Raw genomic sequence first — 72089 nt, 5'->3', positions numbered from 1 at the left:
AATGAGACAAGAAGTTAAGAGTTGCTAGCAAAATCATGTCTGCAAAAACATGTGTTGTTAATTAAAAGAAAATATTAGTATATATTAGTATATAAGAAGTTAAGAAGTTAAGAAAAGAAAATATTATTAACATGTGTTGTTAATTAAAAGAAAATATTAGTATATGTGTTGTTAATTAAAAGAAAACATGTGTTGCAAAAACAAAAGTTAAGAGTTGCTTGCAAAATCATCCTCCATCAGTGCTCTGTATGGCCAACACATGTGTTGTTAATTAAAAGAAGGGAATTGTCACGACCTAAACCTGCCCCTATAGGTTTAGCATCGTAACCAGCCAGTAATCTTTGGATTACCGAAGGCCTCTAAACAGATTAACAAAATTAAGGGGCTAGCGGAAGCAAATACGTAAATATAGTTGTCCAATGAGCTGTGCTGACTTATGTGAACAGAATATTTAAAACTTTATATACATAATCAAAAGTCATTCATACATTATACCCACACACATTACAGAATTTTAAGTACAGCCAACGACATCAAATCAAGTCTTATGTAAACAGAAACCACAAAACTTAAACACAAGACGCTTCGGGAACCTCCACGTGAGGCACAATGGTTGGCTGACAACAGAAACACAATTCTAGACAAAAGCTTTCGGGCTTGAACTCCAGAATGCTCACCTATATACATATATATACAAACAGTGAGTTAAAGCCCAGTGAATAACATTAAGGTAAAGGGGTTAGTGAACGAAATCCGAACATATCATAAGCGGAAAATAAATCAGAGCATAATCATTCTCATATCAGAATATAATAATGGTACATCCCATAGAACACATCACAGAACGTCTTCCGACTAGAGTAATCGGTTCCGGATACCGATTAAACACATATCACCACAATGAAGTGGCTAACGAGATCTCGTAATTACTTGTATGTCATGGACCCGCATTTTCATGTCGTCCCCCATGACTTGGTACTATCTATGGACTATGTTACATGGACTTGGGTGCGAGTGTCGGGTGCGGGTGTGTATCCAAGCGTCAGACCTTCATAAATTTAAATCTTAGGATCTTGGGGTATGTATCCAAAATTGGATATGGATACGGGGACACGTCATATGCACATATATATTGCATATTATATAATATTCTCGGATGAGATGATTTAAATTATGTAGAAATATATTAGAAATTAAATATGATTTAGAAACAAATATGAAATTTTTATATCTAATTCATGTGGGAGCCTAAAAATATTGCTTTACTAACAAATGCAAGTTTCTTTTTCTTCATGTATTGTCACAAATTAAAGGAGTGTCTAAATTGGGTACGAGCGTCGGACACATATCCCACACCCTTATCCATGTCATATCCGGTGGACACGGGTATTGTGGGGGAAATAGAAGAGTCCATGTAACACAGTCTATGGATGCCATAATAGATTTCAAACTTGGAATGTTCGTTCACGTAAACAGATATCATTTCGGAAAATCATAGTTTATCACATTTCCTTTGGAACATAATTCTAATCAACATATCTTTACAGAAATGTTACTCACAGTGGTTTTCGCAAACGGTTAATCAATCCCCGAGTCTTGACCTACAATCACAAAATACATAACACAAGCATGTCTTATCATCACACATTTAAGTGGCCAACATGGCTTAGCTTACATTACGTTGGTTCTTGTTAATTCTTAGCTCATTGCTTAAAACACACCTACTTGCATTCCCTTAACTTAGTACATTCATATCTTAGTATGTTTCTAATCCATGACCTCATTACTATGGCTTAATTAAGGCTTAGGAATGCCTAAGATGCAATGAGGATGCCAAGACATGCCTTGGAACACTTAGGCAAAATTTCTGAAAATAAGGTCCACGCTCAAGCGTAGCTTTCCTCGCTCAAGCGGACATGCAAAATGAGATGGGTCGCTCGAGTGTGACTTCCTTCGCTCGAGCGACCTGCAAACTTGAAAAAAGTACTGGTTGGTCGTAATCCACGCTCGAGCGGATCGACAACATGCAAAGGGCTCGCTCGAGCATCAAAGTGGTCGCTCGAACGGAAAGCTCATGTCTGGAAAAAAAAAATACTGAGAGCTCGCATTCTCCGCTCGAGCGCAGGTTTCCTCGCTCGAGCGGACTGTGAAATTCTGGGTTTCCAAAAACAGAGTTTTGAGCTTCAAAATGCAATTCAATGGCTACACTCATGCATAGCTTGATCAAAATACTTGGAAAGCTTTTCTAAAACACACATATATGATCATTTTCAAACCTTTAGCTCAAGACTCATGGATTTAGCAAATTTGAACTTAAAAGCTCATACATGAAAGATTTTCAAACTATTTTCTTGATTTCTTCAAAACATGCAAATGGTTGGTATGAATCCATGAATTTCCAAAACATTATGCAAGATATGAACTCACATGCTTGCAATGACTTCAAAACTCTAACTCAAAATGATGAATCAAAAGGTTAATCTCCAAGGATGCACATGCAAGACATCTACAAGCCCAAAGACCCACTTCACTTGCTAATTTCATGAAATTGGTTCAAAGGTGAGTTGAAATCATGGTGCATGGGAGTTAACTGTAGAATTTAAACATAGAATCCTTACCCAAAGCTTGTTCCCAAATTATGAGAGGTGAATCTTCCTATTTCTCTTCTTCTTCTTCAAACTTTTGAGCTTTCTCACTCTAAAGCCAAACTCTCTCTCTTTCTAGCTTGAATTCTCTCAGGATAAGGACTCGAATAAGTTGAAAGGAATGGTACAAACATTCTCACACTCGGCTGAACAAACACAACTCACACTCTCACACTTTGAATACACTACACGTGCACACACATGCACTACTCCAACACAGCCACAAGAATTTAATCCTCTACATTCAACACCACCAAGGCCTAGCACACCTTACTCTTTAATCACATCTTGGATCACTAATAGGTTTAGATTAGGCACCAATCTTGCATTATTTAATCACACATAAGTAACCTTAATTTATTCAGGTTAGACCGAAATTCAATTAATCCAAAATAGCTCCCATCAAGGTTCAATTTAATCACATGTGATTTTTATCAAACCGAATCAATTTTTTAATAAAATTTGCCAAATGATTCTAAAAATTCCAAATAACATATTGGTGTAGTCAATTTCGGTTTCGGATGCCGATAAGGCCTTCAATTTTCATATCAAAGCAGAATTCTAAACGGATATTTCTACAAGTGACAGATAGAAAGCCAAACCTCATGCAATTTACATAATAATCCCATAATTTATTTTATTCACTTAATTAACATCCTTAATTATCGATTAGTGGCTAATTGTGGATCGGGGTTATTACAGGAATGTTATGTTCTGTTCTACAAAAACAAAATATTAGTATATAAGAAACATAAAATAAAAGAAAAAAGGTTAATGCTAAACTCTTATTCTAGATTGTGTTAAACTCTTTTGTTTTGTAAAACTAATTGAGTAATATTTTTTGGAGGTTCTCCAAAAAAGAGTAAATAATAATTGATTTCAATTAATAGTTGAATGAAAATGAGTTTTTTTTTGGAGGTTTTCCTCTTTTTCCTTAGGAGAATAGGGAAGAAAAAGTTTTGTAGAGCACATCGGTAGGCCTTGAAGAACCAATTGAAAATCTTGTCTGGTTGAATTCAGTCTTTTAACTTTATTAGTTCATAAATCTTTTGACTTTATTAGTTAATGTTCCTAATTAATGCAGAGGCATGTCATCCTCTAGTAACTATTATTCTAGTGGTGAGAGCTTCGACTGGAGGCATGAGGCTTTGAAATGTGATTGTGGGCTAAGGGCTGCTATAAGGGTTACCGAGTCTGACAAGCCATCTAAAGGGAGACTGTATTTCATTTGTGAGAAGAGAAATTGTCAATTTTAGAGGTGGTGTACCCCCAAAATTTGTGACGATAGTAGAGAGGCTGAGGAACGAGAGAATGATTGATCAAAATCAACATATGGAGACTGTAGGACTAAAAGTAAAGAACCAAATGCTTGAGCAATCTAATGTTTTCATGAAGCAACTTCTTGTGGGTCTGCTCACGATTTGTGTCGTTATGTCAGTTGCATTACTCTTTAAATTATGATAGGTGCCGTTTATAGATACCCGATGTTTTTGTGCTAAGTAGTTTACCATGAACTATTGTACCCAATGAATGTTTACGTAGTTGCCATGTATGGTTATTTTGTACTAATCTTGCTGTTGTAATGCAAGCACTGATGAATGAGTTTGTTTTAAAAAAAAAAAATTTCTTTCATAGAATGAGTACCCAAGAGGAAACACAACCTGAAAATAGGAAGAACAAGGGAAAATCAAGTCAAGTACCATCCGTTAAAGCTCATTGGGATGCAAAATCAAATGAAATTTTTATTAATCTTTGTGTTGAACAAGTGAAGGTTGGACATAAACCTAGTACACACTTAGATAGGGTCGGGTGGGAATATGTGATAACTAAGTTTAAAAGTATGACTGGAAAAGCATACCAACGAATACAAATGAAAAATCATTGGGATGTGTTGAAAAAAGATTGGCTTTTATGAAATAATTTGTTAAGGGGTGAGACAGGCTTAGGTCGTAATACATTGACTGGAGCTATATCTGCATCTGATGAGTGGTGGACCAAGAAATTGGAGGTACGTGAATTGCTTAATGTATATATTTTGTTTGTTTTATCTCAATTAAATACACCAAATTTTGTTACTTGACATTGTTAAATTTTCTTTTGTAATTGTTGCAGAGGTATCCTGATGCTGCAAATTCCGACGTATACTGTTGTAATTTACTAAAGACTTAGACATACTATTCTCAGATACAGTTGCTACAGGAGAATGGGCATACACTCCTAGCTTAGGGGTAATGCCTCACATTGATGAGACTCCAGAGGAATTTCATACCCCACATGATGCTGAATTTCATGATGATGCTGATTTGGAGGTGGTTCATCCTTCCGAGTTAAACAAAAAACGGTCATCAAACACTGATGGTTCATCAACCAAGAGCAAGACAAAGAAGAAATTTACTAGTGCAGCTCTACTGAACAAGACACTTGATCGTATAGTCAATGTGGTTGAGTCATCTTCAGCAATTTCAACACAGACCTCATCAAGATATCCTTCAATTGCAGAATGTTTAGCGAAGTTGGAAAGCATCCCTGGTGTGTCTCTAGATGATGAGTTGTATGTATGGGCTGCCAGATTGTTCTCATGAGACAAGCATCGTGAGTGCTTTATGAGTCTTCCAACGGATGAAGTTCGGTTGAGGTTTCTATAGTTGGAGATTGAGATGGAGAAGACCACCACAGGTTATTGCGACTAATTATTTTTGACATGGACTGCTGTGTTGAACTCATTATTTTTTTTTCTTTTATTAATATTTTTGTTGGACTTTGATGGATATTATTGACTATGTTGGACTTTTATTATTAATATTTGACTATGTTGGACTTTGATTAATATTGAAAAATGTTGGACTTTTATTATTAATATTTGGGTAGGTGGCATTTTCATAGTTGAATGGTAGGTGAATGGTTGACTGGTTGAATGTTAGTTTAATGGTTGAAATATTAGTTGAATAGTTGAATGGTTGGTTTCAATTTTGAATATGAATGGTAGGTGAATGGTAAAGATTTTTATATATATGTAGATGTTTTTCAAGTGGTGTTATTATGGTGTTTTCCAGCTGAGCTGAATTTGGAGGTCATTCTAGTTTGAATTTCAATCTTTTACTGTTGTATTGCTGTGTTGATTGAATATAACATTTTAGGAAGTTCAATTTGCTTGATGTTTGAAATGATCATTTGTATTACATAAAAGATGGTTTTAACTTTTTTTTTCTGTAATGGAGTTTCTCTAGCCATCTAGTCTATTTCGTCTGCAAATAATATATCTTCTTGTTGCCTAGAATTAATCTCTAAAATAGTTTTTCCTTCTTGTGAACCAGTTTTTCTAATTCACTTTGTAGCTCTGTTATGTATTTTAGTACATGTTGTACTGTGGTTTGATCATCGTTTTTTTTTTTATTATTATTATCTTTTAATCAATGCTGAATCATTATAAAAGACATGAGGTGTAGTTTGGTTAAAAGTGGCCTACTTCATTAACAGAGATTAAAAGTGTTGGCTTGAGGTGTAGTTTGGTGGTTGGGCAGAATCATAATGAAATGGATTGATGTATATATGTAAAAGACATTTAGTTTATACTTTTAAGCAAGTCCTAGTTCTGTATTCATGCAACTGGGCTTATTTGAGAGGCTGCATTTGTCTTATACATATATAGTTTTAGGATGCCAATACATGTCTCTTTAATTTTTATCCAAATGATTACTGCATGCATGCATCTACCATTGGAAAGTAAAAAAAAAAGTAAAATATAACTAGGAATAAAAAAAGTAAAATAATAGCTCTATTTTGTATTAATAACTTTGAAATCTGAGTGTAAATGAAATGATGATCACCATTGGAGATGAGTAACAATGATAACTAACGGAATGATGATCACCATGATGAAGATACTAAAGATGAAGGCAGCACATTGGAAACCCAACAACATAATAACATGCTCTTAGCTATGGCGGCAACAGTTGCAGTGACATATGCGACAAATTATTTGATAAAAGAACCATGTAGGACATCTAGTTTAATAGGAGGGAAGTGGATGGTAGAATTACAAGAACGGAATCGAACAAGAGTATTTGAAAATTTTCGAATGGAAAGAGAGGTATTTTATCAATTGTGTGATTTGTTACATACAAAGTATGGCCTTGAAACTAGACGAAAAGTCTCGGTTCAGGAGCAGGTTGTAATATTTTTGTATATTGTTGGCGGTGACATTCGAAACAGAAATGCCCAAGAAAGATTTCAACATTCCAGCGAGACTATTTCAAAATACTTCAAGAATGTGTTAAAAGCTGTTACAATGATGTCTATTGATTGGGTAAGGCCTCAATTGAGAAATGGTGTGCATCCATATATTTGAAGGAAGCGCAAATATTAACCTCATTTCAAGGTAAAAAAATAATTACAAGTGGAACTTCGGTGTTACATATAATAATGTTGGTCAGATATTTCTAATAATCTGTGACTAAAAATAATTTTATGAACTATTTTGTAATAGGATTGTATTGGAGCAATTGACGGAACACACATCAAAGCATATATATCTTCAGATAAGCAACCTCATTTAATAGGTAGAAAGGGATATGCAACTCAAAACATAATGGCCGCATGTGACTTTGATATGTGTTTCACCTTTTGCTTATCAAGATGGGAAGGAAGTACACACGATACTCGGATCTTCTTGGATACAATTAGGAATCCTAGTTATAATTTTCCAAAACCACAAGTGCTATAGTAGATGCACCACACTCACATCTCCATATTTATTTTTACATTTATAATTGCTTACTTTAATTTCATTTTGCAATTTTAAAATAGATGAGTTTTACTTGGTGGATGCTGAGTATCCAAACATGAAAGGATATCTTGCACCTTACAAAGGAGAGAGATATCATCTAGCTCAATTTGAACATGGTCAACCCCCTCAAAATGCACAAGAAAAATTCAACCACGCACACTCATCACTTAGAAGTGTAATAGAAAGAACGTTTGGGGTTTGGAAAGCAAGATGGCCGATGATAAAGGATATCCCACCAAACTACAGCTAGGCGACCCAAGTCAAACTTGTTTGTGCAACAATGGTAATTCATAATTTCATCTGACGAAGTGAGTTCTGCGATATTGCATTTGACTCTTATGATAGATTTGCGGATTATGTGCCTAATGAAGAGGAAGGATCTTCGTCTCAACAAACACACCATGGAAATGATGTTGACTGTGATGACAACGAGATGGAAGTGAGGAGACATAATATTTGTATGTCAATTTGCCGACGAAATTAGTAGATCTTTAAATATGTAGGAAGTTTTATTTTTATTGCTTTAATAGTAATTTATTGTATTTTTATTGCAATGACATTTTTTTGTTTCCTTGTCAACTCAATATTATTACCAAAAAAATTTTAAAAATAATAAATAAATAAAAAAATAAATTTGAGGTAATGAAATGTACCAAATTAGGTACTACTTAATCAACTTCCATTAGTAAAATAACTTTTTCAAAATTTAAAGAGACGAAAATGAAAAAATTACAAATTTTCTATTCATAAGGGCAAAAATGACAATTACATAGCAAAAAGCTATCTTACAGCTTATTTGCCAAACACTACTCTGCTGCTTAAATCTATAATCTCATAGTTACACCAAACAGGTTACCAACTTATACTCACAGCTATAAGCTATAATCTGTTAAGTTATAATCTATAATCACTTTCCCACAGCTCTACCAAACGGGGCTAATATTTTTCTGTTTAGCATGAGAAATTGAAAGTTTGATTCTCGCTAAAAATAAATTTAAATAATATTAAAATCATTTTTTTAGCTTATATCTATACAACTCCTTGCAAGTTACAACCGCCATTTAATGGATTGATCCCATTCTCTACATTGTTAGGCCATCTCTAATGGTGTATCAGATTAAGCATCAAATTCAAATTTGATGAAAAAAAGTCCATTTTTCCCTCTCCAATCGTTTCACCAAATTGATATCAAACTGAGAACGGAACAAAAATTTCATCAAACTGACGACAAGCGTGAGATTTCAGTATTTCATTGTGCTATAATGTTGGGGTGGGTCAACCGGTCAACCAGCCGGATGTCCAGCCGGTTGACCCACCGGTTGACCAACTTCCTCAATTCTGCGAACTGTTTTATTTTCTGGAACAGGTGCGAACTAGTTTATTTTTTGGAACAGGTTCAAATAGGTAGGTTATTTTGTGGACTAGGAATAAATTGAAGGGTGATATAAATTTAAATTCCCATGAAAATGCAAATGAAAAAGTTACATCCTATATACATATTTTGAGTTTAGAACTAGCCGTTCTGCATCAGCAATTCCAATAATTTACCGTTGGGTTGACAGAGTATTTTGAAAACTTACCGTTGTTGCTGTGCTCTATAAAATATATATGTTTGATAATAGCATGCTGTGAATTTCAGTTGGGTTGATAGAGTATTTCAGTTTGATAATAGCATTACATTTTGTTGTAGACATGCTGTGAATTTTTTTAGTTCTGTGTCATTATAAATTTTTTTCAAGTGAGTTTCAATTTATATTATCTGATTCTGAGGTTGAGTGTATATCATTCCAATATTTTTCACTGTCTAAGTTAGATATTGTATCCTACTCAATTTGCTTCAAATTATGGAAGATTTTGAAATGTTTGAGGAATCACAAATGTTGGAGCACAACACTGATATTAATTTTATTTCGAAAACTTCACGAGAGCAGAACACTGATAATCATTTTATTTCTGAAACTTCTCGTGTTTCTCGTGGTAAAGCGTTCACAATTATAGAAGATGAAACTTTATGTAGATCTTGGTTGGCAGTCTCTCAAGATCCCATTACTGGTAATAGTCAGACTTTGGCTATATTTTGGGAATGAGTACTGGATGGTGGTGTGTGTAAAATGAGGCATTGACTCATTTGATGAGGCATTGAATTCGTATGCCATATCTGTGCATAAATGAATTTATCTACTGAATAAATGAATGGCAACATCAGTAAGCCAACCAACATCAATAAATATATGGATAAATGAATTCCAACATCAATAAATATATGTACTGAATAAATGAATTCCCAAAATTCATGAATCTTTCAATATTTAAGTATAAGACTAATATTTAAATATAAGACTTCCAATAACATCAGTAAGCCTTTTCTCATTATTTTATAACTGATTAAGACATGGTTATTAAAAATTGTAATTCAAATTTGGATAATTTAATTTATGTGGATATATCTAAGCAGACAACATTTATAAATTATGAATTGAACATTTATCAATTCTCAACTTTATAAATTGGATCATCATAACAGAACTTCTCAAGTACTTGGTTAATATTGATAAAATTATGAAGAGTACAAACAAGACAACCTCCCATTCCAAAACTATAAACAAAATTACATGTTCGCATCGACGTGGTGAATTTAGTTTTCACCATAAAGATGCTACATATGTTCTATTAAATCATTACGGAGGGCATGATATGCATCTTTATTTCTAATACCTAAATGACGAGACAGAAATGATTGGAAGTCATTGTTAGGAGTAGAGGAAAGTTGTACTGGTGCGTTGGTTTATGAAAGTTCATAATTGAAATAAAGGTGCTCCTCCCTCTCATCTTCGACAATCATATTATGTAATATAACGCAACTCTTCATTATGTTCCCAAGCATTTTCGGATCCCAAAAACGTACAGCACCACCTATAATTGCAAATCGAGATTGAAGCACTCCGAATGCCCGCTCTATATCTTTCCTTGCGGACTCTTGCATCATTGCAAAATGTTGTTTCTTTACTCCTTGGGGAGAAGAGATTGTTTGAATCAATGTTGCCCATTGAGGGTATATACCATCAGCAAGGTAAATAACCCATATTATAACTATGTGCATTAATAGTGTAATGGACAGGGGGAGCTTTACTGTCACGACCCGAACCCGCCCCCATGGGTTAAGGACGTAACCGGCCAGTAATCCTAAGATCACCTACGGCCTCAAACCAAAACAGACTTAACACATCAGAGTAAAGGCGGCCAAAGGGAAGCCAAATTTAAAACTTTGTCCATAGAGCCGTGCTTATATGCACATCAAACAAACCATGCTCAGATATGTTAATAACCCACGTCAAAAATACAGTTTCACAAAATTCATTACAGACAGGATCATCTAAAATGAGTCAACCCATATCACAATTACATACTGATATACACAAGATCCTTGCCAACAAGACAAAATGGAAATACATAACAGAATGGCAAGGTTGAGTCTCATGCGTGAGACACAAGGCTGACTCTCCAAACTCATGTTATTCCTGGCAGACTTCACTGGGGCTGGGTTTGAACTTCTCTTGGCTCACCTACAAAGACATGAATGAGCGTGAGCGATAGCCCAGTGAATAATATCATCAAATATGACAGTTACATCACAATGTGTAGAACAACATGCTCCAAACGGCATTGGGCCCAATTCATACTTCTAATTAGCAAATATATAAGACTATACGAAATGCAAATCAAGTAACTGTAGTTCCAACATTCTGGCCTTTGGCCCATTTGGGTTTCCATTCATGGCAAAACGGCCTTCGGCCCATTCACTTATGTTGAAACGGCCTTTGGCCCATTCATTTTTATCAAAATGGCCTTCGGCCAATTCATTTATGTCAAAACGGCCTTCGGCCTACTCATTCATGTCAAAACGACCTTTGGTCCATTCATTTATATCAGGACGACCTTTGGTCCATTCATTTATATCAGGATGACCTTTGGTCCATTCATTTACATCAAAACGACCTTTGGTCCATTCATTCATTTCAAAACGACCTTTGGTCCAATTACTTTCATGACAGACTTTTGCCCACAATCCCAATCAGCAATTCCAGCAATTGATAAAGCTTATGAGGGAATAGACAATTGGACATTCACAATTATTCGAATATCGATATTACTCACAGTGATCGGCTTGTGGATTCGCCCTGGAGCTTGACCCTACACTTTCCATGCACACAAAAGGGTCATTAACAATTCAATCCGTTCTTTAATTCACATATTCCTCTTTAGGCTTTATTATTATCTCATCAACTCATTTACAATGCTTAACATATGCCTAAGAGTGCTTGCAACTGAAAGAGAACGGAAAACAGAACACAAAATGCAAAAACAGAATTTCAGAAAATATGGTCCCCGCTCGAGCGTGGACTTCCCCGCTCGAGCGGACCCTTAGGTCTGCAAAAGTACTGGTTGCCTTCAATTCCAGCTCGAGCGTGAGCTCGGCCGCTCGAGCGTACTGCCTGTCTACATAGCTCCCCGCTCGAGCGTCAACTTCCCCGCTCGAGCGGGAACCATGTTTGCAGAAAATGCTAGGAGCTCGATTTCTCCGCTCGAGCGTCACTTCACCCGCTCGAGCGGACGTCGAAAATCTGGGAATCCCAGGTTGAGTTCTTGAGCTCCATTCCGACTTTTAACCAACAAATCATGCATGTTGTAGCTCAAATATCACATATAAGTATACTAACAAGGTATAAACACCAAAACACCTTATTATGGAGCTCAATTTCAAGGATTAAACACTTGCATGTCTCAAATTGACACCCAACTCAATTCTATCATACATATTCATGCATTCAAAGCTCCCATCTTCAATTATTCAGACATGCATGCCCATTTGACTTCATATTCACTTCAAATAATGTAATTAGTGCTCATTCCCATAAAATTTAACAAAGACATGCTCAAATTCAAACATTCAAGACTTATACTCCCATGATTTGTACATGCATGTGGGAGATGCTCATCATTCTCAACTTAGATAACACAAATGGTGATCAAAACATGAGTTTCCTTTAACATTTCACATGGACTACACACATTTGTGCTCAAACATGCAATTTCAAAGTAATTTCTTACATGCATGCACATATTAAGCTTCAATTCAACAATTCCAACACAATTTCATTTCAATCTTATTCTTGATCACCAAATTAGCTTGAACACACAAAATTACGAACTATAATCCAAGAATTACTCACCTAGAAGCTTTGATCTTCTAAGCTCTACTCAATTCTTGAGCTAAATCCCCAAAATTTCCAAGCTTTAAGCCAAATTGCACAATTTCTCTCCCTTTCTCTCACTAAGGCCGGCCCTCACTCTCTCACAATTGAATCCCTCATATTCTTGAGTTCATAAGAGTTAAAGGGGAGTGTAATGCTATCATACAATAAGCCCCACTAACAAATATTTATATATAAAATAATGGGGTACTTAATTTATCAATTTAATCAGTTTAAATTGACCAGAATCAATTTTCAATTAAATTTCACCGTAGGCTCTAAAAATTATGTCAATCACAATGGCGTAATCAATTTCGGGTTCTGTGGCCGATAAGGCCCTCAATTTAATTTCCAGAGCAGATTATTCAAACAGATATTCCTACGGTGAACAGGTAGAATTCCAAAGTCGCATATATTCACATAATGGCACACAAAAAAAATCATATCAAAACATATAGTCACATACGTATTAGGGACCAATTAGCATATTACGGAACAGGGGTGTTACATTTACCTTGAGCAAGATTAGAAAACAAGGGTGATCGATCCAACACGTTCAAGTCATTGTGTGATCCAGGCATTCCAAAAAATGCATGCCAAATCCATAAGTCATAAGAAGCTACTGCTTCAAGAATAATGGTTGGCTTTTTTTTATGGCCTACGTATTGACCTTGCCATGCCTTTGGACAATTTTTTCACTCCCAATGCATGCAATCTAAACTTCCCAACATACCCGGAAACCCCCAAACCTCCCCAATAGCAGGTAATCTAGCAATATCAGTTGGTGTTGGAGATCTCAGATATTCTGGTCCGAAGATTTCAATCACTAAATTACAAAATTGTTACTAACTTTGAATTGCAGTGCTTTCCCCAATACGTATATAATCATCAACTGCATCTGCTGCCACTCCATAGGACAATATTCTCATAGCTGAAGTCATCTTTTGTAAGGGAGATAATCTAACAATATGAGCTGCATCTTGTTTTTGAACAAAATATGAATTGTGTGCTTCGATAGCATTCAAAATTCGCAGATACAAAGGACGACGCATTCGAAAACGTCTCTGAAATATTGTAGGTGAATAAAGTGGATTTGCCGCAAAATAGTCTGCAAACAATCTCCCATGACCCTTCTTTCGATCGCGGCGTATATACTTATGGCCTACAACAAAACCACCTCTTTTCTTTGAGCTATCAGTTGATTGCAAAATCTGAATCATACTAGCATTATTCATCTCATAAGCCCCCAAAAGTGTGACCATATATTCATCATCAGACTCATCATTAGAGGAGGAGGAAGAAGAAGATGATGAAAATGAAGTGAACATCATGGAATTTAAGAAAGTCATTATGCTCTGTTTTCTTTCACTTATGCGTCTTTCAACTATAATCGTGTCACTTGTTTGGTATATGGATAATGTGTTTATATTAGGTTTTAAAAGGAAATCATTGTTGGAGGCAACAAAAAACGAAAAATATGTAATGGAGGGAAAAAGAAATAGTAAACGAATTGGGAACAGAGAGGGAGGGGGGAAAAAAATTGATAAGCCTTACCGGTCGATTCGCCGGTCGACCCGCCGGACGTCCCTTTCCCTTTTTGATGCACACCGTTAGAGTTACCTGTATCAGATTGAAAAAATCAGCTATTTTTTTACTCAGATTTGGTGAAAAAAGTAATGAACCGTTGGAAATGTTCTTAGGAGTAGACTAGATATATACACTGCATTGGGAATCCTTTAAAATAAATAAATAAATAAAAAATAAACAAAATATTGAAGGATCTCTGGTTAGAGAATTTTTAAGGGGGATAGTTAAAAAAGGCTTATTAGGTATTTTAGCCAATGTAACTCTAATTTTAAGCTCCAATGGGCTGGCTATTGAGCTAGCTACTTTACCATCCTACATTTTTGGTGGCTACGATTGAAGAGCCCCAGAGACTCTTCAAACAAATATGTATGTATATATCTTGGATTTTTGTATATTTATGTCTTAAATTTGAGATTTTATATATGTATATGTGTATGTAGCAATTTTATATGTTCTTTCAATTCTGTTTAATGAATTACAGAATAACTTATTTTGTATTTTGTATTTTTTTTTCTCCTCATTCTACAGGTTTTGTATGTTTGTATGGGCAAATTTATCACTTTGCTTGGTTACATTTTTCTAAAAATACTTTTTAAAAAATTCTATTTTTTTATTTTTCGTATTTTTTTGTTTTTACTGAATTTTTTTAATATTTTAAGCATTTTTTTTTTTTACTTTTTAGACATACCTAACATAAATATGCCTAAAAAGTAAAAATTTTGTGAAAAAACCTTTTAAAAATTCACTAAATACCAAAAATATAAAAAAAAATACGAGAATTTAGTAATTTTTTGTATTTTCATGTATTTATTAATTTTTTAAAATATTTTTTTACAATTTTTTTACTTTTTAGATACATCTAAGTAAGGTGCATATAAAAAAATATAAAAAAAATGTTTAAAATTTTAAAAATATTCACTAAAAACAAAAAAATACGAAAATAAAAAAACTAAAATCAAACATACTGATTATTATTGCAAATTTATATTAGAAAAATATCAGCAATTAAAATTTTTTTAAAAAAATTAATTAAGTTAGTTTGAATGATTAACTAAAATAAAGAGTGTAATTGGAGAACACAATAGTTAAAATAATTAAGTAAAATAAAAAATACACTTTTTTTTTTTATACTTTAACTAATAAAAAATAGAGAGTGTAATTGGAGTTGCTCTTAGAGTTACCAATGTGGATAGTATCTCGTATTTTTGTGAATCAATCCACTTCTGTGATTTCTCTCATTTACACTATACAAATGGGCGTAAACGGACCATGCCCAATTATTGTCACCCCCAGCCAACCAATTTTAATTGTGTTCACTTCCAATTTGAGCCTCTTGGGCTGGGCTTCCATTTTGATTGGTCTTTCACACATTTGAGTTCTCTTTAGTCCATGCAAAGAATGTATTGATAATTTTTTGTTCTTAATTGGATTTTCATCAAATGTTTAATTAATTCAATTGGGCATTCAACTTTTAGTACTATAAGATGAAGTTAACAATAAAAAGAAAACTAATACTAATTTAAAATCTTCTAAATTTGCAAATATTTTACTTTATTACAACTAAGGGTGATTAATGAACCAAATAATTGGAACTCCTCTAGCGTTCAGCTCACTAAAAGCTCTTTCAAACTCATTTTTTTAAGTAAATAAGTCACTTTTGAACACATTTTGAAATATGTTAAAATTTTAAAATCAAATTTGCCCAATCAAATGCTCGTTTGACTCAGTTTAATAAGCTATCAACTATATAAAAATATCAAATTATTTGAGCTCAACTCAATAAAAATTTATTTGAGATCACTCAAAAAATTTACTAAACCAAACATGAATTATTTTTTAAACTCGTTAAAATTTTCAAATTAAGCTAGAGTGGTCAACTTTTCATCTCGTTTAGCTCATTTATGACCGCTTTGCAACATTGGTAATGCAATTTAAATATACACGTGTTAGATGCAATTTCATAATTTGAAAGAAATATGTAGAAAATTTGGAATTTAATGTACATAAAAAATATTAAAAAAAACATAGACCAATTTAAATGTCACAAAGTAATTTTGTAAAGTGTTTTAAAGCTATTTTTTTCCTCAAAAATCAAAAAAAGGGAAAAATGACTTTGGAAAATACTTTCATAATTAATTTAAACTTGTTTAATGTTCCTAATTTAAATATTCTTTAGAAATTCAGTAAACTATTAATAGGTTCTAATAGTTAGATTTAATTTCTATCAAATCCTATTAAAAGTATGTCCTAACAAAATCACAGGTAAAAATAATTTTTTGTGACGATTTTTTTCATATGTTGCTGAAAATTGACAATTATTGACTTTTTTTGTCACAACTTTTTATAAATTATCCCTAAAACTTACAATTAGTAACTTTTTGTAACGAATTCTTCAAACTATCCCTGAAAGTTGAAAATTAATAATGTTCTTTTTAATTTGTTATTAAAACTTATAATTCATGACTTTTTTTATGAAAAAATTTTCAAACTATCGCTGAAAATTAACAATTAGTGACATTTTTTAACAATATTTGATGAAAATGCTATTAATTCTCACAGACCTTATTAAATAATAAATCCACCCATTAAAACTTATACGTAAATTTTCTTTAGAAAATTTGAAATTTTCAAGTCTTATAAAAAGCTCAAGCAATTTCAACAATCCCACTAGGTAGTTTGAATTAATTAAGGCTTGAATGCCTCCAGGTGCCAAAACAACGTCACTTTGGCACCTTTTTTTTTTCTTTTCTTTTCTTTTTTTTCTATTCTTCTTGCTTCCCCTCTCTTCTTCCTCATTTTCCTTTCCATAACTCGTAGGTTCCATAACTCAGAATCAAAAAAAAGAGATAGAAGAAAGGAAAAAGATAGTGTAGAGAGGATAAGAAAAATCAAAAAAATCGAACAAGAAAAAAAAAACAGAGGAGGAAGAAAGAAAAAGAGAGAAGAACAAAGGAAAAAGAAGAGGATGAAGAAGAGAGAAGGAGAAAAGAAAATGAGAAAGAAGAACAGATCTATGTGTGTATATACATAGGCGGTGCCGGTTGGTGGAAGGGTTTGCGACCGACGGTGATTGTCATGATCTCATTCCGCCCCTAGTAGAATGGTGCCATGATGACCAGTAATTCGATATTACCAAAGGCCAACTTGCAAAGATTCACACAAAATCAGAGTATACATATGGGACTTACATGTGCGGAAGCAATAAATTTAAATCTAAATAGTCCACAAGAGCTGTGCATAGATCAAATGAAATGACATACATAACGTGTTTTACAACTTGAGTTCAAATAGAATAAATACATATTACATCTTGATCAAAAGGCTTCTCAAGCCGACATATACAAAATGAACTACAATGACCAAGCCAAGAAGCATAATCTTCAAGATACTACAAAATATGAATCCAAACAACTTGCAAATAATCATTTAAGCATCACCGCCTTCTTGCTCATCACCGCCTTCTTGCTCATCAGATACTACAAAATATGAATCCAAACAACTTGCAAATAATCATTTAAGCATCACCGCCTTCTTGCTCATGAAGCATCATCGCCTTCTTGCTCATGAGCAAGAAGGCGGTGATGCTTAAATGATTATTTGCAAGTTGTTTGGATTCATATTTTGTAGTATCTTGAAGATTATGCTTCTTGGCTTGGTCATTGTAGTTCATTTTGTATATGTCGGCTTGAGAAGCCTTTTGATCAAGATGTAATATGTATTTATTCTATTTGAACTCAAGTTGTAAAAAAACGTTATGTATGTCATTTCATTTGATCTATGCACAGCTCTTGTGGACTATTTAGATTTAAATTTATTGTTTCCGCACATGTAAGCCCTATATGTATACTCTGATTTTGTGTGAATCTTTGCAAGTTGGCCTTTGGTAATCTCGAATTACTGGCCATCATGGCACCATTTTACTAGGGACGGAATGGGGTCGTGACAGATTGGTATCAGAGCACCGGTTCCTTATAGTACGTTATTCATACACTTTAAGTTCTAAAGAGCTTAGAATTTCCCTTAGAATGATATTAGGATTGCATCATATTGCTTGCTACTTGACAAGGTGTGCATTATCTCGGCATGAATATTTGTTACTTGTATACATGTCTATTTGTTCATTTTGTTTTAAAGTCATATTATACATACTCTTAGCGTCATGAGAAGGGGTAGACCTCCAGTTGGCTGAGATCATTCCGAGAACAAATTGGACAGACTAGAAAGGTTGGTCGAAGGTTTGGTTCGTGAGTTGAGACAACCTAGGTCACAAGACACTAGTACCACATCTACTCAGGTCGAGCAGACAAACGGCCAAAATGCAGTTCCACCTCCACTTTCTCCAGTGCCGCAAGTGCCTTCACAGCCAGCTTTATATGGGGACGGCACGATAACTTTGATCAAAGAGTTCAAGAAAATGAACCCGTCGAGATTCTAAGGGGGTATAGAGCCGTTGAAAGCCGAAGCGTGGGTTCTAGAAATGGAGAAGTTGTTCGAGATTTTTCCAAGCACCGATGCTCAGAAGGTGTCGTTGGCAGCATTTACATTGGATGACGACGCTCGTAGATGGTAGATGATGGTCTGAGAAGGTAATCCGGGTTTGACTTGGGCCAGATTTTTGAAGTTATTTTATGAAAAGCATTTTCCCCATAGTGTCCGAGATCGCAAGACCATAGAGTTCCAGACTCTGACACAAGGCAACAAGACAATGGCAGAATACAACCGTGCTTTTACCGAGTTGGCGAGATATGCGCCTCACATAGTCAATAACGAATATAGAAAAGCTATGAAGTTTGAAAGTGGGTTGCGTGGACCGATACAGGATCGAGTTAACATGCCCAACATGCCGACTTACGTCGGAGTGTTAGACAAGGCCATCCTAGCAGAAGCTAACTTAAACCGATACCAGAGTTCAGTAGAGAGCCAGAGGAAGAGACAAAACTATGAAAATCGCCGGGTACCGTTTAATGCCAAGAAGAACGCAAATATGGGCAGTTCCAGCAACTCAAATCAGGAAGGTGATACTAAGGCGACGTGTGCAAGTTGTGGGAAGCCACATTTTGGGGTCTGTCGTTGGGCGTCAATAGCTTGCTTTGAATGTGGCGAGATAGGCTATCCTGTGAAGGATTGTCCGAAGACAAAGGCTGATGATGGTAAGAAGAATGGGAACACTTCGGGCTCTATACAGAAAAACAACGTCGGAAGGGTGCAGCTGAGGCAGGGCAGAGATTTTGCATTAGTGCCAGGAGACACCCAGAGTGCCGAGACAGTAGTGTCAGGTACCCTTCCAATTTGCTCTCAAGATGCATACATATTGATTGATTCGGGTTCTACACATTCGTTTGTATCTGCTAAATTTGCCGAAAAGTTGAATAGGGAACTAGAACCCCTTGGTTATGTGTTATCTGTGTCTACTTCATCTGGGAGAACTATGACTGTTGCATCCATTTATAGGGCATGTGTTGTTGTAATTGAGGATGTAGAGTTATTAGTTGATTTGATACCGTTGAACATAACTCACTTTGATGTCGTATTGGGAATGGATTGATTAGTAGGAAATCATGCATCCATTAACTGTGTTTCCAAAAATATCACATTGAAACCCCCAAACCAAGTCGAGGTTACGTTTCAGGGTAAAGGAGTAGTATCTTCACCTTACTTGATCTCATCCATGAAGGCCTATAAGTTGATTCAGAAAGGGTGTCAAGGTTATTTGTGTAGTGTACTAAGCAATCAGAGTGGAAACGTTGAATTGGCCGACATCCCAATTGTTTAGGAATTCCCCGACGTCTTTCCAAATGACTTGCCTAGCCGCTTAGTCAATAGAGAAATAGAGTTTACTGTTGACGTCATGTCGAGAACCCAGCCTATCTCCAAAACACCCTATAGAATGGTCCCAGCCGAGCTTAAGGAATTGAAACTACAATTACAAGAATTGTTGGATAAGGGATTTATTAGGCCGAGCACTTCGCCTTGGGGAACACCAGTTCTATTTGTGAAGAAAAATGATGGCACACTTCGTCTTTGTATTGATTACTGAAAACTGAATAAGGTGACCACTAAGAATAAGTACCCATTGCCGAGAATCGATGATTTACTTGATCAACTACAAGGAGCACGAGTCTTTTCAAAAATTGATCTCAGGTCGGGCTACCATCAGCTCAAGGTTAAGACCGAAGATGTCGAGAAGACTGTTTTTCGGACAAGATATGGCCACTACGAATTTTTGGTAATGCCTTTTGGGGTGACTAATGCTCCTGCAGCATTCATGAATAGAGTCTTTAAGCTATACCTAGATGAGTTTGTGGTTATTTTCATCGACGATACATTGATCTATTCCAAGAGTAAAGTCGAGCATGAGAAGCATCTGAGACTTGCCTTACAGATTTTGAGAGATAGAAAGTTGTATGCCAAGTTTAGCAAGTGTGAGTTTTGACTTTCCAGCATTTCATTTTTAGGACATGTGATTAATGAAGAAGGTATTTCGGTTGATCCTAGCAAAATTGAAGCCATTGTGAATTGGCCGACACCGACTAATGTGTCCGAGGTTCGTAGTTTTCTGGGTTTGGCAGGTTGTTATAGAAAGTTTGTGAAGGACTTCTCAAAGACTGCAGTACCATTGACGCAATTGGCTCAAAAGGGAGTGACATATGAATGGACCGAGGATAGAGAATCAGCCTTCCAAGAACTCAAGACGAGGTTAGTTACAGCACCAGTCCTTGTACTACCATCAGGTAATGAGGAATTTCATATTTATAATGATGCTTCACATAAGGGTTTGGGTTATGTATTAATGCAAGGGGGTAAGGTTATAGTATCTGTATCTCGCCGGTTGAAGCCCCATGAAAAGAATTATCCCACACATAATTTAGAACTAGTAGCTGTAGTATTCGCCTTGAAAATCTAGCGTCATTACTTGTATGGAGCCTCTTGCCAAGTTTTCACAAATCACAAGAGCCTAAAGTACTTGTTCACTCAGAAGGAATTGAATATGAGGCAGAGAAGATGGCTTGAGTTATTGAAGGACTATGACATGCAGATTCAGTATCATCCAGGCAAGGCAAACTCAGTGGCCGACGCTTTGAGCAGAAAATTTGTTGGGAGTTTGACATGTTTGGCAACGATTTTAGTGGAGCTGACGATTTTTAGGGAAGTGAAGACCAGACAGAGGGAAGATGAATTCTTCAAGAAGGTGATTGATGAGTTTGTCACCAAGCCAAGGTTAGGGTACACCATTAAGAATCAGGTACTTAGGTTTGAAGGAAGGTTGTGCGTGGCCGACGTCCCAGAGTTGAAGAGGAAGATTTTGCAGGAATTCCATGGTTCCAGATTTGTCGTTCATCCAGGAAATACCAGAGATGTACCAAAATGTGAAGCAGACTTTTTGGTGGCCAAATATGAAAAGAGAAATAGCCGAGTTTGTATCTCAGTGTCTATATTGTCAACAAGTAAAAGCGGAGCATTAGAGGCCAGCAGGACTTCTTCAACTTTTATCAATTCTTGAGTGGAAATGGGAACACATCTCCATGGATTTTGTGATTGGTTTACCGAGGACACAAAATAGTATGGATTCAATTTGGGTTATAGTTGACAGATTAACCAAGTCAGCACACTTCTTGCTTGTTAAGACTACCTTTAATGCCGATCGACTTGCTTTATTGTATATGAATGAGATTGTTAGACTTCATGGAGTGCCGATGTCCATTGTGTTAGACCGAGATCCGAAGTTTGTCTCTAGATTTTGGCAGTGTCTACAAGGAGCTTTGGGAGCCGAGTTGAGGTTTAGCACCGCTTTTCATCCCTAGACCGATGGGCAAACAGAGAGAACAATTCAGACACTTGAAGATCTGCTTAAACTCTATGTATTGGACTTCAAGGAAAGTTGGGAAGTGCATTTACCATTAGTAGAATTTGCTTACAACAACAGTTATCAAGCTAGCATTGGCATGGCGCTGTATGAAGCTCTGTATGGAAGGAAGTGCAGATCGCCGATATGTTAGACCGAAGTAGGAGACAAAGCTTTGATCGATCCCGAATTGGTTCAAGTGACAACTGAGAAGATTAAACTTATCCGACAAAGAATTAGGACTGCTCAGAGTCGACAGAAGAGTTACGCCGACCAGAGAAGAAGAGAGTTAGAATTTGAAGTTGGGGATCATGTATTCCTGAAGATTTCGCCGATGAAGGGAGTTTCAAGATTTTGGAAGAAAGGTAAATTAGCACCTCGTTATATTGGACCATTTGAAATCCTTGAAAGAGTTAACCCAGTTGCTTACAGACTTGCTTTGCCGCCAAAATTAAGTCAAGTCCACAACGTGTTTCACATTGCGATGTTGAGGAAGTATATTCAGGATCCATTTCATGTGATTGATCATTTCGGGATTGTGATTAATGAAGATTTGGGTTATGAGGAGAAGCAGATACAGATTCTTGATAGGCAAGTGAAACAGTTGAGAAACAAGTCGATACCGATGGTGAATGTTGAATGGAAAGAGCATTATGGCATGGATGCTACATGTGAAATAGAAGAAGAAATGAAAATTCGACATCCGGAGTTATTTGTGGGACGAGGTAACTTAAGTTTGGGGATCAAACTTCTTTAAGGGAGGTAGGATGTAACAACCCTCGCTTCATCTTGGTCGTGCTCACAGGCATACATATGAATTTGTTTTGTTAAGTTGCATTTACAGACCTTAATTTGTTTTGTCTAAGTGTTGCTTGCATGCTTTGTTCTTTGCTTAGTGTGTGTGTTAAGCCGAGGTCATCTTAAGCCTAGGTAACACCTTTGAACCCCTTACACGTAGGACCATTTTGGAATCCACTTTGGTCGACCTCCACCTTCACCCTGGCGCCTTGGCCGAGATGTCATCATCTAGGCCGAGATGTTATCATCTAGGCATCCGACATCATTGAACCTTGCACCTAGTGATCTTGTTCCTGGACTGGTATGACCTAGACCGAGGTGTGGCACATCTAGGCCGAGGTGTGGCACAGCTAGGCCAAGTGTTATCATTCCTAGCTGAGATCATTGAGACCTTACTTGCCGAAGCCTTTGTCCTAACCCGAGATCATTACCTGCCGGAGTGCCCATGTCACCTTGCTTATTGTATACACTTTGTCATGCTCTTGTCTTGTCAGTCAGTCACCTTTTGAGGAGAGCCAACCAGCCATTACCACGTGTCCCAGCAGAGGGTTAAGTCAGCCGGCAATAGAGAAAACATATCTTTTGTCATATCTTTGTTCTAGGAAGAGAGAGAAGCTCTAGGAAGAGAAGAAGAAGAGCTCTTAGAGTGAAAATAGATTTTCAAGCTTGATCTTCACACCTTGAGCCGTTTGATCCGTGTTTTGAGGTTAGATTCTTGATATGCTCTTGTTATTCTCTATGTTCATCTAATCACATTGCATGATCTAGCATTATTCATGAGCCATGCATTGGTGTAAAGCTTGTTTTAAAAAGAGAAAATGATATTATTGTGTTCTTGAAATAAAATCATGTTTGGATCCGAAAGTTTGTATCAAGATCCATGTTTTCGTGTTTGTTCTCATGAAACCTCCAAGTATGGGTACCCAGGTCCATGTTTTCGAACTCATCTCATGAAATCTCAGATTTTATAATAACAAGTTAAGATTTTAGCATTTATGTTCTTCATGTTCATGTTCTTCCTGTTCCTCGAAGGGAAACCCAGATTTTCCCGACTTCATTTCCCTGAATATGGTCATCGGGACCACACCTCGGCCAAGACCTGGTTCGTGCCCAGCATGTTTTCTCGAGATGAGAAACAGTGTTTTAACTCCCAACACATGTTTTGCTTGGTCTTGACTTAGTTTTGAAAGAAATGTCGAAATCATTTACACTCATGCAAAGCTTGTTTTAGGAATGCATTTCATATCCATCTTTGAGCATCTCTTCTTGCCTTTTTGAAATACATTCAATAGGATTTATTATGTGCTTGTAGGCCTTGATCCTTGCTTGTAATCCCCATACCCGAAGAGTTATGTGAGTGGTATTTTTAATAAAGTTATGTTATAAAGTTTTGATAAAGCTTTGTTTTGCTTTGGAAAAGTATTTGATCAAGCATGAATGACTATCCCTAGTTTTGTATCAAGTATTATATTTGTTTTGATGACATTCTTGGAAAGTCCTTAGTGCCAGGGGACTATAATGCAACTAGTACCCTTGTTTTGAAAGTCCTTAGTGCTAGGGGACTATAATGCAACTAGCACCCTTGTTTGAGATATCTCTCTTGTCTTGCCACTGACGGTTTACCACGTGGGTTTGTCCGGAATGTCATCCCATGTATTATATTGATGCTAATAAGCATCCCTTGAAGCTTTGAAAGATTTGATAGATGAACTTGATTCATCCCTTGATTTTGTACAAGTTATAATATGTATTGTTTGATAAAGATCTCAGATGTCATTCATTTAAACCTTTATTATTAATATCATTAACTGAGTATCCAAGCTCACCCTCTCCATATATATATGTAGGTGGTGAGCAAGAAGACGGTGACGACTAGATGATTATTTGCAAGTTGTTTGGATTCATATTTTGTAGCATCTTGAAGATTATGCTTCTTGGCTTGGTCATTGTAGTTCATTTTGTATATGTCGGCTTGAGAAACCTTTTGATCACAATGTAATATGTATTTATTCTATTTGAACTCAAGTTGTAAAACACGTTACGTATGTCATTTCATTTGATCTATGCACAGCTCTTGTGGACTATTTAGATTTAAATTTATTACTTCCGCACATGTAAGCCCCATATGTATACTCTGATTTTGTGTAAATCTTTGCAAGTTGGCCTTTGGTAATATCGAATTACTGGCCATCATGGCACCATTCTACTAGGGGCGGAATGGGGTCGTGACAGTGATGGCAGTGCCAGTAGTATGTGACGGTGATTACGGCTCTCTCTTTGTCTCTGTTCCCCCTCCTTCTCTCTTCCTCCCTCTTTCTTCTCTCGTTTCTCTGTTTCAGAGAGAAAAAAATAGGGGAAAAATGACTAAAACGATGTCATTTTGGAATTCGAACCACTCAAGCCTCCAAAATTTCGAGCTACGAAGCAATTTTCCAATTTCAAAACAATTGTGCTATCAAAAGTTTTTATTAGGTTAATCATTACAAAATTAGGTCATAAAATTCAAAAGAAAATTATGACTGGCAAAGTTTTTAAAAAAGTAATTTTTAAACTAATTTTCCATACTCAAAACTACATTAATATGATTAAAATTTTATTTTATTTTATTGTATTGTACTTAGATATTGATATTAACAAGTTGAGTTAAAAAAACTAATTTTAAGAATATATTCAATTTTTTAAAATATTTCAATGGAAACAGAAAAGTGATAAAAAGTTCCATGATTTGACATTTTCATGATTTATTTAATTTTTTTTAAATAATTAATTTATCAGAACCATAGCAAAGAGTTCTTGTTGGTTTATTAGTTTTGCTTCATATTTTTTACTTCCAATTTTTAGCAGATATCAATAGTTAATTAATCGGATCTAATTTTTTTGAATGATTTATTTAAAAAATTATATTTACCATTGATAGAAATATGATTTGATTAAGTGGCTATCGATATCTAATTAATATATTTTTTTATAAAATTGAATTACTCGGTGAGTTTTACATATTAAAGGTTCGAATCATCAAAATATGACTCGTGATGGGCTCTCACGGGCCCAACAACATGTCCCAGTTCAATCTCGAGCTGGAAAGAAGGCTGACCCAAAAATTAGATTCAATTTTTAAACTCAATGATATGATAATTAATTCGAATATTAAAGGCAATACTCTTTCTCATAATTTCTCTAATTATCGACCAATCATATCAATTACACACTATTAATTTTATAAATGAGAAAATTAGTCTAGGGTCCCTTTTCTATTTTTAGTAATGGAAGAGATCCACAACATTATTTTGTGATGTCTAAGGTCCCTCATAAAACAACTATATCTGATTTACATCACGTATTGTAGACATGCACGCGCGCGCGCGCACATACACACACATATATATATATATATATATATATATATACACGGGGCACACAAAAGAATAGAGAAGAGAAGAAATGAAAGAGATCTGGAGAGAAAGAAAGAAACGATCGAGAGTGACATTGTCACGACCGAAACTCGCCCCTAAGGGTTTAGCATCGTAATCTGCCAGTAATTCGTGATTACCAAAGGCTTACTTAACGGTAATGACAATAATACAATATAAAGGGGGTTGGCAGAAGCCAATCAATAATGAGATGATATCCAATGAGCTGTGGGGACTTGAATGGAAATAAACTTTCATGTACACAGCTATATTCACAAACACTTATACCAAAAATACATATGCAAGACAATATACAAGTTAGGGACGTGATTCCATCAACAAAATCCGTATAAACAAGAGTCTTAACACTCTTTAAATTAGCAAAGACAAAAGGGTGAATTTGAATCACCCAAGAAAATCTTGACTCATGCAAGTTCGGAACCTCGTTATGAGGCACAACGGCTGGCTTGACAAAACATGAGCTCGGGTCGACACCTCTAGCTTTGGTCCGGTGCCTGGCCACCTATATACATACAATAAACTGTGAGCTAAAGCCCAGTGAATAACGAATGTGTAAAAGGGTTAAGAATGAATGTCCTTTTAGAGTCTAAAACAGTCATTGTATCTATAGATCAGCTATTCATTCAATGTCTTATATTTCAAGTCATTTCATTCATTTAGAAATCATAGTAGTTATACGTGGTACATCCAATAGCAGAACAGTACAGTAGGTCTTAATAAACCGAATAGTCAGTTGATGGCCATCAATACAGTAACAGTAGTTCCAAGGATCGGAACTGACAGAGATCTCTGTAACAGTAGCAGTAACAGTAACAGTAGCAATAACAGTAGCAGTAATAGTACAGTAACAGTCAGTTGCTATGGATGCCACGAGTACAGTTCATAAAATAGGACAAACATTCATTCGGTAAACAATATCATTTCAGAAAACAATATAGTCAACTGTTCAGAAAATAATTATAATTGAACATAGCTTTACAACATTGTTACTCACAGATAACAGGGTTGTAAGTAGGCTATTCAGCTTTCTTGAGGTGCGTAACCTACACAGTTACAGAAAGAACGTATACTAAATTACACACCCGAAATTGATAACTTAGTCCTTTCTACTTATTTTGGTGTGGTTCTACTTCATTATCCTCATTATGATGTCTTAATCATGGCCTATGAATGCCTAGGATGGAAAGAAAATGCAAAAATGTACTTGAAAAATGTTTTTCAAAACTTGCTGAAAATAGGGGTCTCGCTCGAGCGTAGCTTTCTTCGCTCGAGCGGACATACTGAATGTGAGTGGTCGCTTGAGTGTACACTCCTTCGCTCGAGCGATCTGTAAAATATGAAAAAGTTCTGGTTGCGTGCAATTTTTGCTCGACGGTCGTACGACCGTGAGACACAGGTCCTCGGTCGAGCGCAAGTCTTGTCGCTCGAGTGTGCTTCCAAACACGCAAACTTCTGAGAGCATGCGATTTACGCTCGATCCAACCTTTTGTCGCTCGAGCGGAAGTATGAAAATGCAAGCGGTCTCTCGAGCGTGGAACCCTTCGCTTGAGCGTAAAGGCGAAATTCTGGGTTTTCTAGATTTGCCTCCAAATTGCAAACCTTGAATTCAACACTCCAAACCTCACCTTCTTGGGCCAAAATTCCGGAAAACACTTAGAAACTCATAATACATCATGATTTAACGATCGTTTCATAAAACCAGGCCCAAAAGCGTGCCAATTGTGCACAAATTCAACTTAAACTTTATGAATATTTCAAGAATACAATATGCATGAATTCTCTTGAACTCCACCACTTCAAAACAAGATCAAACTTGGCAAATTGATAAAGAACATGATGATTTCCTACAATTAAGCTCAATTTATGACGTGCATGAGAGAATTCTTAGCAAACATGCTCCAAATGTAATGAAATGAACATGCATGCATGGATTAATCTTCCTTCCTACTTCTTAAGCTTAATTCTTACATCTTATAGCTTAATTCACTTGAATTCATAGATGAATCAAACTTAATTTCAAGACTAGAGACTTGACTTCTTACCTTATATGTTCAATTGAGTCCTAGATGCCAAATTCTTGAGCTAGAAGATCAATCTCCAAGGTCCTTTTTTCTATTCTAGCAATTCCTTTCAATTGAGTTCAATTCTCATGCCTAAGACTAAATCCCTCCACTCTCTCAATTTCTCATGTTTTTGAGCATCAAAAAGTAGGAAATGAGAGTGTAAAGCCAAGTAAAGGAGTCAAAGTAGCCTTATATAGGCTTAATTAGAGTGACTGAATTAAATTGACTTATGTTAATCACATTGACACTAATTATTCTAATTTATTCGTTCCAAATCAAATTTTAATCAAATCTACCATAAAATTCTATAAATCCTAATTAACATACAAATCAAGTCAATTTCTGAATCGGATGCCGATAAGGTCTTCAATTCGCAAATTGAAACTAAAATATGAACAAGTCTTTCTACATCAAGCACATAAAAATGCATTTAAAGCAACACACTCATGTAATTAATTTAGGATTTCGTCTTAATTATTTACTTAACATGCTTAATTAGGAATTAGCATTAATCATGGGTCGGGGTTGTCATGGACATGAGAGACGTAGCGGATATCAGTAAGCCAACAGATATCCATGGAAGATGACTTCACTGTGGCAACGTGGAGGTAGCTCTTCAAGGAAATGGCGTGTAAATCTAATCTGATCAGAGAAGAAGGAGGCATCAGTGATAAAGGAGGAGACTGAGGCAAAGAACGAAAAACCGATGAGTTATTGATCGGAAAATCGACAAACTTGCTGTAACACTTCTTTCACCAACAATGTAGTTCGACCATTCCAGACCTAACTCAAAGAGTTTGTCGCCTTCTTGGGGGTCTTTGAGCTCCATGAAATCAGATTTGAGAGAGAGAAAGAGAGTTCATGGAGAAGAGATGAGTAGAGGTGAGAGGGAAAGAGAAAGAGATCTTTAAGATTGCGACGGTGATGGACATACTACTGAGTTCTAGAAGATGATGGGTGTTGAGCACGATCTCTGCTGGCATCCATGGCCTGACATGTGGAAGACGGTGGGACACTTGTGTTTTCCACATGACATTCTCTTTTTTTACATGCTTTCTCTGTTTTTGGAGGTTGAGGATCTCCTTCGTTCTCTGTTGGCTGATTTACAATACGTGATGTAAATCAGATATACTTGTAGCTTTAATCATACTGCTGAGTTCTAGAAGATATTATGTTCAATTTGTTTTACTATTTGGATGGTTTTTGAATTTTGTTATCAGTTAGCTATTGTGTGAATTATTGAATTGTTTTGATAGGTATAAATTTTACAGTAGAATTGTTGGATAAGCTAAGACAGAGGTTTCTTCACAGATAAATTTGTGAAAAAAGTCAAACTAATTCTTTGTGAACAAAGTCAGATAAATTTTGGTTGTGTTTGGAGAAATTTTCCAAACACATTTCCACCCATTAATTTGAGTGTGGTATTTGTTTTAAGTTTTCAAATTATAATTTCATATTTACTTTTGAAAACTCCTTTCCATGTGGGAAAATTTGATTAACCCGATCTTCCTCCGGGACGTCTGTCCAGTTGACTGGAACAATGTTCGTTTTTTTTTCCCTTTTTTGTGCACATGTTATTTTTATATTTTAAGTTAAAAATATATCTAGAAATTTTTAAATTTTTTTTTATGAGTTTTAAATAGGATTTTGGATTGTGTGGTTGGTTATGAGTTGTAAGTTTTTAAATCAAATACCATATGCCGCATCATTCATTTCAAATTTAATTTAAAACTCATAACCCAACAAGTTTTTCATACTCAAATCATAATTCAAAAACTCATAAACTCAAAATACAATTCTATTTTCAAATCATATTTCTAAAACTCTTCTAAACGCAACCTTTAATTTTCATTGAACAAAGTCACAGAAATTTGTGAACGACGTCGGAGAAATTTCAATTTTCTCTAATTTGAACCCAGAGTAATTTTTTATACGTAATGAGGCAAATTTTTGCTGGTTTAAAGAGAATTTTTTTGATTGAATTTTCTCTGGATCGATTTGAGATACTTTAGATATTATAAAAATATGCCTCTAAAAAAAAATATTATAAAAATATTAAATGTCTTTTATATTATAAAATCGTAATATCAGAGACGCTAAAAATAAATCTCCATTGAAAATTGAGTTTAAAAAAAAACGAAAAGGTTTTAAAGTTCTAATAAAAAAGAGCTCTAATTGAAAATAGGTCCCATTATGATATTTGTGTTTTTTTTTGTGTGTTAAATTTTCAATGTCATTAGATTCATTAAAGCTCCTTCATTTAGGACGTATCATTGTTAAAAATATAATTTGTATATCATTTTTTAGTTCTGATTTAAAGCATTAAATAAGTTGTTCTGAAAGTACTAATGAATTGGTAAATATAAGAAGAAAAATAGAAAAACAAAATGTAAGGAAAAAAACAAAAAACAAACGCCAAACTATTGCATTAATACTGGAATTTATATGACGCTATGTCATTAAGGGTTCGTTTGGAAAGATAGGTTATGGTTAAAATAGTCATAAAATATAAAATAGATTATTTTAGTCCTAACAAATAAAATATTATATCCAACCTATAATCATTACATTATTTTCTTATAAAAAAATTCAAAAAAATCAAAAAAATCTTTCCAAACTAAATTTTTTAATCCAAATTAAAATAATTAAAAAACAAAAACTCACTTCCCAAACCCGACAGTGTATTAGTAGTGGCAAATGAGTGATACGAGTGATATGAAGCATTTATCATCATTTTCCAATCAAAACATTTGTCAAAGAAAAACAGAAAATGATGAATTATTCAACAAAGGCGATGTGATTCATCAAGAACTCCACTGCAACTCCTCTCCACCTTGGCCACCTCTCTCTCTCTCTCTCTCACTCCAAGGTCCAGACAATCCCCAAAAGCCAAAAAACAACTCCAGCACTACTCTCTCTCTCTCTCTCTCTCTCTCTCTCTCAAAGCAAAGCAAACCAACCATGGCGGAATTCCTAGACCTAGAAACCCAAGACGCAGTCCGAATGCCATGGAACGTCCTCCCAGGCACAAAGCAAGAATCCTCCAATTGCGTCGTCCCAATCGCCTCCATCTACACCCCTCTCAAACCCTTCCCTTCCCTCCCACTCCTCCCCTACTCTCCTCTCCGTTGCCGCACTTGCCGATCAGTCCTCAACCCTTTTTCCATCGTCGATTTCGCTTCCAAGATCTGGATCTGCCCCTTTTGCCTCCAACGCAATCACTTCCCACCTCACTACCACTCCATCTCCGATGATAACCTCCCCGCCGAGCTCTTCCCCCAGTACACCACTATCGAATACGAATCTCCTTCCGAGAAATCCAATGTCCCTCCTGTCTTTCTCTTCGTCATCGACACTTGTATGATCGAAGAGGAAATTGGGTTTTTGAAATCGGCCTTGTCTCAGGCTGTGGGGCTTTTGCCTGAGAATTCGCTTGTTGGGTTGATCACCTTTGGGACTTATGTCAATGTTCATGAACTGGGTTTTGCTCAGATTCCTAAGGTGTATGTGTTTAAGGGGTCTAAGGAGGTTACTAAAGATCAGGTTTTGGAGCAGATGAATTTTTTTGCTAAGAGGCCGAAGCCGGCCACTGGGGTGATCGCCGGCGTCAGGGATGGGCTTTCGCAAGAGAGTATTTCTCGGTTCTTGTTGCCTGCGTCTGAGTGCGAGTTTGCAATCAATTCGGTATAGAATTCACTTCTTCATGTTCATATGTATTATCATAAGTGTGTAGCTTGTATCAATTTTAACACTACTGTATGTGAATGTGACATTTGTGATTTAATTGGGTTTTGTGTAACATTTTAGTGCATTTCAATAGTTATATGCTGATAAGCTTGCTTTTATGTGTGTATATCTTGAAGAATTGGAAACCATTATATCTGACATTCATGTGGGTTTTAGTGTGTTAGTTTTGAATTCATTGGTAAAAGGTCATAGTGGTGGGATTTGAAGAAATTTACTTTGTATAAACATGACCGGCTGTTTATGTTTCTTTTCCTTTGATTGGCATTACTTGCGTTGTTATTTTCTTTCCCATTTTAAAATTTTTGTTTGTTTTGTTTCGTTTCAATTAATAAGATACTGGAAGAGCTTCAGAAAGATCCTTGGCCCGTCCCGGCAGATCAAAGGGCAACAAGGTGTACTGGCACGGCATTGAGTCTAGCAGCACATTTGTTGGGAGCATGTGTTCCGGGTTCTGGGGCTAGAATCATGGCTTTTACAGGTGGGCCAACGACCGAAGGGCAGGGTGCAGTAAGTCTTTCTCCAATCTTAAATTCTCCTCAATTAAATGAAATCAGCAACTTACTTTGACATGTTTCTCCAGCAATTGCTTTTCTTAATACCAATGTAGTAAATCACACAATGAAATAATTTTAATCACACAAGGATTGGATTTGCTCAAATATTGATGGTGATACTCTCACTCTGAGATTTTAGAATACGGCTCTTTAGTCTATACAATAGCTGCTCTATTCCTTGAAATATCCTCCTATTGCTCTCCCTCCATAACAGGCCATTGAAGCACAGTGTATTAAAATGCCAAGACTTCTTCCTCTGCTCTGCGTCTCCAACCAAACAAAACACCTACCAAATCTCCATGGAAAACCCAATCCATCCCGATTAAAGCCAAAACTAGAACCCAAGATCCCTAGCCACACTGCAGTGAATATGCAGATGCGAAACATACTTTGCATCACACTAAGGCAGCACCAGTTAACAAAAAATTGCTTCCTCTTAATTTTTTTGTTAACTATAATCTTATTAAAAGGTGACACAAAGGGGGGTGCACAACCCCTTTACAAAGAAAAGCTATTGCCTCTCAATTAAACTGTCAATTGCCAGGAGCTTTTTCATGAGTTGCATTGCACACAAAGAAAGCCACTTTGGATGGGTCCCCAATGGAGCAAATGCCCAGATAAAAAGAGTTCACCTCAAACCTCCCTTTCTTGTTTGCAAGTTGGAACCCACCATAAGCAGCTAGGCACCTCATACTAATGAAAGATGCATCTCATCTAAGTACCAAGTTCTAAAAATTTCTTCAATTCATTTGTTTTGAAACAAATGAAAGACTTGACTTTAACTAAATTAGGAGCAAACTAACCCACCATAAGCAGCTAGGCATCTCATACTAATGAAAGATTCGTCTCATCTAAGTACCAAGTTCTAAACATTTCTTCAATTCATTTGTTTTGAAACAAATGAAAGACTTAACTTTAACTAAATTAGGAGCAAACTACCCAATATAAATGTAAGATTAGCCCCAACTTAAACCTAAACTGCATAGGAGAGGGTCAAAATCAAACTCCATATGAATATCCCATATTGCCTCTTTTCCTGCTATCGTGTTCAGCATTACCATTCTGAATGGATACACTTGCAATGAGCAAGATTGTTAAATTCTCACTTACCTTGTTTCAAGGCTGTATAAGACTAGTGCGTTTTTTAATTTAATTTTTATTTTTAGCTTGTTGAAATGATATATTATTGACCTCTCGTAAGTCTGACCTAATTTTTCTTCTTTTATGGACTATATATCCTTAGCAAAGGTATACAAAGAATCTGGGTGAGCAGTGCCTTGATGAGCAGCTTCAATAGTGTTTTGGAGCTAAAAATTAGGTGAAACATATAGGAAATGCTTGCATAACTCCCAAATTTGACTCCTCAAAACTATTTTTCATTGCATGCCTATTAAGTTTTGATGTCCCAAGCTTGTCAATAATATCCAATATGATCTCCTTGATAGCTTTAACACCAACATTCCAAGACTCCATTGATGGCTTTAATCTGCTTTTTTATTTTTAATTTTTTGATTATAGACAACTTAAAAAAAATTATTGATGAAAAGAAAAGGTACAAATGGCACACCGCCCAAAAAAAAAGAACGAAAGAAAAAGACAAGGACACAAATGTCAGAAATGCCACCTGCAAAGGGCATGTATCCCTCCAATCCCTATGAATGAGAAAAAGTAGAACCCCTCCTTAAAAGGAGGAGAAACTGAAGCCCAAAAAGAGAATAAATAACACACTTAATCTTATAAAGAATCAATTTCCTTAAACTTATCCTCAAAAACTCTAGCTTGATGCCTAAGAAGCACAGACACAGATACGGACACGCGAGTATGTAAATTTTCAAAAAATGCAGGATACGACACATGGGGAACACGTGCAAAAAATATAATTATGTATATATATTATATCCAAGGTTTTAAAAAGCGGCTGTAACCGTTACGTAACGTCGTTACGTAACGGTTGTGGTGGTTGCCGTCACCCGTTACGGCCGCTTTTACAGTGTGATTGAGATTCACAGGTGTGTCAGCGTAGTGGCTGCTATAGCGGTCGTAACGGTGCCGTAACGACGCCGTAATGGCCTATTACGCACCGATACGTAACGGTTCCGAATTGCTTCTTTCAAAAAAACACGCAAAAAAAAAAAAAAAATTGAAAATGGGGGAAGAGAGATAGAGAGAGAAGAGGGAAGATGGAGGAGCAAGAGATAGAGAGAGAGAAGAGAGAAGATGAAGAACATGTTATTGATTTGTTGAAGTTATAAGACCTATGCAATATTCAGCTGCTATCACTCAATCATTTTGTTTGTTTGTGTGTGTCTATCTATATATTGTTTGAAAATAATAATAATAAGTGTGGTCATTATCTATTTGGCTTGATTAAAATATATATATATATATATATATTTAAGCTTTTATTTATTATCTTACTTTTGTCATTGTTTATCTTATATATAATAGTTAGTGATTGATTTCTTGTATAATATAAAGTTATTAATTATTAAAATAAAATGTTATTTAAAAATACGAAATATATTTGATCAAACTTAAAAATTTACTAAAATTGATTAATATTTATTTTAAAACCCAATAAATATGATCATGGAAAAAAAATGTGCGTATTGGTAAGTTTTTTTCAAATTGTGTGAAAAATAAAAAAATTCACGGTTCCGGTTACGGCAACCGTTACACTACGGCCTTTACACCCCGCAACCGCAACCGCGTCATCGCCACCGTTACGGCAACCGCAACCGCTTTTCAGAACCTTGATTATATCATATTTTTAAAGATTTAATATGTATTTTATGTCAAATATTTAATTTTATCAAATTTATTAATTTTAGGTATGTTATTTTAGTAAAAAAAATTGTCCTCAGCTTGTCCTTAACGTGTCTTGATGGGCCGCTTTACACACCAAAAATAAACATTAAGCCATATCAAATTCCTTAGAATAATGGTAAGTTCAGTTATCAATCCACAGCGACAATTGTGATATTAAACTAATTTAATTGTTAAATTCCTAATTTAATTTTGATTAAAAAGATGATGATTCATAAACTAATAATAACTTAAATAAACTAAGAACTTAACCTAGCAATTAAAAGTGAAATTGGTGTTATTGATTTTTGGGAAAAAACCTGGGGTAATGAATTCACCACTAGTTACATAAATAAGGTCTTAATTTGAAAATCAATTATGTTATGGTTCGAACCAAATAATACCTCTCAACTACAAGTTCGAAGCATTGATAAAGAGAATTATCATATTCAATGTATAGGCACCAATCATCTCAAGTAGCACGAGTCGTTTGCTTTAAACTAGAGTAGCAAAACGACTCGTCCCTCGTAGTATGGTTCGTCTCATACCTTAAATATGAAAGAATAGAAAACCATTGCATAGAAAGCATTCAACAATCACAAAAAGAAGAATATTTGAAGAAATAATGGAAAATATATTTAAACACTTTTTGAATACCATATAACTTGTTCAAACTATTACATAATCAAAAACCAAAAAGAAAATCCTATTTACTTGGCTAGGGTTTCATCAAAACCCTAGAAATAGAAGCCTAGCCATTCATGGAGGAGTGAGAAGAGATAGAAGAAAAAGAAACCCCCATGGAAGATGTTCTTGCAGCTTGAGAACCCTCCTTCCAAAACCCTAGCCCCTCATCTCTTTTGGAATTTTCGGAACCCTAGAGCAGCCTCTTTTTCTTCTTTTTATTCTCAGTAGAACAAGCTTGAAATTTTGCGCATGCGTCCCTAGGTGGGCGCTCTGCTCGAGCGGTGGTGGGCCGCACGTGCGGTGAAGTCTGGCCACACGTTTGGTGAGGTAGCAAGCCGAGCTTTTTCACTTCTTGAGCGGAAAATTTGCGTTTGTGCCACTTTTCGCCTGAATTTGCGTGTTGCCTGTCAAATCTGTGTAAGTGCACAAAACACATTATCTTTGCCAAATAGACAAAATTCATAGACTATAAATGTACTTTAAGCGGCCTCAATGTGGTACCTTTTGGCCTACGTCATGTCCTCAGCGTGTCCTTTTCATGCTCGCAGCTTGTCCTAGCTTGTCTAACTCTTTCCAGCGTGTCCGGTGTGTGTCCGTGTCCGACTTGTGTCTGACACTCTTACGTGGCCTCCGGAGAGTAGAAATGGCAACGGGGCGGGGCCAGGGATCGCCCTCCCCGTCCCCGATCCCCGATGGTGGGAATTTCCCCGTTCCCGGCCCCGATCCCCGACGGGGAACCCACTACCGCCCCCGCCCCCACCTCCTAATGGGGATCGGGTTTCTCCGACCCCGAAAATCCCCGGCCAAAGAAAACAACATCAACAGAAAACGAGTTATTTGAGCTGAAAAACAACATCAACAACATCAAACAAAAAAAAAAAAAAACACAACATCAACAACATTTGAGCTCAAAATACATCATCAAACATCAAAAAAAAAAAAATCAGCTCAAAAAAAAAAAAAAATTTAAGCTCTAACAGATCTAACAAATCAAAAAACATCTTCATCATTTTCATCACCACCAGATTTTCATCAACATCTTCATCTTCATCTTCATCTTCATCTTCATCTTCATCTCCATTATTTTCCAGATCTGAAGAATAAAAGCAAAAAACAAGCGCGAGAGAGAGAGGAGATCCGTATGAGAGAGAGAGAGAGGAGATCTGAGAGAGAGAGAGAGAGAGAGAGAGAGAGACGGAGTACCGTGAGAGGGAGATGAGGAGTCGGCGGTGGGAATGAGAGAAGCAGCCGGCGGTGAGGGGGCTGCCGGTGAGAACGAGAGGAGCCGGCGGTGACGATGAGGGAGCTACGGTTGTGTGAGAGAGTGAGAGTGAGAGTGAGAGTGAGAGTGAGAGAGGGAGGCCAGACCCACCAGATGTGTATTATGATATTTATATATATATATAAACGCATGATATTTATATATACAATTTATAAACACACAACACACACACACACATAAATATTTATATATATATATAAATAGGTTCGGGGGCTGAACGGGGGCGGGGGTTTATTTTTAAATACCATCCCCGGCCCGTCGGGGATATTTTTCGGGAAAAAACCATTCAATTCAGGGTCGGGGGGTCGGGTCCCCGTCGGGCCGGGTTCAAATTGCCATCCCTAGCGGAGAGGTGTCTGTGCTTCATAGCTTGACCCTTTAACTAAAAAACCCACATAAGTGAGAAGAAAACTCAATTCCACAGGACTTTTGCGTTCTTGTAGGTGCCAAAAGCCCTAAAGACAACCAAAAGCAATTGAGAGCAAGAAGTCGGTGCCACCAGCACAAAAGCAAGTGATCTAAAGATTGCTCATTCCTCCTACACACTCACATTTCATGATTAAACAGTTCATAAAGGGAATGGTTACGATTTAGTGACTGTGGGCAGCTGAAGAAACGTGAACATAAAGTTTCTCATCTTTTTTGTAGCTTTTCCACTGACCAACTCAAGCTAATTGCTTCTTTATCCCTGTATATAGTTAAAGCCACCTCCACTCTTTCTGTGGTTAGTTCATCTTGTATCTACTAAAAGAACAGCATGTACTGCGTTTGAGGCATGTAGTTCATAATTATTTTGGCCCCAATTGACTTTTTAAAGAACAGAAAGCCTAAAGCAGGATACCAACATTATTGCATGTTGATGGAGCTAGTTGCTATGATCTTGTAATTTCTTTGTTTGCTTCATATTTTTTCTTGTTGAATTGTTATGGTATGCTGAGTAGTTTATTTTGTATCCCAAACTTGCAGATTGTGTCAAAAAACTTGTCTGAACCTGTACGTTCTCATAAGGACTTGGATAAAGATTCTGCTCCCTATTATCATAAAGCCGTGAAGTTCTATGAAGCACTTGCAAAACAGCTTGTACATCAAGGGCATGTCCTTGATCTCTTTGCTTGTGCACTTGATCAGGTACTTTTTGCTGCTTCGTTCTTTCTTCTTGTTTTTATTTTTATTTTTATTTTCAGTAGCTTGACCAGGTGCTTCCATTTTTGCCTGATCTCCACAATTCCATTTCTTTGGTTATTTTAATAAGTTGGTTGATAGATGATGGTGATAGGGTTGCTGATGCTTGGTTTTTGAATTTGCAATTCTTGTGTGTGGAATGCTTACTATAGAGTACTTGTATTTAAGATCTCATGCAGAGCCCTCTTCCGTAAATGGTGCAATATTTTTTGGTATTGATCTACGATATTCACAATCAACATTGCAGAAACATACATAAATATGCATGCATGTAGTAGATAAAATCGTATAGATAAATGGGAGAACCCACGAAGGTGGACGCCTGAGTCTAAAAATATTGTTAGATAGAATTTCTCTAGAATGTGGATTGTTTTTGTTTTTGTTTTTGTTTTTCTTGTTTCGAAAGAAAACATTAAAATAAGGGGCTATTGGATTGATGGTTAAAGTTTGGCTCAATAACCTTGTGGTTGTGGGTTCGAATATGAGGGCAGCTACTTTGTAGATTAGGCTTGTACTCAATCCTCCTCTTCCAAACGCCATTAATGGGGACCTAGGAAGCACGAATGCGGGTACGGATGCGGGTACACCGATATGACAAATTTTAAAAAAAAAGTAGGGTACGCGTACGGATACGGCTGGGGTATGCCAAATTTTTTTAAAAAAATTTATAGCTAAACATCCAACTTTTTTTAAAATTTAAATTTATAGCTAAATATCTAACATACAAATTAAAGTTCAATAACATAATTAAAAAGAGAAATTACAAAAAAGAGTAAATCATACGAGCTGTTTTAATGTCATTATTACATAGAAATAGAATAGAAGAAATTAGAAAATAGAGTTTAATGCCAAAAACAAGCTAAACAAAATTAAAAGAAAACCCGAATGAAACTAGAAAACTTAGAACATCAACTTTCAATTCCATCAACTGTAATGATAATATGGCTTCCATCTCTGGCTCATCAAGTGAAAGATTTGCAATTTCTAATAAACCAGAGCCCTCCAATGAATCAAAAGCATCTCTACCAATGTCCCATAAGTTGCTCTTGCTTTCTTTGTGTTGTTGACTACTCCTTGATAGAAGGCGAATATTAGAATGCATGAAAACCAAATCCTCACAACGTTGTGGAGTCATTTTATTCCTTCGCATGGAGTGAATGAAAGAGTATGTGCTCCAATTCCTTTCACAATATGAAGAGGAACAAGGTTGTCCAAGTAATTTCACTGCTAATGATTGGAGAATAGGTGCAAAAGAGCCATCTGCCAACCACCAAACCATTGGTTCCATTTCTCCTCTATCGCATATTGAGTCGGCATCTCCAAAACTCTCTGAAAACTTGGCATACTTTATATTCACAACTCTTCTCTCTTCTGCATTTGGAAAGTATTTCTTAAAGCATTTGGTTCTCATATCAGAAATTTCTTCATCCTTGTGAGTAGGAACACGAATGGGATTTTGATGAAGCCACATTCCACTATAATACCTAGATTGCAAAATTAAGGAAAATAATAAATAAAAAGTATATTATGTTAGGTTATTATATTAAGAGTTTAAATTATGTTCACTAAATTCTTTCCCTTTCCCATCTTTAAAAAACAGAAAGAGTTTAAAAATGAGTTATACCTCGCATTCAAAGAATGTGCGAGACAATGGAGTGGTGTGCTGCTTTTTGTCCATCTCTAGACTAGTATTTGGTGCACCATAGAATAGAAAGCTGACTCTTCATTTTCTAACTTTCCTTCATGCCTATAAATAGATGCCTTCACCCTCTTAATCATTGAATCCCACATTTCATAGACTAAATGTAAACATGGCTTATCGGTGTCACAAGATCTAAGCATTTCATATATTGGCAAAGTAAATGAGAGTATGTATTCTATCTTGTCCCACCAAATATCATTCAACACTTTTTCCTTAACAAGAGGCGCTTTTCTGACATCATCTTCTTTGTAGGATGACCATTTCTCATTTATCACCATTGCTTGGAGGCCACGATGTATAAGCTCAAACCTTTTTAGCATAATAATTGCAGATGCAAAGCGTGTTTTTGCAACAGAAAGTAGCTTCAAAGGCACAAATTCATTGAAAATTGCCAATCTCATAGAATGATTCATGATGAAATTTTTTATGAACATCACATCGTCAATCACAATTGTAATCCAATAGTATTCATCATAAGCATAGGCAACATCTCCAATTTCTTTAGTAGCACAAATATTTTTAAGAGCAAGCTTAAGTGTGTGCACTACACAAGGTGTCCAAAATATCCTCGGATAATTACCTTGTATGATTGATGCAGCTGCACTACAAACAGGAGTATTGTCAGTAATTACTTGAATCACATTATGAGGGCCTACTTCATCAATCACCTCACTAATTAATTTAGCAATATGATACTTGTCTTTGTACTCACCTTTACAATTAACAGCTCTTACAAACATAGCTCCACCATCAGATGCTGCCATAAGATTGATAAGAGGTCTCCTTTGTGCATTGGTCCATCCATCGGCTACTATACTCAACCCTTTTTTATTCCATGATTGTTTTGTTGGTTCCAACAGCCTATCAATATTTGCTTTTTCTTTTTGAAGTAGAGTATTCCTCAATAAGTTGTAACGAGGAGGGACATACCCTATAATTTGATTCTCAGCAGCAAATTTAAAAGCACCCACAAAATATGGATTCCTAGCCAAATGAAAGGCTAACCTAGCTGAATAGAACATGCGAGCAATTAAAGAATGCGAATGTTCTCTAACACCTTGATTGAATGCTTTATCTAAGGCACTACTCCCATTCGTCTTTCTTTTTTTTGGTTCATAACCATCCAATCTAAATGTTCCAACATCCCCTACCACCCCTACGCTAGAACTAATTCGGAAAGAGGGAGGTGGTAAAGGAACATCTTTAGGCTTTGCCATCTTTTTCCTATGCTCAGCTTCTTTATCTGCCTTTTGCATTTCAGCAAAAAGATCAGGCCTATTCTTTACAAATGCACACACTCTAATTTCATGCACATAAACTAGCAACAAATGTGCTTTGACTCTAGAGTATGAACCTTGAAACTCAGTATTACAATAATTTCACCAAAATTTGGTATTACCACTTCTGTCTTCATCCCTTTTAGCTATTTTCGTAACGTAACCCCAAAGAGGAGCATTTTCATCCCCAGTTTGATTAGTATCAATAGAAGAGGCACTTGCAGTTGAACGTATACTTCCTGATGAACTCATATTCCTATAATATAATTATATAACCATTAGAAAAATAATTTGTGAATTCATTCACTTCATTTGAGCATATAACTTTTCAAATATTTAAATAACAATTTTTTTTTATTGTGTCTACTACAGTCTGCAACAGTAAAAAGAGGACAAAGTTAAATAACAGAGGGCTATTTACCTTTTTTTTTTAAGAAGATGATTACAGAGAAGGTTCTAAACTTGCAAGTTGCATGAAATTCTAGTGGCTGTGGGGAAAAAAAATATAAAATATAAAAAATAAAATATATAATATATATGATATATATCAGAAAAAAATGGAGTTCCAGAAAATGGAAGAAGAAGAAGGCTCAAAGAAAGAGAAAATCAAAGAGGAGAATCAAATCAAAAAAAATGAAAGGGGGAAAAAAAAAGAACAGATCAATTTGTTTGTTGTGAAGAAGGAAAAAAAAAATATGGAAAAAAATGAAAGAAAGAGGAAGAAGAATTGAAGAAAAACAAAGGAAAAAAAAGTTATCTTTGTTCTTTGTTTGCTGCTGAAAGAGTACAAAATCTGGAGAAAAAAAGATGAAAAAAGAGGAAGAATAATTGAACAAAATCTGCGAAAAAACAGAACAAACTGGAATCGAAGAAGAATCGAAGAAACAGAACAAACAGAAAAAATATGAAAGAAAGCCGAGGAAGAATAGAAGAAGAAGAGGGGGAAGAATCAAAGATGAACTTACCGGAATGTGGTCTTTGAAGGAGAGAATCAATTAGCAACGATTAAACCTCTTCAATCGCACCTTCGAAGGAGTTCTTCAACTCTCTTGGGAGTATTTCTAAAGGAGATAATGGAATAGATCTAGAACCCTAATTTTAATTGGTTTCATGTTTTATTTATTACAAAAGAATCCCAGATTTATATAATTTTTTAAAATAGACCCAAAAAAATTGCTCTGGTACCCTTTAATTTGTAGAAAATCTCGTTTTTTACCCCGAAGTATCCAAAAACGTACCCATTACATACTGATTGCGTACCCATCCCGTACCCATTAGTATACTAATTGTATAAAACGTATCCGGTGCGTTTTTGGCGTACCTGCACTTGGTAAGTACCTGGTACTTGTATGACAACATTTTTGGAGTACCCGTGCTTAATAGATGGGGACTAAACTTGGTGTAGTTTTTTTAAATAGACTGTGTTATTAATTTAAGTAGAGAGCCAACTAGGCTGGAACTTAGATTTTTAAAAGTGAAGACAATTGTATAATTAAGCAGAAGTGTTTCAACTTAACAATATAAAGTTCAATTATCTTCAGAGTTACTTTTATTTCTCTCCTCCAAATTCACCAAATACTAAGGCTTCCTATTCCATATAGATTCCCTTCTCAATTTTGGCAATAAAATGAACTTGATCAAGCCAATTACTAATTGTTGTGTAACCCGTCAAAGTCCAAAGATGAAGAAAATGGATGCTACACCCCCCAACCCACATAACAATGGAGAAATAAATGAGCTACTGCATACTGCTTGTCATTTACTTGATATTGCACATGTTTTCTGATGGAAACATGATGCTGTTTTATGCATCATCATTATTTCTTATTTTGATGATGACGAACCCCTTGAAGACAAGGCCGTATTGGACTCCAATGACCTGCAATGACCTGCAACCTATGAAGCATGGATACTTCTAGAAGGGAGTGGCATCTGTATCAGATATCGATACTCTTTGGATACTCACGGATATGTATAAGATATTTTCTAAACATATTTGATACTTGAAATTAAATTTATGTAATTTTGAGGAGTATCGAATACTTTTCAGGAACTCAAGATAAAAGAATGAAAAGAATTATTTAGCTTTACCATGAATGAGGTAGAGGCCATGTATATATAATAGATTCATGATACAATTTAGGAAACGATATAAATAAGGAAACGGTATAAATAAGGAAACAATACTAAATCAGTGATTGACACAATCACAGATTATATACATGATACTAAAAATAAAAAGATTCTATATACTCTAATTTCTATATTCAACAAAGATCACGTATTCGAACTATTAGGAAATTAAGATTGTTATAATTCTTGCATAGTATTAGAGTATAATTGTTAGGATAAAAATACAAGAAAAATTTTAAAATACTTAGCTTACTTCTTGAGGAGAAGAAAATAGTGTGATTAAAGTACAACCCTACTTTTTAAAAATTTATCAAATTGGTGTATCCTTTATGTGGCATACATCTATCCCACGTTCATTTATTTATAAAGTAAGGATAAATAAGAAAATATAAAGATTACTAAAATTAAATTTCAACACATCTGACCATTATATTTGGTAGGCCTTTATTATTTTGCATTGCTCTTATGGAATTGAGGAATGAACTAGTGTTTCTTTTGCATGACTTTCTGCTACTTTTTAGGTTGGGGTTGCAGAACTTAAAGTAGCGGTTGAAAGAACTGGAGGGCTTGTTGTGCTAGCAGAAAGTTTTGGTCATTCAGTTTTCAAGGATTCTCTTAAACATATTTTCCAATCTGGTGACCATGATCTTGGTCTATCATCAAAGTAAGGTTTGGTTGAACTCTTGTTTGTCTTTCAATTATGGCTTATAAAATAAATTAGTGATTGTTATGAAGAGTCTTCAATAGTTGGTCATGGTTGTCATCAATAACCTCTCTATAACTCATTATTAATATCGCTATAAATAAGCAATTTTTTCCCCATCCAACCAATCCTAGCATAATTTGCTTGGAATGTTTTTATTTCAATACAATGTAGAAGATAACTTTAAAATCTGTCTGCAAATCATTAATCTTAATATTGGAATATAGGGCCGTCCTTCATTTGTTCAGAGGAATAAACCATATTTTGTCGGATACTTGCCCTCTTCTAATTGACATTAATGATTTTTGGTCTCAGAATAAAGAAAGATAGAGAAGATTTAAGGTATTGAAGATGAAGTAAGGATATGTCATATGAACCCCAAGGGATTGGCCTGGTGGCAAGGCCTTTGGTCTTGGGGGTGTGCTCCCTCCGAGATTCAGGATCTAAACCTTTTAGGTGCTAACAATTCCTTGGAGTTATCAGACTGGGGGAAAACCCTTGAATTAACCATGGTGCACTTCCAGAAAACTTCTTGCTGAGGGTCTGTGCACCCTTGGGGATTAGTCGGACTTTGATCCAGACACCCCGGTGCCAATCAAAAAAAAATAAAAAATAAAAATTAAAATAGTAACATATGTCATATGTCAGTTTACAATTCTTCAGATTTGCTGCTGAAATGTTTTGGCAATATGTACTAGGACAATAAGCATCTGATAAGTTCACATGCATTATCAATTGTGGAAAAACGTGTCATGTATGGCAGCATGGTTATTTTACTCTTCTTTCTTTCTTTCTTTTATTTTATTTTCTTAAATAGATATTTCAGCTAGACAGTGATATCGCCAGTACCATGTTTTAAACTCCACTTTGCTTCTATTTAATGCTCTCTCTAACTTGAGCAACTTGATTTGTTTTACCAATTTGCTTGCATGTCTTGAAAACTCTACCATTATTGATATAATCTGAACTGGAGATTCGATTAGTTTGTGTTTTTTACTTTCAAAACATTTTGCAGTGGTATATTTGAGGTCAACTGCTCAAAGGATATCAGGGTTCAGGGCATTATTGGTCCTTGTGCATCTCTTGAAAAGGTATAATCCAAACTTTAAAAGAATATGTTTCTTTTGCTAGCTTCATTTGAGATTCTTACTAGTTGGTGTGGACCATGTGGCTTTGTGCAGAAAGGTCCTTTGTGCTCTGAAACTGTTATTGGTCACGGAAATACTACTGCGTGGAAGATGTGTGGCCTTGACAAAGCCACATCGTTATGCCTTGTATTTGAAATTGTTAAGAAAGAAATCCCAGAAGCCATTGGTCAATCAGCCAACAGCCAATTCTACTTTCAATTTTTAACTTAGTATGAAATCCAATATTATGCTTTATTGAGAAATTAGTACATCAGCTTCTTTTGCTTAACAATATGGAAGCCTGACTTATTACAGATATGTTTTATTCCAGTTATCAGCATATTAGTGGACAAATGCGACTTCGTGTGACTACCCTCTCCAGAAGATGGGTTGCTGGAACTGGAAGTATACAGGCAAGATGTGTTGTTTATTTTATTTTATTTTTGTTTTTATATTATATAGATATATATATATATATATTTTTTTTTGAGATAGATAAGAAACTCTGTTTTTATCTTCATTGATGTGATAAATGCTGCCTTTATTTATTGGTTCATGGCTCATTCATCAAAGCTATTTGCTTTGTGCATATAAATCGTGAAAACCATGCCTTTCTAAATGGCATGGCTCTTCGCAACTTTGTTTTAATCTATTCTATACTATATAAAGCACACAATTCACAACAATTTTGAAGCTTTGTCATGCTTTATTTATATATTTTAAATACCAAGAATTCCCACATCGTTAGCTACTCCAGTAGATAACTGAATAACTGCTAACAATTTTCAAATTCAACCCATCTTCCTCATTCATCAAATTGCTGAAAAATTTAGATTTAAAATTGCAAACATGATTACCTCTAGTTTAATTTAATGTGAAGTACCTTTCAGATTTACTTTCCCTTTTTGTCCTAGTGAAAGGAAAAGGTTCTTGGTGCTGAATGTGACTTGAGGTAGTTCCACATAGTAGCCTTAAAGTTCGGAAAAGGGTTCTTTGGTCTTTTAGATTCTCTGCTGTAATTTGATGCAGAATCGATTTTCTCCAACTCTCTAGGCAGATTAATCTTCCTTCTCAATGTTGTGGTTGTCTTGATTCATGAGTGAATTGAACACTGTTTTAAACTTAATGTTTTTAAAAATTTTAGTTCATTTTAGTATTTGTATTTTTATGTTATCACATTCATACTATTGAGGACTACTAATTTTCTATAGTGGGCTTCGAAAGTTTGCTTTTTAAGCTTATTGAAAATTAAAAAGCCAATAAATTTATGAAATTGGTTTTATGTCATAGGACTTAATTGCTGGATTTGACCAAGAAGCAGCTGCGGTAGTCATGGCACGCCTAGTTTCTTTCAAAATGGAAACTGAGGTAATGGCCTTGATTTGCATGATATTTCAATATATAACGATGATCTTGTGTAAAATGTTTTTGTATGTGCTCACAATTGATTTTGTGTTTGTGCGCGCATATATGTATGTGCATGCGTGTGCATACCTGCACCCACTTGGGTGTGATACCTAAGGATAATCATATCAACCAGATATAAAAGGACCCTGGTCTGACCTTTGAGAATTAGCATGTTTCAAATGTTAACCCCATCAAGGGACCAACGGATAAATAATTTTCAACTGTGCATTATGATAAGGAAATTAAATTTGAGGACTCTGAACTTTCTTCTCTATTTCTTCTGGATTATTCAGTAAATATTGGATATGGAGCGCACCCCTTCATGCTTATAGGTTTTAGTTACTTATTATGATGGAGCTTCTCTAATCAGGATAACTAGTTAACAGTAGCACAACTTGTAAGCAAAATGACTATGCATGAAGGAGTGATGCACCGCCTTGTCCTTGGAGCAACATGTAACTGTCTAAACAAAGTTATAGCTTATAAGTAATCCAACATGTTCCAAATTGCTGTTAAATTAGGATTGAGGATCATCTTTCTATTTTTATTTTCTTCCTTTTCCGTCCAGTTATGGGACGTTTCTTATATCAGTCCTCTTAATTATTTTATAATCATTGCTTGGAAGTTAGAAGTTTTATTTCAATTTTTTGGGCATTGAAATGTTTACTTGATTGATGGTGTTGTCTTTAGATTGCAGATGTTTCCACACACACACACACACATTAAAATATATGTATATATATAAATATATTTATACAGAAGCCTCATGATCATTTTGAGCGAAGAATGACGATTGCTTGAAGAGAAACCTCAACACCTTGTTTGAACGTCTTTTTTGCCCATTCATGAAGTTTCACTTGCTATTGGAAAGGCGGAAACACAACATCCAAGCTTTTTTTGTTATAATATATATATATATATATATTATATGTGTATATAATCGACACGTTGACCCGTTGATTTTCTAAAAATGCAGGACATGATACGGCTTTAAAAATTTATATTTTTATAAATTTATTATATGCCAAATATTTGACTAGTTTATTCAATGGTAATGAAAAAATAAAATATTAATTAAAATTAAAAAGTCATATATTTCATAATTTAAACATCAAGATATCATTTACGTAACAATTTCAATCTAAGTAATGCAAATTAACTATAGAACATTGAAATACACATGATGTGTTATCTTGAAATGTTTCAAAATATATTTAGAATACATAATTTGCATAATGAAGAATGCGGAATATTGTTACTATGAATAGATTCATCACATATGTTGTGTTCAGAGGTTTAAAAAGTGTCGCCAAGTGTCCGATGTTATGAATTTAAATTTTTAGTTAAGATACATTGTAGAAGTGTCAGACATACTTTTAGGAGTGTCGTGTCCGACATTACAAGCCACCTCCATAGAAGTGTTTGTGCTTATTAGCTTCTTAGGTTTGGTGCAATGGTAAAAAGCTTCGGCTTATGTGTCTAGGAATGTAGCTTTGAGTCTGAGAAGCATCCCTTTGTGTAGCTAATGTGAAGGTTAGATCTATATCCAACCTTATTTCACCTTGCACCCTCTATTTAGGCCACCTTTGGCTGTGGCTTATAAGCTAACTTATTTGACTTTTTTAGTCCAATAAATGAAAAAGTCATTTTGTCAGTTGCAACAAATCAAAAAGTCAACTTATTTACTAAAATAAGCCAAAAACAAAAAGGTCAAAAAGCAGCCTAAAAGCTTTATTCATTTTGTTATTTTTACCAAAAAGCCAAAAAGTTAACTAGGTTACGAAACAACATGCCTTATTTTAACCATTATAAAAGCCAAAATGCCACTAGTGTGCTAAATAACATAATTAGTTTTGACTTATTTGTTGGCTTATAGATTATTGTGATCAATATTGGGAATGTCACATTTATATCTGCAATCTTAAACTAAGAAAATGACAAGGATGTCAATGCAATGAACAGTGTTATAAACATCAGTTCCTCAAAACAGTATGCTGACAAACCTTATGCATTTGCCTGCACATTTATTCTTGCAACATAGACTTAAGACAATGATTGGGTTTATATCAGTGTTACCAGAAAACACTACACCCTTGTGATTTATGTTTTGGAGCACATGTTCCAAACCATGGTGTACACTTTCATTCCAAAATGGTGAATGTAGCGACCCAAAGTGATCCCATAATATTTTCTATGCTTTCATTTAAAAATTCTCCTTAATAGGAAAAAAAAAATCAAATATAATGAACTAAAATCTAGATGGAGTGGAGTTTTGAATTGATAAACTGTAAAACAATAATGGATCATAATGTTCATAGAACTATGTTGGTGAACGATTAATTTGAAGAAAAATATACTGTAATGTATTGGATGTCAAATTAAGAATTCTACTCTTATTGTACCGTACTTTAGAGCATTTGGCATACTACATTCCAGCTCCCGTTCATCATACCAGAACGATCTGCATTCTAGCTAACATAGTGAAAAAATTTATGTAAAGAGAAATAGAGAGAATTGTATTATTGATTGATATCTGATATTGATTGATATAATGTTTTTTTCTGTAAATTACAATTACAAGGATTCCTATTATATAGGAGTGTGTTTGGGAGTAGGTGGAGAGTAGGTGAAGTGGAGGTGGTAGTGGTGTAGTGGGTTAGGTTTAGTGGAGTAGGTGAGGTGGTAGTGGTGGTAGGTGATGGTAAATTCTAACAGCCCCCCGCAAACTCAAGGAGGATAGAAACTAACCAACTTGAGTTTGAAGAGAGGAACAAAACAAGAAAATACATAAAAATAAAAAAGGATAGGAGACACTGTATGGTCGTGTCAGACCATTGGTGAAGACACTGAATGGTGGTGTCATAACGTTGTAGAGGACACTCGATGGCGGTGTCAGACCGTTGTAGAAGACAGTTTATGGGGTCATGTCGGACCGTTGTAGAAGACAGTTTATGGGGTCATGACGGACCGTTGTAGAAGACAATGTTCTGACAGTTGTTATGACAGTTTACAGAGTCTTGCTGGACCCTTGTAGAAACTAACCGGAATCAATGTCGGGACAGTTTACAGAGTCTTGTCGGACCCATAAAGGAGCTAACCGGAATCAATGTCGGGACAGTTTACAGAGTATTGTCGGACCCTTGTAGAAACTAACCGGAATCAATGTCGGGACAGTTTACAGAGTCTTGTCGGACCCTTAAAGGAGCTAACCGGAATCAATGTCGGGACAATTTACAGAGTCTTGTCGGACCCATAAAGGAGCTAACCGGAATCAATGTCGGGACAGTTTACAGAGTCTTGTCGGACCCTTGTAGAAACTAACCGGAATCAATGTCGGGACAGTTTACAGAGTCTTGTCGGACCCTTGTAGAAGTTGCACCCTCAAAAGGTGTGCCCAAATTTGTCAAAAGGCGTGCCATCAAAAGGCGTGCCCAATTCATCAAAAGGTGTGCCGGACATGATGGCGAGGCACGTGGGCGCCTTGGCTTGCGTGCCCGTTTGTCGGCTGGTGGTAAGAGGCGCGCGATGCGCGTGGCTGCCTCGGCTATAAGACAGAGGCTGAGGCTGAGGCAAAAAACATGCGAGAGATATTCTGAGAGAGATTTCTGAGAGAGATTCTGTAACACTCTGTTTTCTGAGAGAGAATTCTGAGAGAGATACTGTGTAACACTCTGGTGCCTAGAAAATGGCTTCATCGTCTTCCCGCGGGCTGCTCACCCTCTTTCCCGACCTCAACGAGTCAACGAGAGAGAGAACTGGTGCGGTGGCACTGGAAACTCAACCAAGCGCCCCGGAGTTTGCTCCGTTGAACTTTCCGATGCGGTCGGTGGAGCAAAGAATGGCAGTGCAGTCAGATGTGGAGGCCAATCAGTATACTTTGAAGGCATGTGTGGAAAGCATGACGGCGGTCACAAACTTGTCGAACCGGCTGCAGAGTAGGACAAATGAGGTGCAGCATGTAAATGCCCAGCTGGCTCTGCTCCAACGCATGTATAAGGATGCGCAAGCAGAGATCAGTGTGCTAAAGGCAGAAAACAAGGAGCTGAAGCGGAAGGCCACCGTGATGTTCCGATTTGGAGGGCCACCATATGCTGCAGTGGAGGAGCAGGGAGGAGGCAACTTGCTGGGTGGTCTAGGAAGCACGGAGGCAACACCGTCAAGGGCCGCCCAGGACGGAGGCAAGAAGAAGAGACCGGCGGCAGAGTAGAGAAAAAAAATCCCACCTGTGAATGTGGTTGTTTGTTTGTATTTGTTTTTTATTGTTATTTTTTTTTTTTTATTTTTATTTTTTTGTTTGTGGAAACATGGTGATCGGGGTGAGCCCCCGACATGAATAAAATGAGTTTGGGTGTGCAGTTCTTCTTCTGCGTCTCTTTTTTTTTTTTTTTTGGTGACTCAGATCCATGTGCGCTGGATGGAAGGCTAAAAATAGAGAGGTAGAAAATAAAGTATAAAAGAAAAGAAAATTGAAGAGAAATGTATGAATGTGAAAGGAATAAAAAAAGAATAAAAAGAAAATGTGATTCGTTCTCTTTTTAAAAGATAGATTAAAATAAATATAAAAAGAAAAGAAAAGAAAGTGGATTGAAGAGAAAGGGGTGAATGTGAAAGGAATAAAAAAATAAAAAGAAAAGGTGATTCGTTTACTTTTCAAAAGAAGGATTAAAATAAATATAAAAAAATAGAAAAGAAAGTGGATTGGGGAACAGGAGGGGAAAAGGAACTCAGAGTCCATGTTTGTTTTGTGAGTGTGTTGAGTGTCTCCATGTGTGTGATCTGTGTGGACAGCAAGTCAGTGAGGTGCCGAGAGAGAGAGATATCGCTGTGTTGATGAGGATTGATTTCACATAGCCATCACCAAACCCAGCCACACAGCCTTGACTCCTTCTTGGGTTACTTCCTGGTAAAACGCGTCCCAGGTGCACCACCCCGAAATAGTCAACGATTCCGGGGAGTTTCTTCTCGTGCCGTTGACGGAACGTTTTGAGATGCGATTTAACGGCTCTGATTGCGTCCGTGATGGTGGCGAAGGAGTCCGTCCCTGCGCTGACGTACACCGAATGAGTGAAAACCGACACCGTCGTTTCGGAGTCGCCGCTTTCTAAGCAGAGCTCGAGTTCGTCTCGAGCAGTAAGGGTGAGACTGATGAAGCTGTCCTCCGACCAGCATGAGTTCGTCTCGAGCAGTAAGGGTGAGACTGATGAAGCTGTCCTCCGACCAGCATGATTTCGCCGGAGAAGCTGTCCTCCGACCAGCAGATGCTTTCGCGGCGGAATGCGGCAGTGGCGAGGCGTTTTCCGGTCTGGAGTAGGAGCATGGCATCCTCCATTAGACCCAGGTAGCAGCATGCTTGACACAGAACCGAGTACCTCCATTGCCCTTCTATATGTATTTGTAAGTATAGAGAGAGAGAAAGAGAGAGAATTAGAAAATTTAGATTTGTCCGGCGGACGGCCAAGGCGAGGCTGCCGTCCGCCGGTGAAGCGGAATCACTAAATTTTTAACCTTGCTCTGATACCATGAAAAAATTTATGTAAAGAGAAATAGAGAGAATTGTATTATTGATTGATATCTGATATTGATTGATATAATGTTTTTTTTCTGTAAATTACAATTACAAGGATTCCTATTATATAGGAGTGTGTTTGGGAGTAGGTGGAGAGTAGGTGAAGTGGAGGTGGTAGTGGTGTAGTGGGTTAGGTTTAGTGGAGTAGGTGAGGTGGTAGTGGTGGTAGGTGATGGTAAATTCTAACACATAGGTTTATAGAATGTGTAGTCAGGGAAAATTTATTGCGATCTTTTTTGTTCATATGATATAGAGGATATCTTTTATTGTCTTGTTTTCACAATTCCTCTGAAACTGATGTGCAGGCTGAATTTGACCCTATAAGATGGCTTGATAAGTCATTAATACATCTATGTTCTCGGTTTGGAGATTACCAAAAGGACAGTCCGTCTTCTTTCAGCTTATCTCCCCGGTTCTCAATATTTCCACAATTTATGTTCCACTTACGGCGTTCTCAGTTCGTGCAGGTGTTTTAATCTTTATTGGTTATTTCTACATTTTGTGCCATCTATATATTTTTACTTGTATGATTATACTTCATGTGCTGCAAATTTTATCTTCTTTGCTCAACTATGTTTTTTTTTTTCTTTTTTTGGGTTCAGGTTTTCAACAACAGCCCAGATGAGACAGCATATTTTAGAATGATTCTGAACCGGGAAAATGTTTCTAATTCGGTTGTTATGATACAGCCTTCATTAATTTCTTACTCTTTCCATTCTAGCCCAGAACCAGCTCTCCTTGACGTGGCGGCCATTGCTGCTGATAGAATCTTACTTTTGGATTCTTATTTTACCATTGTCGTATTTCATGGATCTACAATTGTTCAGTGGCGAAGGGCTGGTTATCATAATCTTTCTGAACATGCGGTAATCTTTTTTAGAAGCTGAACTGAAAATGATAGTAAAAAGCATGACAATATTTTCTTTTCTTTGCTTGGTGAAATTTTTTTGTATACAGAATCATGACTGATAAACTGAAGATAATCCAGAGGCGGATCTAGGAATTTTTTTATTCAGTGGGGGAAAAACCTCAGCTAGAACCATACACAAATTTTCTTCTTCTTTTTATTAGTCTAAATTTAATCGCAAAAACTTAACTTTTAACAAAACGAAACTTAAATTTAAATGCAATTAATCAACATTGTTTGTGACCATGGGTATCAAACCTAACATAAACAAAATTTAGCACATCAACAAAACTCAACAATTAAACACAATTTAACATTATTTATAGCATTCACCCAAGTCAAGATGTTTTATATTATCTGCTAAATCAACCAAAATGTTGAAATAAATAGAAGCATTATTATGCCAAATAAATAAAATATTGAAACCAAGTCAAAATGTTAAATATTATTTGCATCCAAGACAATGAATTAACATATATATATAAACGTGCATATACATACAGATATATACACACACAATCAGGTAGAAATACTAGACAGGCCAAAGGAAGGGTGTGTAATTTTAATAATAAAGAAAATTATGAAATGAGTGGAAGAGTTTATTATCACGTGTGTCCCACATAGAGAACCATCAGATGTTTGAGACATGATGTGACGGACTATTTTGTGTCATGTGATTACTGGAATTCCAAATGTAGACCTGCAATAAATGAAGTTGAGAAATACTTCTGCTTCTTTTTTTCTTTTTTTTTTTTTTTAATTTTCTCAGAGTCATTCTACTTCCTCTTTCCAGCTGATTTACCTGTTTCCATGCTTCAAATTGTGGTGTTCTAAAAATTAGGCTTTCTTGAGTCAATGATTAATTTGTTTTCTTGTTCTCATTCATTCCCTTCAAACAATTTCATGAGGTTTTCCCGATTGAGGACTATTACCAACTTGTAAAAGAAAGGTTTACACTACACTTGGATCCTTATGCTTAACCATGTCAAGTTTTCGTGATTTTGTTTGGTTTTTGTTTTCAATAATGCTACAATGACCACATTTATATACCACGTTTGATTTGCATGAGATGTGTTATCATTGTATTGGTTATAGAAATGGGTGGTGGGACCCATTCAACCAAAACAATTATAACAAGTGAGATGATAAACCAAATGTGGTATATAGAGCATTATTCTTTTGTTTTTGCTTTTGTTTTTGTTTTTGCCTTAACAACATGACTTGCTCAACGAACCTATACAATCCTTTCAGGTGTTTGCCCAGTTGCTGCAAGCGCCTCAAGATGATGCGAAAATAATAATTAAGGAGAGATTTCCAGTACCTCGTTTGGTCATTTGTGATCAGCATGGCTCTCAGGTCAGTAATCTTTATACTTCATTGCATTAAGGAGTTGAGCAACAAACTGAGGTGCTGATGTGGATTGTGGGTAGCTTTGCTTGGTGGTTACATTCTTCAGTTATTTGAAAAATATCCTGTTATCTATTCATATTCTGTGTTTTAGGCAAAATCATCATACGTAAATGTAAATTGGCTACAAGTTGCACTTATAAAAGCTGTTTGGCAACTCAGGAGCCTTGTAAGCTGTTGTGACTGGCGTAGAGTTTGTGTGTAGTTTATTTGGCTAACCTTTTGTGAAAATAATTCATAACAGTTGCTTTTCCAAAGCAATATAAAGCGCATATATATATATATATATATATATATTTCAATTATATATTTTTTTAGGAACTGGATTAAAGGCAAATGTGAACCAAATCAGTTTGTTTGGTTCCCAAGCCCCTAACCCTTTTACAATTGGTATATAAAAACTAGCTCTCGCCTATGTAATAATAGGTCATTAATATTTGTGTTGCTTTGCTTCCAAGGTGAAACTACTAAAAAAAACACTTGGCATGAACTGAATGGTCTGAGGCCTTTCTTAAGTTCCATAACACCCCATATCATTTGAAGGTCTTGTCCTAACAAGATTTCTTCTTCTGCTTCTTCCCGTTTTGTTCCTCTCTTAGGGTTATTTATTTATTTTTATGCATGGTTTGATTTTATGTGTAATGTTGACTCTAAAAAAGGTCTAAGTAGTAATAAAATATGTCATTTTTCGTGTATTGTGCAGGCTCGTTTTCTTTTGGCAAAATTGAATCCTTCTGCTACATACAACTCTGATATTCCTGCTCCTGAAAGGGAAATCCTCTTTACGGACGATGTTAGCTTTGAGGTCTTTTTGGATCATCTGCAGCGGTTAGCAGTTCAATAAAAAATTCCTTACTACTGATCACATCTCAGAGGTTAGCAGTTTATATACAGCATGACCTTTCTCCAATTTTGTAAAATTTGTTATCTGAATTGATTGTACAGTAATGCATATTAGCCTTTCGATTCGAACTTATCTTGTAGTGATTTTATTATGGTATCAATAATACAATGTGATGATGAGTTCAATCAATGCAAGAGTTGCTGTTTCTTCCTCAAAATAACCCTTTGTGTGGTTGTGTTAGCATTTTTGTTTTGTTTAATTTTTCCCTTTTCCCTTTTCTAAACCCATTCTCCATAAGTACTACTCCCGTCAACGTACAGACTACGTCCTTGTATACAAATTTATTTAATAGTGTTCAACATAGTGTTAGCTTGCTTCAGAGCTGACCCCCAATAATCTTCATGATGCTGGGTGTGATTTTGATTTTCTTTGTTTGGATTTTCAAGGTGCCATTTTTCTTGAATAAAAATAGGGACAGTCAGGACCTCCTTTTGGCCCTGGTTTAGTCCTTTGGATGTGTATGCGTGCACGTGTGTGTGGAGGATGCTTCTGTCATTCTGTGGACAAAACCCATGACCAAATAAAAATGAGTTTCTCACATTATTATTATTATTATTTCGGAGGACTCGAAAAAACATGACTGAGATTGCAACTGGGTAGAATTAAGTGCTTTGTTCTCTATATAACTCAGTCTACTTGTATTGTCATTTGGAACCTGGTGGTAGGTCGAGCATATGTTCGGCCTCATGGAATGATTCTTGTTGGAACTGGCCTCTTTATGTCTGTTGATTCCACCACTGTTGTTGCTGGTGTTATTGTCATCATCGTTGTTATGATTGATTTCATGCTTGCAATTTCTTAATTTTAGGACTACTTGTTGCTATCTTCTGCCTTAGCCTCACATAACTTGAACTTTATTAATCTTCTGAAACCTCTTTGATTCTTGAACCATTTTTCAGTAGCTAAACTTAAATTCTTTCTGGTGATCCATTCTATCAATTTAGTCAATATCGTAATGGATTAATAAACAGCAAACCCCTTTAATAAGAAAAAAAAATTGCTAATATTTGCCAAGGTTATGCATTTTCTGCTGTCTTTTTACAGTGATTTGTTAGTGTCGTTTTGTTTTCTAGTGGCTTTTATGAAGGATATATCATGTCTGTTTGGCACAACTTATTTTCAGCTTAAATTCACTTATAGCTTAAAATAAGTGGTTTTGGAGAGTTTGGTGTAGCTTATGGGTGCAGATTGTAGCTTTTTATAAGTGGAAAATGAGCTTTTTAGTTGAGTGGGGGAGGAGGTGCTTTCTGAAACAGCTTAAGCGGGCAGCTGCCATTTGAGGGGCAAAATGACTTAAATGCCCCTCATAATTTCAAGTTATTACAAGTGTGCCATGTATATAAACAAAAAAACTCATTTTTCTCTCTCGCAAGAACCAGAGAGGCGATTTCCGACGACGACAGGGGATTTCTGGTTCTGTCTCTCTTTCTCTCTCTCTCTTCGTGATCTCTCTCTCTCTCTCTCTCTCTGTGTGGTTCATGCAGTTTGAAAATCTAACGTCACGAGTTGAAACCCTAGCGTCGCGATCGGAGAACAACCGCCATCGCATCAACGAACCAGAGCTCTCTCTCTCTCTCTCTCTCACTCTCTCTCTCCCTTTCCACGATTTGGTCGGAGAACCAGGCTAGGGTTTTGGTAGACTATAAGGTCTAGGGTTTCGGAGGAAGGAGAAGGGGGCTAGGTCATCGACAGTGATGGGTTTCGGTTCACGCATCTCCGGCATTGTTTCGACGGTGGCTAGGTCATTTCCATCTCCAGCCTATACCCAACATCATTATATAATATATATATATATATATATATATAAAATAATTAATACTAATTGATACTAATAATTTTAATGAATATATGTAATGAACAAAAATAATTAAAATGAATGGAAGAATAATAATATGAATAATTGATGAACAAATTGAATAATAATATGAATAATTGATGAACAAATTGATAATTTTTATACTAATTGATGAACAAAAATCACAATTAATAATAATAATAAAGAAAAGAAGTACATATATAAATAATTAAAATAAATATATATAAACAATAATATGTAATGAAATCACGCCATTAATATAAATTAGAATATGAATATTAATTTTAATGAATTAATAAATTAAACAAAATTAACAAAGAAAGAGGAGCAGAAAAAGAAGAAAGAAAAAAGAAAATAAGGGGATAGAAAAAAAGAAGAAGAAAAGAATGTATTATAAATAAAATCATAAATTTTATATCTTACAAGGGCAAAAAGGGCGTTACACAGTAAAAAGTTACTTTACAGTTTATTCAACCAAACACTAATCTGCTGCTCAAATCTCCCATAGTTGCACCAAATAAGTTACCAGCTTATGTTCACAACTGTAAGTTATAATTTGTTAAATTATAATGTATAATCACTTTCCCACAACTCTATCAAACGGGGCTATTATTATCTAGCTTAAAGTTGTGTTCGGACGCCTTTGTGGAAATGAGAATCTTATTACTAGTAATGAAATTCTTTTGTCAATGCTATTTAAGGGTGGGGTAAATTATACCAACCTCTCTTCAGATTTGGAAAAAAAAAAAAGAAGCGTAAATCTTGCAGTTTTAACATAATTATATTGATCTTTCTTGAGATTTTAATTCATATAACGCTTAGCTCCCTTTCCATCAATAATTTGTTAGTTACATGGATGAAAAAATGATATCATCTCTTTTACACGAAAATATACTCTTAGGATATTTATTTTTGTATTTTCACGCTATCTGTATTAGTTTTGGTTTATTTAATTTTATTAAAAGGGAGATTAGTACAATTATGTTAAAATTGTGAGGTTTACTGTATTTTTTTCAAATCTCAAAGGAGATCCAATGTAATTTACCCTTGAGCGTTTGGTTTTGTTAGAATCCTTAATAGAAATATAATATAATTTAAATATTTTGGAGTAAAATTTTATTTTTACTCTTAAATGGATAACATTTTCTAGGAATGTGGCCATGGGAAGTGGGCAATTTGGATTCACACCTAGTTTGAGAATGTAATTTTTACTAAAATGAATTTTATTTCAATCTATTCTTTTTTTGATCAATATTTCAATCTATTCCGAACACTGAAATTACATTCTCATTCCCCTTTCAAGATTCTTGTCAACCAACTTAGCCTAAACTTCAGGAGCTGCACCTTGTGATTGTATGCATATTCATTGCACATTGAAAGTGAAGTGGAGAAAGTTAAAATGAATAGGGCTGGCTTATATAGTTTTTCTCTAAACATCACATTAAAAAAGAAATAAGCGGTTTAGTCCACCGTTGAAGGAGCTTCACCTTGTGATTGTATGCATATTCATTGCACATTGAAAGTGAAGTGGAGAAAGTTGAGATGAATAGGGCTTACTTACTCTTTCGCTTATATAGTGTCAACCCCTCCTCCCCCTCCCCTGCGCGAAACATCACATTTAAAGAAGAAATAAGTGATTTAGGTCTTATTTGTCATAATCTAAAAAAGTTAAAAAGTCAAAAAATCATTATCTTATTTAAGTCGCATTATTTTATTTAAGTCATATCACCTCTCTACCGCATCACTTCAAACTTAATTCATACCTAACTCATATTTCATAAAAAGACAAAAAGCACACTTATTCATTGCACGCTGTTAAAGTGAGATTTAGAGAGGGTAAGATGTACTGAGTCTTTCATTTTGAGAGTCGTTTTCGTGATTTGAACTCCGGTTATTAGACATACCAATGACAAGAATTACAATTGGATCATTTCACAAAATGCCACAATTCTATTTGTTATTGTTATTAGGGACAATTACAAACTAAATTTCAGAATTTGAGTTTTTTAACAAAATAAATTTTTAATTTTGTAAATTTAAACTCTAATCTTTTGATTGGTTTTCAATTTAAACCATTAGCCTATTTTTGTCAAGTGAAACTGATAAAAAGAGTATTTTAGTTATTAAATTTTTAATGTTTATACATAAAATATTTAAAATATCATTTTGCATTGAGGGTTGTTTTGGGAAGTTGGTTAAAAGTTGATTTTTTGGCTTTTTTTTTTTGTTGAAAAAAAGTGTAAAAAAAGTAGAAAAATGATGTAGCCAAAAATAGATTAAAAGTTGAAAGATGGCTTTTAACCATCTTCCCAAAAGAGGCCTCAGTTAATGACTAAAATACTAAGTTTTTTTTAATTGATTTTACTTAACGAAAATATGCAAATGATTTAGATTGAAAATAAATCAAAAGTTTAAGATTTAAATTGACAAAATTAAAAATTTAAGATTTATTTTGTTATAAGAGTCAAACTCTGAGTTTTTCCTCCCCATAATTTTCCCTTATTATTATTATTATTATTATTATTATTATTATTTCATTTTTTTGTTTCTCACTAGTAGAAGTCTAATGAAAAAGAGAAAATTGTTGAAAAGTTTGCTAGTTAAGACATTAGGTAGGGCTGCAAACGAGGCGAATTCAGTTGAATTTTACTATGTTTGGGTTTGTTTATTAAGATTTTAATAAGTTCGAGTTTGAGTTTTCTCAATAAAAATTTAACGAATAGAGCTTAATTGAGTTGGTTTAAGCTTGACTTAAGCTCAAATTTGTTTACGAGTCTTAATGAACCAACAAAATTATAAATTCATATTTGCGTAAAACTAAAGTTACAGCTGAAATTTTAATTATACAATTATATATACAATATATATAAACATATTAAAAGAAGTTAATATTTTACCAAAATAATAATATCTACCACAACTATTATATAAATGTATTATCTATAATTAGTTATTATTTACACTTATATTTTTTAAATATATAAATAACATATTTATCTTACGTTTTATACATATTTTTATATTATTTAATATAAAAATAATAAATGTTAAATGAGCTAGCTAACGAGTTGAACTTACGAGCCGAGTTTTAATATGTTTGAACTTATTTATTAAAATTTTAATAAGCTTGAGCTCGAACGCAAACAAAAATTTAACAAACCGAGTTCGAATGAGCTCTTATCGAATCGAACTCGAGTCTGTTCACGAACAGCTCTGTTCATTTGCAGCCTAGTATTAGGTCTAGTAGATATTTTTTGTTAGTGAGAGGTCCACCTTTTGTAAAATAGTTTGATGAGAAGTCCTTTTGTTAGTTTTAGAGGACATTTTATTTTCAATTTTACTCCTTAATTTATCTGTGGACTTTTTTTTGACTCTCTGTTTAAATTTTTTGAGTATCTGTTTAGATTTATATCTATTTGTTGAATTCACATATATTTCATTTTTTGAACACTGAGTATTCGGATGGAGATGTTGAAACCAATTTATGGCATTTGGAACTGAGTATCTACATATATTTCATTTGTTCGGATCTGAGTGTTCGTATATATTTCATTTGTTCGTTACTAAGTATTCGTATTGTTAATCATATGGTTTAATTTTGATGATGTCTAAACTATTATTTGATAAATTGTGATTTTTTAATATACATATTTTATATTTTTTGACATAAAATATTATTTGTTTAAAATATACGTTGTATGATGTATTTATTATAAATATTATTTAAATGGAAGTTATTATGCAAGATTTGATTTTATGCAAATATTTTGAAAATTTTACTATTCACATTTTGAAAAATCCGGCTGATCACTATTCATCTTTTAACAAATTTGATATTGATGGGTTGTATACTTTTGACAAATTTGATATTAATTGGTTGTAATCTTTTGACAAATATGATATTGGTGTGTAAAATAAATTGATGTATATTATTGATTGATGTGTATGTTTATTGATATCTATTACAATGATTCATGATTCCTATATATAGAAGAGGGTGAGTGTGTAGTAGGTGAGGAGTAGGTGGTAGTAGGTGAGGAGTAGGTGAGGAGTAGGTGGAGTAGGTGAGTGTGTAGTAGGTGGTAGTGGTAGGTGTGTAGTAGGTGGATTTTTAACAGCCCCCCGCAAACTCAAGAGGGATAGGAACTAACCAACTTGAGTTTGGAGAGAGTAACAAAACAAGAAAATACATAAAAATAAAAGAGGATAGGAGACACTGTATGGTCGTGTCAGACCGTTGTAGAAGACTGTATGGTTATGGCAGACCGATGTAGAAGACAGTTTATGGGGTCATGTCGGACCGTTGTAGCAGACAATGTTGTGACAGTTGTTGTGACAGTTTACGGAGTCTTGCTGGACCCTTGTAGAAACTAACCGGAATCAATGTCGGGACAGTTTACAGAGTATTGTCGGACCCCTAAAAAGTCGCACCCTCAAAAGGTGTTGTGACAGTTGTTGTGACAGTTTATGGAGTCTTGCTGGACCCTTGTAGAAACTAACCGGAATCAATGTCGGGACAGTTTATAGAGTCTTGTCGGACCCATGAAGGAGCTAACCGAAATCAATGTCGGGACAATTTACAGAGTCTTGTCGGACCCTTAAAAAGTCGCACCCTCAAAAGGTGTGCCCAATTTTTCAAAAGGCGTGCCATCAAAAGGCGTGCCCAATCCATAAAAAGGCGTGCCAGATATGATGGCGAGGCACGTGAGTACCTTGGCTGGCGCGCCCGTTTGTCGTCTGGCGTCAAGTGGCGCGCGATACGCGTGGCTGCCTCGGCTATTTAACCAAGACGGAGGCTGAGGCTGAGGCTGAGGCAGAAGCTGAGACAGAAAAACTGAGAGAAACCTCTGAAAAATTCTTCGTTTTGCTGAGAAAGATACTCTGTAACACTCTGTTGCCCAGAAAAATGGCTTCGTCTTCCTGCGGTCTGCTCACCCTCTTTCCCGACCTCAACGAGTCAACAAGAGAGAGAACTGGTGCGGTGGCACTGGAACCTCAACCAAGCGCCCCAGAGTTTGCTCCGTTGAACTTTTCGATGCGGTGTGTGGAGCAAAGAATGGCAGTGCAGTCGGATGTGGAAGCCAATCAGTATACATTGAAGTCATGTGTGGAAACCATGACTGCGGTTACAAACTTGTCGAACCGGCTGCAGAGTAGGGCAAATGAGGTGCAGCAGTTAAACTCCCAGCTGGCTCTGCTCCAACGCATGTATAAGGATGCGCGAGCAGAGATAAGTGTGCTAAAGGCGGAAAATAAGGAGCTGAAGCGGAAGGCCACCGTGATGTTCCGTTTTGGAGGTCCGCCATATTCTGCAGTGGAGGAGCTGGGTGGAGTGATCGTGCCCAGTGGAGTGGGAAACACGGAGGCAACACCGTCAAGGGCCGCCCAGGACGGAGGCAAGAAGAAAAGACCGGCGGAATAGGCGAAGAAGTGAGGTCGGTTGGTGGCCGGCTGCAGAAAAGAAAACAAAGCTTTTGGTGGTGTGTGGTGGTTTTTTTTTTTTTTTTTTTGGTGTAAAATTGTGATCGGGGTTGATCCCTGAGATGAATAAAATATGGTTTGGTGTGCAAAACGATATGGTATGAATGAAATTGGAAAAAGATTAAAAATAATGTGAAAGAAAAATAAAGAAAGAAATAATAAAAAATATATTTGAAATCAAAAATGAAAGATGGGGGAAATAAGGAAAGTGGTTTGGAGAAAATAAATAAAAAATAATGGAGTTTGAAAGCAAACGGAGGAGAGATGATGTTTTTTGTTTTTTTTTTTTGTTTTTGTTTTTGTTTTTGTTTTGTTTTGTTTTTTTTTTAATATAATATAATAAAAAGAGATATATATATATATATATATAAAAGAAAGAAAGTGGGGAACAAGGAGTGCACCAATTAAGCTGTATAATAAAAAAAAGTTTGGGCGGTGGATGCAAAGTGAGGAGAGAGAGTGAGCAGATATAGAAAAGAAAAAATAAAGAAATAAAAGAAGAAAAGAAAAATGGGTGGAAAATATGTGAAAAGGGAAAAGTATATATATAATAAGAATAGGGAATTGGGTGGCCCGAGGAGGTTCAATGCATTTGCTGATTGATTTATTTATTTTATTTGTTTGTGGTAGAGTGGATCACATGGGGTGAGCAGTGATAAGAAAAACAATGTGGTTATCACCGAGGGAGTGAGAGGGGCCGTGGAGGGAGAGAAGAATCTGAGAGAGATTTCTAGCTGTTTCCAGCCGAGCAAGACACGAAGATCCCCATTTCCGTTGCCGACGATTCCACCGTGAGTTGGTTCGAAGAGCGACGTGACGAGGAGGAACAGGAGCAGAAGAGTGACGAAGAGTGAGACTGAAACTGATCATCCAACGGTTTAGAGCCCGCCATCCAATCTGTAGTCGTGTATCCATTTATGTTTGCTGTTCCAGCACCTGGGAGATAAGAACCCAATTGATTCCGAGTGCGATGAGCATCATTGGGATTGATGCTGTCACCAGTGAGAACACTCTTCCCTTTGTCCAGTCCTCCAATTCCGAGTGCCATCTTTCCTCGGCAAGCGCTACTGTCAATATTTATACTGGCGTGGCTGCCCAGTGGGCTGTTGGCATCCTCAGTTGTACCGTTGATACAATTAGGTTGTTGTTGAGTAGCTGACGAAGAGAGAGAATCTCGATAGAGCAGTTGCCATGGTGTAATAATATGCTGCGGAATGTGTGTTTTGATCCATCATTGTTGCAGACATGGTGTTCGACGAAATGTCCCAGAGGGATTTTGGGTTTGCTTCGGCGAGGTGGTGAAGAAGAGTGAAGGTATGTGTAGAGAATTTTAGCGGACTAGGTTGAGGTCCGGCGGGCGGCCAATGCGAGGTTGCCGTCCGCCGGTGAAGCGAAAAATACTAAGTTCTTAACTTCGCTCTGATACTATGTAAAATAAATTGATGTATATTATTGATTGATGTGTATGTTTATTGATATCTATTACAATGATTCATGATTCCTATATATAGAAGAGGGTGAGTGTGTAGTAGGTGAGGAGTAGGTGAGGAGTAGGTGGTAGTAGGTGAGGAGTAGGTGGAGTAGGTGAGTGTGTAGTAGGTGGTAGTGGTAGGTGATTGTCATCTTTTGACAAATTTGATAGATTGTCTTCTTTTGACAAAATTGATATACCCACATGGGATGGTAGGCTATTTTTTATTTTATTTTATTAAATTGTATTTAAAATCTCTATAACAACTATAAAAATTTTAAAAGGGGTATATATATTTTTATATCTAATATAAATATTATTTAAAGAGATTTTACTGTGCAATCAAATTTTTTAATAGAAAAGTTACTATACAATCACTGTGTATCATTTGATTTTACGATAGATGTTTTGAAAATTTTATTGATACTATTTATCGAAAGTGATTTCGATTTATATTTTCAAAACTTGCAACATTTGTTGAATCAGAAAAGGAAAAAAAAAATCGTGCCTGCTCTGCGCCGCATGCCCACGTGACTATAGTGTCACAAAGTCAAACGAGGAGTGTTTGCGTCTCCGAGTGCCTGTCTCTTCAACAGGTATATTTTTGTGTATAAATTAAAGTGTTTTATATGGAGAAAAATCAAGAACTTGGAGAGATAAAAAAATTTGTGTGTTCTGAAATTTTGATTATATTTTTCCACTCTGCTCTTTCACTTTCAGATCTAAGTGTTGTTTTTGTTCGTACATTTTAATATCTATTCTTTGTGAGAAAATTATTGTAAAAGAGGGTTAAAATATCTCTTATCCTTATAGATTATTTTGTGAGAAATTTTTTGTAAGGGTGAGGCATTTATTGTTGAGTGAGACTCAACAGATAAGAGTAAGACTTGTGTAAAATCCACAAGCTTGGTGAAGCTTTGGTGGTGTATTCATTCATTTTGATAGTGAAGAGATTCTTGAGGAGGTTTCTTGAGGAGTGTATGTAGGTTCGGCATGCCGAACCATTATAAATCTTCGTGTTTGATTTTATCTCCTTATCTATTTTACTTTTATATTGATTATTATTGCTCTGTTTTTATTATTTGTTAAAATTTGAATATTTTGATTAGTATATTTAATATTGTGAAATTATTTTTGATAACACAATTCACCCCCTTCTTGGGTTGCCTACCTAGGATAACAATTGGTATCAGAGGGAAGACTCTAATATTTTTGACTTAACCATCTCAGAATAGATTATGGCTACTCATAGTTATTCATTACCTAAGGGACAAGCATCCAATAGACCACTATTGTTTGGCGACACAAACTTTAGTTATTGGAAAACCATGATGATCATACATATATAATCTAACGATTATGAGTGTTGGAAAGTCATTTGTAATGGTCCAAAATCCCTTACCAAAATTGTAGAAGGCCAAAAGATATCGAAACCTGAAGAAGAGTGGACGGAAGTTGATATGAGAATTGCTCAAGCCAATATTGGAGCCACAAATATGCTATACTAGGCTTTAGATACCAACGAGTTCAATAGAATTTCCATATGTAAGACAATAAAGAAATTTGGGATAAACTCATAGTGACTCGTGAGGGAACATATCAAGTTAAAAAGTCCAAAGTTAGCTTGCTAGTCCATAATTATGAGCTTTTTAAGATGAAATCTGATGAAACTGTCACTCAAATGTTTACTTGTTTTATTGATATTATAAATGGTTTAACCTCTCTTGGTAAAATATATATTAATACTGAAATTGTAAGAAAAATGCTCATGTCTTTACCAAAAAGTTGGGAGACAAAAATTATTGCCATCACAGAAGCCAATGACTTATCAAAACTAAGTCTAGACGTGCTAATGAGATCTCTTCATATACATGAGCTCATTATGAAAGAAAGAGATGAAGGAAAAAAGAACAAGAAAAAGAAGGGAATAACTTTCAAAACCACTGCTACTTGTGAAGAGAAGGATTGAGAGAATTAGAATTTGATGATGAAGAATTGACCTTCTTAACAAAAAGGTTCCAGAAATTTATGAAAAAGAATCAAAGAGGAAGATGATTTTTCAAAAAAATTTTAACAAAGGAGAATATAGTAGAAAAGATTTTACAAAATAAGAAAACAATAAGAAAACTGAAATCACTTGTTATGAGTGTAACAAGCTCGATCATATCAAGACTGATTGTCCTGAAATTAAGAAACAATACAAAAAAGATAAAAGAAGAGTCATAATTGTTGCATGGGGAGATAGCGACGAAAGTGACTCAGAAAATGATGATAGTAACAATGAAGTTGCCAATCTAGATGATGATGAGGTAAACAATGAGTCTTGATGAATTAGAATCCGCATTTGAAGAATTGCATGATGAATTTCGAAAACTTGACATTACAAATATTGCTTTTAAAAAATTGTTTCCAACTTCAATAAAAGAAAATGAATATTTATCTAATGAAATTGAATTATTACAAAAAGATTTTTTAAAAATAAAAGAAGAGAATGAAATTTTAAAATAAAAAATCCCCTATTTTACAAAGGAATTAAATGATTTCAAAATTAAAAATGATTCTTTAAAAAAGAAAAAAGTTGTTTTAAATGAAAGTATAGAAAATTTAAAAAATATTCTTTCAAAATTCACTCAAGGAAGAGACACTTTAGATAAACTTCTTAAAAGTCAAAATCGTACATTTGGTAGAGCTGGAATTGGGTATAAATCGTTTTCAATAGGAAAAATTTTCAAAAATGATTTTATTTATGCTTCTTCTAGACACTCATATCTCACGTGTCATTTTTGTGGTAAAAAATGTCATATTTCACCATCATGTCCCGTTAAAAGAAATCCTTTTGTGAAAATAAAAAAGATGTGGGACATTTCAACTTTGTCAAATTCTAACTTTTATGGACCCAAGAAAATATGGTACCAATAGAAAAATCAAATTTTTGTACGTACGTTTTAAAACTGTAACAATCTCGACCCTTGATTAACGTTAATCCATGTTTAGTAATGCCTAATAAATAATTAAAGTGAAATTTTGCATCATATGTTGTTGTATGTGTGTTTATATTTGTTTAATGTAGGAAGATTTGTTCATGTTTTCGTTTCGGTTCGTGAATTGAAGGCCTTATCGACATCTAATTCAGAGATTGACTTGATTTATGTGTTAATTAGAATTTTTAAAATTTTACGGTATGTTTAATTGAATTTCGATTCGGAAGCATTAAATTAGAATAAATTAATGCTCAATTTATTAATTGATCAACAAAGTAATTAGGTCATTAGCCAAGCCTATATAAGGCCACCTCAGCACCTCATATACACTTTTTGCACTCCCAATTCCTCTTGATTGAGTTCAAACATATGAGAGAGAGAGGAGGAGAGAAATTGAAATCACAGCCAGAGAAAAAGGGAATTGCTAGGAATTGTTGGAGAATTGAAGAGCATTTAGAAGTTTAAGCCTCTACTCTTGTGAATTCAAGGTCCAAGGTAAGAAATCTAACCCTTAGTTGTGTAATTGAGTCAGTTTTTGGAAGAATTCAAGTAAAGGAGGTGAACTAACAAGAGAATGAGCTAGGATTAGAGAATCGTAGCCCAAATCATACATGCATGTGCATATCATGAAGTTTTGAAGTTGATTTTACAAGAATTCTCACATGCATGTTCATATTTTGGTTTTGTTCAAAGAATTCAACTTATTCTTGAGCTTAATGACTCATTTGATCATGTTTTGGAAGATTGGAATTCATGACATTACATGCAAGTTATGTTATCTAAGTTTCAAGTTTTGTTTACTACAATTGGCCTTGTTTTTGGGCTTGATTTTGCAAAATAGGTTGTAATTCATTATGTACTATGAGTTTCTCAATGTTTTACTAAGTTTTGGTCCAAAAGTATGTGTTTTGAAGGATTTGAAATTGAGTTTTGAGCTTGGGAGCAAATCTGGAAATTCCAGAATTCTGCTTTTACGCTCGAGCGAAGGAATCCACGCTCGAGCAACCACTTTGAGTGCGTGTACTTCCGCTCGAATGACCAGAAGTCTGCTTGAGCGTGAAATGCAAGCTCTCAAAAGTTCTTATGTTTTGCAGTCTGCTCAAGCGACAAAAGTTGTGCTCGAGCGAGCATTGAGAGAAAAAATCAAGCAACCAGCACTTTTGACAAAGTTTACAGACCACTTGAGCGAAGGAATGTGCGCTCGAGTGACCACCCACATTTTGTATGTCCGCTCGAGCGTAGGAAGTTGCACTCAAGCAAGGACCCTATTTTTAGCAAGTTTTGTTAAGTGTTTTCAAGTACATTTTTGCATCCTCATTCCATCCTAGGCATTCCAAGGCCATGATTAAGGCGCAATAATGAGGATAAAAGTAGATACACACCAAGATAAGAAATAACAAGGTAAATGTTTCTGGGTGTGTAATTCTGTATATATTCGTTTTGTACCTGTGTAGGTCACGCGCTACAAGATATCTGAAATTGCCTGCTTTATTCGTCTATTTGGAGCCATCCGTTATTTGTGAGTAGTAACTCTGTAAAGTTATGTTGGACTTTAATTATTTTCTGATGATATGAAATGATCAGTTTTCTGAAATGCTATGTTTTGTGTGAATGAATGATTGTCCAAGTTTCTGAAATGTATTCACGGCATCCTTAGCATTATATGATATGCGTCCCTTTATGGGTCATCGGAATGCCTTTACGGCTATCCCTTTATGGGTTATCGGAAACATCTCTGTGCACACGAGTCATCGGAATGCCTTATGGCCGTCCCTTTATGGGTTATCAAAATGCCTTCACGGCTGTCCCTTGTGGGTCATCGGATTTGTTAACGCTAATGGATGTGCCACATACTATGATGTGAAATGTATGAATTCTGAAAATGAATATGAACAAGTATATGAACCAGTTTCTGATTTGAAATTTGAATATGCATAAGACTATGTTTCTGATATAAACTCTGATTTCTTATTCTATGATGAACATCATTCGTTAAAACCCCTTTACTTTGTTGTTATTTATTGGGCTTCCGCTCATTATTTATATTATGTATGCAGGCGACCAGGCGCGCGACCAGGCTTAAGATGATGCCTGAAGGGTTTTGTGTTTGTTAGCCACCCTTTGTGCCTCCCGAGGAGGTTCCAGATCATGTCAAGTCCTGTGGCCATGTTTTGTGAATATTTAAGACTTTGGTTCTTTTGTTTGATTACGGACAAATTTCTGCTTATATGTACAGTACTTGGAGTGACGTGTGTAGACACCCCATTTTTGACCGACCTTAAGACTCAGACGTCACTGATTGAGAGCTTGGTGATGTTGCATATCGTGCTCGTTCAGAGATTTCAGAGTCTTGGCTGCGAGCCTTGCCTCCGGACTTCCAGGCTCTTTCGTGTTTTGCCTTGGTTTGTGAACTAGGCTCCGTTTTCTCTGTTTTCTCTTCCCGAAGGGAGGGAGAGGTCTCGTAGATCATCTCTCAGTGGCCGTAGGCTACGTTTCGTGGTTGTAGGCCATTTTGCCCGTTTGGAGTCCGATTTCCGACTTTTCGGAGCCGTTGGCCGTGTGTCTCGGTTCGAGATCGCTTAACTACCTCCGTTTGCTCCGGTTTTTGGCATACATCTTATTTACTTCCTTTTGAGGGACACTGTGGCTCGAGAAACCAACTTCGTAGTCGAACACCACTTCCCGTGCCTAACAGTCAGTTTTCGGGGCCTCGAGCTGCACGTTTCGGCCCCCGAACCTTCACTTTGCATCGGTTTGGGTTCATTTTTGGCAGGGACCTTTGTTTCATTGGTAAGAAGGTCGTAGAAGGGTGGGAGGCCAACAATTGTTCAGACAACCAGTTTTATTCTTCCATCGCCCTCCGTCGCCCGTTTTTTCTCACTTAAAAGCCAAAGTTGACCACCCTAAGGCCACTTTTTCTTGCCCCAAACCACATATTTGTGTTGTACACACCGGGGAGGCCACCAATATCACATGGCCGGCCAGTAATTCTGGTTGACCCTTTTGAACCCCTCCTAAAAGTGGCCTTTTCTCTCTCCTGGTTTACTTTCTCCAGTTTTTGACTACATGGTTGTGTTGTGCACACATGAGAGGCTCCTTTTTTGGTATGGCCGGCCATTAATCCTCATTGAGCCTTTTGACCCTTGGCCGGCTGCCCGTGGGAAGAGCCGGCCGGCCACCTGCAACCTCAATAACCAGCCGGCCTTGCTCCTTGCTGCAGGTACATTTCAAATATGCATCTCTTTTCCCCCCAGATTTTGTATCCGGGGGGCCAACTTTTTAGGGAAAAACTTGAATTCATTTTCTCCCCATTTTTTCCCCCTTTTCTCCCCCTCTTTTGTCTATAAAACCAGCCTCCTAGCTCTGGTTTAAGGGTTAGAAAATTTGCCTTTTAGCTCCCATATTGTATCTCTCTCCCTCTACACTTCCAAGCTTCAAACCTCTCAAGTCCTACACTCATTTCTACACCACTACCTAACACCACACCACCACTCCATTCCAGCAGCTTGGAGGGCCTTCTCAGAGCTTTGGAGGCACCTTTTCTCAAGCCAAAAGGCTGCTAAAGTTTGGTCTTCAAGGGTGAGCAACATTTCCTCTCTTTTAAGCTTTTTTTTTGTATCCTTTCTAAGCCATACATGCTTGCATATTTGGGCTCCGACCCTAACTGAAAATAGTCTTGTTTTGATGTATTTTTCATGTTTTTTTAAGGTCCTTCCATGTTTAAGGTCCCTAGCTACCACTTGCTTCATTACCCCTCCTGTGCGCCTATTTCTTGTGTAGTAATTTTGGCCTACGTGTAAACTGTTTTGAGCTCTATCATAAACTGTAAAGTAGCTTATTTTGAGCCCTTCTTCAACATTGTTGAAGGGCTCATCACTGTTTGAGGCTTCCATTTTCCACTTGCCTTTATATCCCTCTTTTGGCCTTATTTTTGCATGATTTGTTAGCCCCTTGTTTTTGCATTTTTGGACTCTGGTCCAAACTGTAAATGGCCTTATTTTGACCCCCTCTTCATGTTTTATCAAGGGTCTTTTGCTGTTTGAGGCTTCCTTTTTACACTTTGTGTTTAAGCCTCTTTTTAGGCCTTATTTTGCATAATATTTTAGGTTTACTTATGCACTGTTTTGGGCTCGGTTGTAAACTATAAAGTGCTTCATTTTGAACCCATTTTCAACTTTGTTGAAGGGCTCTTGGCCATTTGGGGCCAGAAGTTGTGACTTGCTTCTTTATCTCACATTTAGGGCCATTTTTGCATATTGGTTTAGCCCTATTTGTGTTCACTGTTTGGCCTTACTTAAAACTGTAAACATGCTTGTTTTGGGACTGCCTTGAATCTGTCTTCACACTCCATGTTCAAATAATGCATGTTTTGTATAGCTATAGGTCATCGCATATGCCTAGTTTTGTATTTCGGGTTCATTCCATGCATTGGGTGCCATGTTTCCATGTTTCGGGGCTGTTTTGTATCATATTTCAGCATTGAAATTTGCATGTTTGCATACCATGTTTCATGCCTTGCCATGCCTTGTTAGAGTGGCATTTGTG

General features: G+C 35.8%; 2 protein-coding genes and 1 long non-coding RNA gene across 4 annotated transcripts in view; 2 read left to right on the top strand and 1 right to left on the bottom strand.

The window, feature by feature from the left end:
* Nucleotides 1–5494, top strand: part of LOC114323198 (uncharacterized) — a 6829-nt gene extending 1335 nt beyond the window's left edge. The window contains exons 1-2 of the long non-coding RNA XR_014362133.1: nt 1–4653; nt 4758–5494. The exon at nt 1–4653 is cut by the window's left edge and continues 1335 nt beyond it. This is a non-coding gene — a long non-coding RNA (uncharacterized LOC114323198). The remainder of the gene's footprint in view (nt 4654–4757) is intronic.
* A 7884-nt stretch (nt 5495–13378) lies between these two features.
* LOC145819285 (uncharacterized) lies at nt 13379–14032 on the bottom strand. The gene is made up of 2 exons (XM_082913256.1): nt 13534–14032; nt 13379–13488 (listed from the first exon to the last, which is right to left on the bottom strand). The coding sequence occupies exons 1-2, from the start codon at nt 14030–14032 to the stop codon at nt 13379–13381; spliced, it is 609 nt and encodes a 202-aa protein (XP_082769382.1).
* A 17069-nt stretch (nt 14033–31101) lies between these two features.
* Nucleotides 31102–55952, top strand: LOC114323197 (Sec23/Sec24 protein transport family protein). Of its 2 annotated transcripts, none has more exons than XR_014362132.1 (12): nt 31102–32089; nt 32486–32659; nt 38447–38608; nt 44296–44438; nt 45493–45568; nt 45659–45834; nt 45936–46017; nt 46895–46972; nt 52883–53044; nt 53180–54433; nt 54736–54840; nt 55595–55952. XR_014362132.1 is itself a non-coding variant. In XM_028270727.2 (12 exons), the coding sequence occupies exons 1-12, from the start codon at nt 31103–31105 to the stop codon at nt 55733–55735; spliced, it is 2550 nt and encodes an 849-aa protein (XP_028126528.2). In that variant the 5' UTR covers nt 31102; the 3' UTR covers nt 55736–55952. The 2 variants fall into 2 exon arrangements, 1 of the variants encoding a protein (XP_028126528.2); XM_028270727.2 differs by having other exon boundaries at nt 53180–53443.
* Nucleotides 55953–72089: the final 16137 nt, after the last annotated feature.

The sequence above is a fragment of the Camellia sinensis genome, chromosome 2, assembly GCF_055761805.1.
Source record: "Camellia sinensis isolate YWXY chromosome 2, ASM5576180v1, whole genome shotgun sequence".
Taxonomy (NCBI): Eukaryota; Viridiplantae; Streptophyta; class Magnoliopsida; order Ericales; family Theaceae; genus Camellia; species Camellia sinensis.
This window is presented reverse-complemented; position numbering and strand designations above follow the sequence as displayed.

Coding starts and splice junctions, on each gene's coding strand:
- LOC145819285 (XM_082913256.1), bottom strand. CDS start 14,032: ATGACTTTCTTAAATTCCATGATGTTCACTTCATTTTCATCATCTTCT. Junction 13,489..13,533: donor GGAAAGCACTGCAATTCAAA/GTTAGTAACAAT, acceptor TCTTCGGACCAG/AATATCTGAGATCTCCAACA.
- LOC114323197 (XM_028270727.2), top strand. CDS start 31,103: ATGAGTGATACGAGTGATATGAAGCATTTATCATCATTTTCCAATCAA. Junction 32,660..38,446: donor CGACCGAAGGGCAGGGTGCA/GTAAGTCTTTCT, acceptor CCAAACTTGCAG/ATTGTGTCAAAAAACTTGTC. Junction 46,973..52,882: donor CTTTCAAAATGGAAACTGAG/GTAATGGCCTTG, acceptor ACTGATGTGCAG/GCTGAATTTGACCCTATAAG.